This window comes from Notolepis coatsorum (genome assembly GCF_963971535.1).
Source record: "Notolepis coatsorum genome assembly, chromosome: 9".
NCBI lineage: Eukaryota > Metazoa > Chordata > Actinopteri > Aulopiformes > Paralepididae > Notolepis > Notolepis coatsorum.
The window spans coordinates 35,408,124-35,480,212 of record NC_140173.1 but is presented as its reverse complement, the minus strand read 5'-3'; the positions used below and the strand labels follow the sequence as shown (position 1 = coordinate 35,480,212).

The following is a 72,089-nucleotide window of genomic DNA, read 5'->3' as shown; positions in this document are numbered from 1 at the left end:
AGTCGGCATCATGACATCATCATGACATCATCATGACATCATCACGGTTAGTCGGCACCATGACAGCACCGTACTAGCAGACATCATTCATTAATAAAGGCTGGTTAGAATGCATGGTACTAGCAGACATCATTCATTAATAAAGACTGGTTAGAATGCATGGTATTAGCAGACATCATTCATTAATAAAGACTGGTTAGAATGCATGGTATTAGCAGACATCATTCATTAATAAAGACTGGTTAGAAATGCATGGTATTAGCAGACATCATTTATTAATAAAGACTGGTTAGAAGAATTGCATGGTATTAGCAGACAATGACATCATTCATTAATAAAGACTGGTTAGAATGCATGGTATTAGCAGACATCATTTATTAATAAAGGCTGGTAGGATCTATTGTCTTCAAAGCTACACCCACACACACAACAGTTTAATAATGAATGAGTCCTTTCACAGAATAATGTTGTTGACAGCTTCTATAGCATTTTATCCACAGCAAAACACAATATCAGACACTGACACTGTTTATAAATGGTGAGTCAATGTATTTGACCAATTATGATTATTGTATGAATCTCCATTCCTGACATCAAACACTGAAAGAGGACTCAACAGTTTTAGAGTGTCTGACATAGTCAGGATAAATCAGTTTAACACATTTAAACACATGTATATTACCATTCAGGGATGTTGTGGAGGATAAACCCACATAAACTCAGTTTAACACATTCAAATTTGCAAACTTGTTTATCTACCTTCATAAGCGGATATACATATTATATATATAGATTCATATGATAAATTATAGTATGTACTGTACCAAGCTGATCCACTTTTAATATCATAGTTTTGGTGTTTGTTGTCAGAACTCTGATCAGCTGATGGTTTCATAGTTTTTATCGATTTTTCTACCCATCTTGAGGTACTTTTCTACCAATGTAACTGTGTTCATACACTGTTTGTTTTAGTTTATTTATTCTAAATGTATTCACAACTAAACTTGTGTCAAAGCTGAAGCTTAAACTCTGCTTCTTTTTCAGAAAGAGGTCCTGTTTTTCACTTAAAGTGAGAAGTCACCTGATCTCGACCACCTTCTTACCACTATTTGATTATGGTGACTTGCTCTACATGTATGCACTTGATCAGAACCTTAGAAAGCTGGATACTGTGTACCATTCTGCCTTACGCTTTGTCACGGGATGTGGAAATCGAGTGCACCATTGCACCCTATATGCCATTGCAAGTTACCCATCTCTACAAATACAGCTATTTTCTCGATAGCTCTCTCTTGTGCACAAAGCTCTGCTTAAACTGGTTCCCTCGTACATAAGTGTGCTTCTGTGCACAAAGCAATACAAATATGCCCTTCGTTCTCAAGCTGCTCTAACACTGAGTTCCCCATATGAGAACTGAATTGGGAAAAAGGGCTTTTAAATATGCTGCTCCTTCATCCTGGAACAAGATACAGGAGGACCTAAAATTACCAGGACTGGTCACCCTCGGAGAATTCAAAGCCATTTTAAAATCCTACGAACTCAGTTCCCTCGGACAGTGCAACTGTGTATGGTCATTTGCCTGTTTGATAACTTGAAAATTGGAGCTTGCTGTGAATGTTTTATCTGTATTTTATTGTGATGTTCTTTTATATGTTGAAACTTTCTGCTGCCTTGCTTGGCCAGATCGCTCTTGAAAAAGAGATTTTAATCTCTGGTTAAATAAAGGATTTGATTGATTGATTGATTCATTTATTGGGCGACTGGTTTGCCTCCACTGGTATGTATTTTATTTAAGTTAAAGGAACATGCCAACATGTTGGTAAATTAGCTTACTGTCTTCTCCAGAGAGAGACAAGAAGATAGATACCAGTTTCCTCTCTGTGCGTTCAGTAGAAAGCTATCTGGCTGCACGTTAGCCTAGCTTAGCACAATGAATGGAAGTGGACAGTGCCGGTTAGCCTAGGCATTGTCCAACTAACACCTCTCCCGAAGGCTACCCGGCACATGGCCTGTTGGATATACAGTATGTGCATATATCCCCGTTCACATACCTGTATATTATTATAATCTCATACCTACAGTACTCTTAATAGTTATACCACTTTCCAATATGTCTTACTACCATAGTACCTGTTCCACCTGTTATACCTTTTATACCTGTATTATAGCACAATTATATAGTATGCATACATCAGTTTAGCATATATTACCAGTAGCTTGTTATCTATATCACATTTAATCACTTGTACGTTGTATGTTACTATTGCACTTTACTGTTACATTTGCACTCTGGTTAGATGGTTAGACAACTTTTTTGTTGTTGTACTGTACTTGTGCTGTATGATGATGACAATACATTTGAATCTGAAAATCTAAACATTACACAACTAATTAAGGAACCCACTGGAATCACCCCAACATGTCAAACTTTACTTCACTCACCCTGACAGATAAATTAAATGTCTTGTTTGGTCATCACTTTTCTTCTATCTGCTCTGACTTTATACGTGATAGTTTCGATAATATTTCATCCTGATGATGTTCACGAGGTACAGGGATGAGGAAGGGATTTGACATTCACGGGTGTTTAAATTCTTTTTTTTATTTCTTTCATGTTTTACATATACAGTTTTTGTTTTGCATATATATATATTTGTTTTGTAAGGTTTTAAATTAGTACACTCATTTGAGTAGTGGAAAAGGGGTAGGATTAAATAAGTGTATACTTCTTCCTACTTCGGACATGTAAATTAAGTTATGTTTAGCTTTTGTTTATTATTTTTTTATTATAATTTTTTATTTCATAAAATTTTTGAGATCAATGATTTGTTTTGATTTTATATTGTTTGTATTTATTTACATGTTCGAAATAAAGATTTCAAATCAAATCCTGTACCCAATACTGACTTGCTTAACCCTTTCACTGCCACACTACCAAACGGTTAACCCTTTCACTGCGACAATACATAGAAGGTTAACCCTTTCACTGCCACACGACAGAAGGTTAACCCTTTACTATCACACAACCGACGGTTTAACTCTTATGTACTGTACATAATAGAAAAGTAATTCTGGTTTAGCAGAGGTGTACCCCAGGGTTTGACGCTGGATCCACTTCTTTTCTCTATTCTTATTAATGATCTTCCTTTAATTTGTTCTAATTCTTCTGTTCAACTGTATGCAGATGATACTGTTGTTTATACTTCTAAACCTCATTTACTGCTAATCCAAACTGCCCTTCAATCAGATTTCAATACCTTACAAAACTGGCTCTTAGCTAATAAACAACTGCTCAATCAAACTAAATCTTGCATTATGGTCTTTTGACCACCACATGTAGGACAAACCTGATCTGTGGCAATTTTGTATTACAATAGTACATATACGATTACAATCTGTGTAAACAACTTTTTACCAAATGCGTACATAAATACATCTATGTATGCTTATTCAGTGCAATAGCTTGTGCAATACAGACATTTTGTGCAAAGGAGCAACGTGCAATCTACAATTAATGTGCAATATATTCCAGCACTTTACAATTCAAGTGCAATACAATTAGCACATTAGCACATGGCACAAGCACTCTGTGCACTCACTTAGAGCACTTTAAATTTATATTCTTCCTATTTTCTGGTTTGTCTCGCCACGTCGTTGTGTTGTCATTGTCTGTTTCATCTATTGTCTATTTTTCATGGTTGTGAAGTTTATGTAATTTAGTAACTTGTACAATATATTTACTATTGTCTGTAACTTGTACAGTATATCTACTGTTGTCTGTTCTTGTGGTTATGAAGTGTATGTACATTTGTAATGGTCTGCTCTGTTAACATCAACCTGCAAAGGGACTACATATGGAAATGACTCTGGCTATAATCTGGTATATTTACATGAAAATGTTCATCAATATGTATTGTCCCTATTTTAAATAAATAAAATAGAATAATCACAACATGTAATGATGGTACTTATAGAGTTGATACAATGAAATACTTAGGTTTATGGCTTGATTCTGAACTTACATTCAAACCTCACATTGATCATGTTCTCTGCTAAATACATTTTGGAACCTGTGTTTTATTTCAAACTAGAAACTCTTTTACACTTAGTGTCCGAAAACGAACCTTCTACCCCTCAATACAGCAGACAATAATCTCTGGAGATTTGCTCTTAGTACTTTTATCCAAATAGCTTTACAATGTATGCCGCACATTCACACACCGACCGTGGAGGCAACCATGCAAGGTGCCAACCTGCTCATTGGAATCAGTTAGGGGTTGAGGGTCTTGCTCAAGGACACTTTGACACACTGCCAGGAGGAGCCAGAATCAAACCCCTCTATAATGTATAACTCAATTACAGTAATGGCCTCCATTCAATATCAGAAGACACATTCATTGGCTGCAGTTCATCTTTAAATGTGTACATATCAACTATCATCATGACCTACAACAGTTCTTGGTTCCATGTTCCTTAATATATCAAATAATTTCCACACAATACTTCTTCTCCACACAGCCAGAAAAACATTTATGTTGAAGGGTGAGACACATGTTACATGTTTCAGGTGGTGCTATAATGTTATACTTATATACAAAGATACAACTGTACATTCTATATTCTTTATTCTCTATTTATATTTTAGCTGGGTAAGCATCTGTTCATTGAGTGGTTGTATTTATCAATGTACATATATTTGATATTTGTATGTTAATTGTTCTAGTTTTAGGGTCTGTTGAATTGTTGATTGTTCTATAGTGTCTGTTGAATTGTTGATTGTTATAGTTATAGTGTTGAATTGTTCGTTGTGATTTTGCTTTTGTTCTTCCTATCACTCTAACGTTTTTGTTCCATTTTTTGTTTTTCATTTTGATAAAAAAAAGTTAATAACTTCATCACAATCATATATATTTTCTTTTTCTTTAAGAATTGCATTCTTTTTGTTTTATTTCCTCAGACATACTCTATTCCCATATAAAGTGCCTACTATTACATAACCTATTATATGCCCAATCTATACTACGAATTTCACAACAAATATACAACTTTTTAAGTTAGAAAGTTGTATATTATTAACAAATACAATGGTGGGGAAAAGTGAATCTTGGCAGGTTTAGCCTCCACTGCGACCCCGACTGACCCTAATATAGCCACACAGTTGTGTATGTTATATTATGCTGAATCCTTTTTAGAAATATGAAAAAGACAGAATACATACTTCAACAGGTAACAGCAGCGCCACTAAGCACAGGCAGGTGAAGAGAAGCTTGAGGTTCATGGTGGCAGTGGGTCGGTGGACCTCAGAGGGTAGAGAGAGAGAGAGATGTTCCCCGTCACCCGTCACCCACACACACAGTTCTCTAAACATCTAACCTTTGTATTGCCCAGGGCTTCCTCCACCATGCAGGCCTCTGTCAGGGTCACATTTATTGATTTGGACTCAGTGTTCCTCTAAACTTTCTAAAGCATCACCAAAGCATTATGCACCCATTACTACATGTAAGATCTCAAAGTATGGTCTCAGTTTGTCTCCTTCAAGGACCTCTTGAGTTTAAACTAGTAGAAATAGTATATTTCTCTAGCAGATAACCAGTAGTTTAAACACTAGAAACTAGTGTATTACTCTAGAGATGACCAGCTCAGTTTAAACACTAGAAACTAGTGTATTACTCTAGATAACGTAAGGTTATCCTATAACCCTAGTTATATGAATACTGGCTGAGCGTCTCGCTCTGCCTACTGAGATATATCATTATCTCCAGCACCTAGTGTGCTCTGGGAAACAAAACAAATGCACCCACTTGTACGTGACCACGCCACTCCCATGCGTGCCTCTATTTTACGCCGGAAGGGGTCACGCCTCACCCTTCCAAGTTCGAATTCCATACGCGGAAAACATCCAAGGGACCTCAGGGCGCTGAAGAGCGAGACGCTCAGCCAGTATTCATATAACTAGGGTTATAGGATAACCTTACGTTATATATCATCTGGCTTCGCGTCTCGCTCTGCCTACTGAGATAAAGGGCAGAGCGGACGCGTGGCCACATCAAATGCACCCCCTGAGGGCCCGTAAGCCCCTGCCAGGGAGGAGGGGAGTCCCGTCCACCCGCCCGTCCTAACAAAGGGGGGGGAGGCAGTCAACTTCAACCAAAGTGCGAAAAAAGGGGAACCAGGCACCCCCGAACGCACAGAGCAAGCGGGACCACGTGTGACACAGCACCCTGTGGTCCACACCCACACACTCCTGGTAGCCCACCTGATGGCGGGATGCAGGAGAGGTCCCGGACCTCAGGACCGCCTGGGAGACAGAACCCCCAGTCATGTCCATGAGGTAAAAACCTAACGAAAGGACTCAGGGAGGACCAGGAGGCCGCAGCACAGATATCCTCCACCGAGGCCCCACGCAACAGGGCAGCAGAGGCCGCCACACCACGAATGGAGTGCGCCCTGACGCCTCCGGGGGGAACCTGTCCAGCCAACGTGTAGCAAAGGGCAATGTCCTCGCACAACTGTAACGTCCCCAGGGCCGGCCCATGTGAATGACAGTGAACATTTCCTCCCCCCTGACAATGGTCCCCTACCTCCTGACATTGGTCCCCTACCTCCCTCTAGTGGCCAGACTAGCCTGATGGTGCAGGCGGCCATCTTGTGTTGGTTCAAAATAATAGACTTAGTTTCTAATTATTTGTTATCTTGGGCCATCCCTGTCTTTGTGTGATGTCGTCTCCCTGTCTGGTTGTTGTGTGTGTCATTGCTTTTTGTGTCTAGTTGTGTTTATGGATTCTTTGCTTTTTGTGTCTAGGTTGTGTTATTGATTCTGTGTTTTGGTCTGGCCCTGCCAGGTGTTGATCGTTGTTAATTAGTGTTGGTATTTAGGTGTGGGTTTGTCATCACTTCCTCGTGGCGTCATTGTCTCATGTACCCTCTTTGTTACCCTCACTCCTCCATGTTCCCTTGCCCGTCGTGCCTCTCCGTGCCTTGTTTCATGTTCTTAAGTGTTGTAAGTAGTTTATGTATTTCGTTTTCGTTCATCTTTGTTTTCCCGTGTCCTTCAGTGTTGTTTTGTATTTGAGCCAGCTCGGCTGAGCCTTTGTATGTTCCGTTTTGTATCTTTTCGTCGTCCCTGTCTCTGTCTCCTCTCTTCCCGGTCTGCAATTGCGTTCTCACCCTCACAGCACCCCCAATCGTAACACACAACCAATGTGACAGGCGCTGCTTGGACAGCGCCTTACCCGCGCAAGGGCCACCGTAACAAACAAACAGTTGATCGGAAGCCCTGAGATCCTGCGAGCGACTAAGGTAAACCCTCAGTGCACGGACAGGACACGACAGGTGAAGGCTCGACTCCAACCCACTAGCGTGAGGAGGAGGATGAAACGCCTGAATCACAATATCCCTGGAGCGAAAAGAGCTCCGGATATTCTTTGGCACGAAGGCCGGATCACGCCACAGTCGCCTGCTATCGGACCGCACCGAGAGAGCACACTGCTCACCCACGCATTTAGCGGAGGTGACGGCCCAAAAAAGGAACGCGATCGTAAGACAGACGATCCAATGGCGCCTGCTCAAGAGGCTCAAACGGGGCCCCCAACAGCCTTTCCAGAACAGTTGGAGGTCCCGACAGAGAACGTTCCACAGGCTTGAGACGCCATGCGCCAAGCAAGAAACGTCCCATGAGAGGGTGGCTGAACAGTGTTCTGCCCTCAAAGCCCACATGACAAGAAGATAGAGCTGCGGCATATACCTTCACTGTCGAGGCTGACCGCCCATCCAGTATAGACTGGAGAAGGACAGAACCAAGTCCAGGGGGCATGACACCGGGTCCAAGCCCCCAACCTCACACCACTCTCGGACCATACGCTACTTCCCTGCGTAAGCCGCGGTAGTGGACGGAGCGCGCGCGTTCCAGATGGCGTTAACCACAGAAGAGTTAAGACGCATCCCCACCAAATTCACCCTTTCAGCAGCCAAGCCATCAGGGGCTGCCCCAGAACAGGAGGCAGAACAGAGTTCTGCGTGCCTGAGAGAGGGCCCGCGGTGACCACGGAACAGGCCACGGCGGGGCCACCAAGAGCTGAATCAGGGCCGGGAACCACACAGCCGAGCCCCGGCCCGGCGCGACCAGGATCAAAGTCCTGTGCTCCTGACGTACCCACCCAACAGCTGAGCTATCAGGTGTATGGGGGGGAACGCGTACATAATCCCAGGTGGCCAGAGACACATCGAGAAGGAATCACCCCCAGAGAGGGGTTGTCCTTCCGACTGACCGAGAACCACAAGGGGCACTGGTGGGACTGTCTGCTCGCAAACAGGTCCACGTGGCCTCCCCGAATCGGTCCCAGACCTGTCTGACTATGTCTGGACGTAGTCCCCACTCGTCGGGGTGAGGACAGCCCCGCGACATCACATCTGCACCCACATTCTCCCTGCCGGGGATGTGGAGAGCCCTCAGGCTGCGCAGATTGAGATGCCCATAGCCAGAGCTCGACCGTCGCCCGGTGCAGACGGGGGGAGCGTACTCCTCCCTGTCTGTTGATATACGACGCTGACATCGTGTTGTCCGTCCTGATCAAAACATGCTCGCCCACCACAAGGTGGCCGAGCCGCTTGAGGACCAGAAGGACTGCCTTCAATTCCAACACATTGATATGTAGTGCAGACCGGGCAGCATGGTCCTGCCAGCTGCCCCCTACTGCGTCGGCCCGACACGTCCCCCCCATCCCGTGAGGGAGGCGTCGGTGAAGACCATGACATGTGATAGCCTGCTGCCCATGGAGACCCCGCTGGAGAGGGCCCGAGGCCCCCAGTACAGACACGGGAACCTTCAGCCGCTTGCACTTGTCTCTCACGGGTCTATTTTCATACTGGAAAAAACCACCTCTGTATCCTCCTCATGAAGAGGAGGCCAAGAGGGACCACAGAGTGAGCAGATGCCATCATACCGAGCAGGCGCATCATGGACAGCGCCGTAACCGTCCTAGGACGGAACCTCCCGAGCGCGCCGAGAACATCCACTCGCCGCCGCTCTGAGAGGGATGCCCATATAGACCTTGAGTTTAGAAATAAGCCCAAGTACTCCACCCGTTGACTGGGAAGAGGAGTACTCTTCTACCAATCTACAGCAAAACCCAGGCTGGTGAGGAATTCCACCACCTGCCTGGTATGAGACCTGGCGATCTCCTCTGACCGGCCGAGGACCAGAACGTCGTCCATGGTAGAATAAAATTCTTATCCCCTGACGACGCAGAGGCCCCAGCGCGGTCTCCATGCACTTGGTGAAGATGCGAGGAACCAGAGAGCCGAACGGCAGCCTCTGGTACACGTACGCTAAGTCCTGAAAAAGGAAGCGCAGGTACGTCCTAGGAGGGAAGATCAGGATGTGAATACGCATCCTTCAGGTCTATGGAGGCGAACCAGTCTCCCACCTGACAGTGCTTAACAGGTGGGTGACTGTTAACATTCTGAACCTTCCATGGGACAGGTCCAGTATGGGTCTGACACCCCCCCCCCCCCCCGATTTCTCGGGCACCAGAGAATATCGGGAGTAAACGCCGCTCATCGCCTCCTCCCATGGGACCGCGACGATGGCCTGCTTCGCCGCCAGAGAACGAATCTCCTCGGCCAGGGCTGTCACTGCCCGGACAGCTGATAATAGAGTCTGTACCAAACCCAAAAAACGGAGGGCGGGGGCGTGTAAACTATAACACAAGCGCCACCCTCAGCGTTCTCTCCATCCACACCGACATATGGCTACTACTGCAGCCATACGTGGTAAAAAATTCCAAAGCGCCCCCGCCGTTAACTGCAGCTGGTCCGCTAGGAATTGTAGATAGGTGGCCCGGTCCCTCCCGCTGTGCGTTGTCAACCCTGGTCTCGCCAACCGCGCGAGCAGGGTGTCTCGTGGAGCCGCGATATCGCACCCTGACTACCAACGAGGCAATCGCACCCAAGGGAGGGGACCCCGACAGAAGGGGCGGTCTGATACGGGGGGAGAGGCCATCACCCCTGGTGACATAGGCTCCCCCGCTGAGCATCTTCCCAGCTTAGCTTGCTGAGGACAGCCTGCTTTGCAGCTGGACATGCATGGTGTGTGGTCCTCACACTGCCCGATAGGGTGGGTCTCTACACACCGTAGCCCTGTAGTGATATTACTACCACCCAAATTACGCGTGCCTGCTGATCACCGCAGGATCGGAAGTCCAGACGGGGGAGGCACTAACGTAATACCCGGCCTGGCGAGGTATTACGTTAGAGTATTACGCTAGAGTTCCCCCTCTGACAAAAGTTTTTAGATACAGGGAACCCTGCTCCGTCGACAGATACAACACCAGGCTCACCAAACACAGACGCAGGACGTGTGGTGTGGGAGCCGCTTGACAGCACAGCATTCTCATAGACAGACCGGCACGGTGGTGTAGTGGTTAACACTGTCGCCTCACAGCAAGAAGGTCCAGGGTTCGATTCCCGCTTGGGGACCAGGTTTCCATGATCCCAGGTACCCAGGTGGGGTATCTCCCAGGCCTTTCTGTGTGGAGTTTGCATGTTCTCCCCGTGCTCGCAAGAGTTTCCCCCCCGATAAAATAAACCCAATGGAAAAACATGCACAACAACAGATCGCTAACGCTGTGGCGTCCTTGACGAAGATGGGCAGGAGCACTTGGATTGGTCCCCTGGCGCGGCCCTCGCCGACGCCTGTCTGCTCCCAGCTGCCCTTGGGGGGAAGGACGACGGGATGGGTTAATCGCAGAGATGAATCGCATCTGCAATCCTACAAAGAACAATGCATGCGTGTGTGTTCCGGTGTGTGTGTGTGTAACCGTGTGTGCTAACCGCTAAACATTGAGGATAGTTGCATGCCAATTAAAGACCTCTGAACAGGTCCTGCATTATTATTATTTATTATTATTAGGTCTAGCTAGCAACTGGGTGTCAGCCCAGAGAAGCGAAATGTGGGGCCGCTTGCGCTTCACTGGAAGAACTCGGCCCGCAGCCAAAGGGGACAAATCAGAGCCCTGAGTCCCGTAGCGTAGCGGGGGGGAGTAACCAGAGAGCGTGCTAGACACAGCTAGATGGCAACGATTTTTTAGGGCGTGCCCATCTAATATAGCCAATCCATCGGGCCGCCGAGGCTGTCGGCCTTGTGATCACCTGTTTTCTTTGTGTCCAGGGTATCTCAGGCGGCCTCGCCGCAGCCGCTGGCGAGGCCGTGCTCTCACCTCTGGCTGCGCAGTGTGGGGCGGCATGGAGCCCAGGTAAAATACCGCCCGCGCCTCCGTGGACAGACCAAGGTCCACCCGCGGAGAGGGGGGCCCTGAGGAGGAGACCCCTCCCCTCCTCAAGGGGAGATTTCTCCAACCAAAGATGCCTGTGAACAACCGTTGACAGCATCCTAGCCCTCCCTGCGGTTATAGCTTGCGGCTCGGTCAAAAGCTGAATAACCTCAAAACCTTGCGCAATACGGCGGTCAGGTGGCTTGGCGGAGATTGCGTTCGTCACCAACACCGGAGACGCTGGATTCGCCTGTTCAAATCCAGCTCACAGCTCCGGCGTTGTCACCAGCTTGGCTGGCCGTTCACACTAATACAATTGGCTGTATTAGAGGGTGGGAAAGCTGGTGGGGTGGGTCCGGGTCGTTGTAAACAGCGACTCCTACAGTTCAGTCGGGGCGCCTGCTCAGCGAGGATAGGATCTAAGGGGGGTAGTGTGATCCTTCCACACGTTACACCCTCTCAGTGAGAGTCCGCGCTGCCAGGTGAAAAGAAGCGGTTGATTGGCTAGACGTGTGTCGGAGGAAGCATGTGATAGCCTCCACTCTCCCAGACCGACTGTGGGGGGTAAGTGCGCAGCGACCAGGAAGGGGATTGGGAATTGGCATAACGACTAACATTGGGATGGGAGAAAATCGGAGGAAAAAGGAGGGGGAAAAAGATAAAAGAAAATGAAAAAATAAAACTTGCGCAATGGTTTTGACGTCGGCTGGCCCTAAGGCCCCACCACCCGACACCATTTTTGACAGAAAAGCAGCCAATTGAGCAATGTTGTTAGTTGTTGCTAAATTCTGTACCGCGGCGGTATAAGCTTTATCAGCCCACCAGCCACCTGCCGGGCCGACTCGCCTCTTGGCGTCGGCCGGGCGGGATACCGTTTCACCATGTCAGAGCAAAGGACTGATGCCACCTGCTTCACTAAGCACGGAATACCAGTGGCGGCTGCTGACCAAAGTCTATTACTAGTGAAGCACTGCTCCACTAGTAGTCATGCAACAACCTTCACTGCGGTGTGCACCCGTGAAGGGATAAATGAATGAATGAACGAAAACTCTATTAACATATTGCAGAATGGGCTAGCCTAATACACACAATTGTTAAGGGGATGCAGACCAGAGAAAACGTTAGTCCTGTCTACATCAGGGTCCACCATTTTCAATTAATAGAACACCTGCCCTGAGCCCTGTCGTCAGCCCATCCACCCATGTAAAGGGTAAATAAGCCTCCGCTAAACCCCCAACATTAGACACTGATTGACCATCAGCATGAATGGTTAAGAGGAGGGAAGAGTAAAGACAGCCCCGGCGGGGTACATGGGAACGGCGCCCCAACATTGTAGCATTAGCATCAGCTGCGCGTGCTAGGATACTTGGAAAAACATTCCAACAGTGAGTCATGATGACCACGTTTATCCAAATATCCCGCCCCCCGCGCCAATACATCTCGGTCGTCTCACGAGACAACGAGCAGTATTACACATGCCAGTACCAATGCCTGCAAGCGCAGGCCCTACCTGAGCGCGACGTAGCTCGACTGCTAAGCGTTGCGCGTAGTCCATCAGTCCGCTGTCAAGCGACGAGGAAAAAACACAGGATAGGACCGCCGTGCTGTGGACGTGCCGAGAAGGATCCGGGGGCTGGCGTACTTCTGGCGAAGCCCAACATTGCATAATTTTTCTCTACATAACAAATTTCCAGTTCAAAAGTGCATCTGAGCTGCTTCCACGTTTGGAAACGAATGAGGAAGGGTGAGGTGTGACCACTTCCGGCGTAATATAGAGGCACGCATGGGAGTGGCGTGGTCACGTGCAAGTGGGTGCATTTGTTTTGTTTCCCAGAGCACACTAGGTGCTGGAGATAATGATATATCTCAGTAGGCAGAGCGAGACGCGAAGCCAGATGATATATAACCAGCTCAGTTTAAACACTAGAAACTAGTTTATTTCTCTAGATAACCAGTCCAGGGAGGGTTCATCACTAGTGTTCCCAGCCATTAGTTTTGAGATAAATTAATGTAGGAAACACTGATGATGAACACATAAAGACTAATACAACTGTTTAATTAATATACTTTTTTTTTGTTTTTTTACACCTGTGCACTAATCTTTTAATTGTCTGCTTTGCATTGTTCCTGGAAAACAGGTCAAGCAATAGGATGTAACAATTGCGACAGACTAGACCAGAGAGCATATTTGCAAAGAGCTAAATATTTGCTTGAATAGACTTTGGATTCACATACAAGAGCATTTCAGGCCACTTCCTGTCTGTTAGGAACACTTTACTTAAAGAGATAGTTCTGATTGTTGGACCTCTAGTCCTATTTCTTCCCTGCCAACAGTGATTTTGATCGGTAGAGTATTTTTTCAGCACAATCCATGCTGTTCCTCACACTAGCTCTGGATAGTTTGCCACACAAGGTCAATGGGGTCGAGCTCCTGTCTGTATAAGCGGACTGACTTTAAATAGCTTATTGAAATCTGTTGTGTGTGCATGGTGGAGTACATTTCATATATATTTCATATATATATATACTACTGCAACGCCCTGCTCGCTGGCCTCCCGGCCACTGCCACCAAGCCTCTTCAACTCATTCAGAACGCAGCGGCCCGCCTGATCTCAAACCTACCGAAGTCGGCCCATGTCACCCCACTTCTTAGGGACCTGCACTGGCTCTCCATTGCTGCACGAATCCGCTTCAAGGCCCTCGACCTAGCATACCGTGCGGCAAAGGGAACCGTTCCCGCCTACCTCCGGTCAATGGTCTCTAACTACACACCCTCAAGACCCCTACGCTCTGCGTCTTCTGGCCGCCTCAGACCTACTCCTATCCGAGCTCCGGGAGGGTCATCAGAGAGAAGCCGCCTATTCTCAGTCCTTGCCCCACAATGGTGGAATGAACTACCCACCCCAGTTAGAACAGCCGTCCAATCTTTCGCCGTCGACTAAAGACCCACTTCTTCAACCATTATCTGAAATTTAAAAAAATAAAGATATCTAACCCTAACTAACCTTACTGTCATGCACTTGTCCTAATAAACTAACCTACACTGTAGCACTCAACACTTTGATGAACATTGTTACTCAGCTGATAGAGTTGTGCCCTTCCTGATGACTTGTCGTACAGAACTTGTAAGTCGCTTTGGATAAAAGCGTCAGCTAAATGACTAAATGTAAATGTAAATATGATCAGGTGACATATTTTATCTATCATATATGATCATATATATATTATGATTTATGATATATAGGTGGCAAATTAAAGAAAGAACCTGAATGGATGAGTGGAGAAACATAATGAATGCAGATGCCTCCATACAGGTGTTACTGCATATGATACAATTAAGCAATTCACATTATATCATGTTGTTCATGTATAAAAAGCTGAGCAGCCCCAGATCTCAACCCAGTTGAACTGTGACACCTGTACTCAATGTATACCTGCCTACTGCCTTCACTGTCTATATATGCCTGCATATATTCCTGTTCATATACTTTAATCTATATATGTATATATAATAATAATAATAATAATAATAATAATAATAATAATAATAATAATAATAATAATAATAATAATAATAATAATAATAATAATAATAATAATAATAATAATAATAAATAATAATAATAATAATAATAATAATAATAATAATAATAATAATAATAATAATAATAATAATAATAATAATAATATTTTATTTGTATAGCACTTTTCATACAGAGGTTGCAGTCCAAAGTGCTTCACAACAGTAAAATATAGGCATAAGCGAGCATGAGCAAGGTAAGGTATCCCTTACCTTCTCTTACTAATTATACCACTGGCCAGTATGACTTACTACCATAGTGTATTTATTTACGGAAAAATGTACGGAAAAAATATTACGCATTTTATCACACGTCGTGGCACTTTGCTCTCGTCTGTCTTTCGCCGATCAACCAATACATTGTTGGAAAGTTGAATTTGCCGCCTTTCAATCGTCACCCCACTCAACCTATTGCGTGCTTCGGGTCTCGAGTTAGAAGACAAAACATCCGGCGAGCGTCATTTGACAAGCCATTCGGACGAGTGACGTCTGGTTGTGAACGGTCCTGAACTGACCAGTGACCAGTCACCGCTGATGGCGAAAATAATTGACCACCGTTGTAGCCAACAAGCATCTGCTCCGAAAGCGATCCCAGACGAGCGCTGACAGTGGGGGAAGGTGACACAAGAAGATGAAGAAGTCCTTTATTTTGACTCGAGAGGCGAAATAAAGGCAGTGGACAGCCATCTTGGATAATCACGCTGAAATATTGCGGTACACACATTACAAAAACCTTTCGTGAAATACAAACTTTATGTGGGATTTTTTATTAACTTTGGACCTGTATGACTATAAAGCCCAACGCACACGGCGGGCGATTTTTGCCAGGCGACCGATTTTTTTAAACAAGGCAACCAACAGAATTGTATTGCTTATGTTATGAATGAGACAACCCACACGGCAGGAGATTTTCGAGCGACGATTGCGGAGCAACTTCTGTCGCCTGGCAAAATATTGCCTCAATCCTATTTTTTTAGGCGACAGCAGGCGACACGTTGGTTGGAGAAGCTATAGTGGCCGCTTGTCATCACTAATGAATTGACAATGCGCCACGATGCACCTACTAGATGTTTTTATACTCGGGTAACAAAAGAAGTTGTGGATGTTGACAGATTTTAATGTCCAGGCTGCAGCTGATGTAGTTTGTAAGGTTTATTGTCCAAAGAAAATTATGGTTGAGAACAGAACAGTTTGCGTCTTCCGTGAAAAAACATTCTCTCTCAGCGGGTGCATAACAATACTTGTCCAATCGGTGGTAGTGAACCTATTGTAGCGATCAGTCGTGCAGTAATGTCAGGAAGAATGAGGAGAGGTTGTATTCGTATATGGTGGTTTAATTCCAGCTCAATATGGGTTTTACAGGTTAATACTTCCCTCGTAATGCACAACACAGCTACCTGCTAATACGCTCGCTTCACGACAACCTAACGTCCGGTCCGTCCTCCCATATCTCCCGGGGGGAAACAACACCCCCAGCTAGACAGAGCGACACATATAGCTTATAACGGTCGGATCTGGTGTGGGGTGCTAAGCGATTGTCGTTGAGCGACAGCCGATCGCATCGCCAGGCGACGTCGGTCGCCTGCCGTGTGCATTGGACTTGAGACTTCAGGCTATGGAACCTTTATGTTTTCCAGCTCCTACCTCTCAGCTGGAACTTAAAAACAGGCATCTGGCAACCACTAAACAGAAATGTGAGTACACACAATTTTTACTTCCGTGTGTTCAAACCTCTGTTACTCTATTTCATTAGCACTCAGAGTGATTTTTCTTTATCGTGTAAGAAACTTCGGAATGTTACTCTTCAAAAGAGAAAAGGTCCTTTGCGCTATATTATTCCAAAAATTTCATTGATCTGACTGTTGGTCTGTGTTGTAGCTAATAAACAAGAGTTTGCTGCTTAAACGTATGTATAATGTATATTCATTGATTCACTCGTATATCCATTTGAATTGAAAATGTTTGCTTTTCGCATCAAATATTGATATGCGTTTAAAATGTGATACATTTCTATGAATTAACTATAAAGTCTCGAATTAATTCGATACAATTCTTTAATTGAGTCCCACCACTAGTATTTATACCTGTATCACTGTACATAATAATACTGTAACACTGTACATACATCAGATTAGCATTATTATTACTCATTACTTACACGTGTACTTACATATATATATACTCCAGTTTAATCACTTGTACATTGTATATTGTTATTGCCCTTTACTGTTACCTTTGCACTCTGGTTAGATGCCTAAACTTCTTTTTGTTGTACTGTACTTGTGCTGTATGACGACAATACATTTGAATCTAATCTAATCTATTTTCATACTCATCAAACCATTCAGTGACCTCTTGTCATCCTGGAAGAGGCCACTCGCATCAGGATAGAGATGTTTCATCACAGGATGAAGGGATCACTCAGAATAACTTTGTATGGATTTGCAGTGACCTTTCCCTCTAAGGAGACAAGTGGACCCAAACCATGCCAGGAAAATAATGTTTATTGTATCCTGCACAGTGGTGCGTTGGTGATTTCATACCTGGTTGCACTGTGTTTTAATGACGCCACGTGCACGTGCGCTCCCGCGTATGCGCATAAATGTTCCCTCGCGTGCGCACAGACTAAAGACAATGCCTAATTCCCTCTAGGAATGGAATGTAACACATTTCATTCACAAGTTTTGTGTGAATGTATCTGAGAATGTATATTTGAACACACCTGACGACCTGAGCTATTGTTATGCAAAGTAGCCAGGTGGGTACTTGGCGAGTTGGCGCATCAGTCGAGTGCAGCGCATTCCTGTGTGCGTGCGCGTGCATCTGCTGACAGAGCTGGTTGCTCGGCGTGCAACACCGTCCCATGACCAACGCACCCCCTGATCCTGCAGTCCATCTGCATTCCTAATGTTCCTCCACTTATCTATTCACATTGTTCCTTTCATTTGTCCTGGTCTGAATATTCTGGGTGGTCTTATAACTACCATCTTCTCCAGTTCAGTCACTTCAGAGTTTACACCTGATGACATCACAGGTTTAAGTTTTAGCACACGTTTTGGACCTGGGAGAGTTCTTGTGCCAACATTAAGTAACTAACAAAATGTACTTAAAAGTGACTAAACTAAAAAAGGTTTCCGCCGAAGCTGATGGTCCGGGAACCACTGTTTGGTGCCGCATAGCACCTCGTTGTGTTCCTCAGAGTGTCGGCGGGGGAGGGTTACAGATGACCAGCGGTCCGGCGTTGTTGCCGTTGTGGTCGTGTCCGGGACACAGAGCCAGGTGGAGGCTGTCCGTGAAGGTGCCCGAGCAGAAAGAGAACAGAGGCGTCATGGTGTCCGCCCCCAGGAACGTCACCAGCCCCGCCGGGAAGCTACACAGGACCCCGATGCGGCTGAAAGGTTTGCTGACGGGCAGCTGATGGGGCACCCCTCCGTGCCAGGCCGTGTACTCCCCGTCGAAGAACTCCACGCACCAGGACTCCGCCCCGCGCCCCAGCCAGCAGTCCTCCGCCCGGCCCTTGCGGGGGATGGAGGGGTAGGTGAGACCCAGCTCCCAGTAGGTCTTGCCCGTCACGTCCACCTCGCAGTAGTGGCGGCCGCAGCTGAAGCCGCGCAGGCTGATGACGTTGAGGGTGGTGTCGAAGCGGCAGGGCAGGTCCGGCAGCTCCTGCCAGGTGTCGGTGAAGGTGGCGCTGTGGCCCAGCGGCGAGACCAGGAGCTTGGGGTGGGCCGTGTCCGGGTCCAGGGACACCTCGCTGGAATCTGAGGACACAGAAGCATTGTGTGGTTCGTTCAAAGAGCTGTAATATTAGCTCCAAATAGTCAAGAGGTTACATCGTGATTAACAGAGCAGTGGTTTGTTGATGGCAAACCGGAAAGGTTAAACAATTTCGGAGAGAGAGCACATACTATTTGGACAACTGGATCAAAGATCCGTTCATTACGCATGACGCAGCAGGCCACTGTCTGAGCAGGAAGCGCTCAATGATCTTCCGTGTGACGAGCTACTGAAAGTCAAGTTCACTGGCCAGGCCCTCGTTCTGCATATGAGTCCGGAACGAGTACCCAGTGTTGTGTAATGCTGCGCTGACAAAGCTTGACCCCTTCGCATCAACATACCTCCGTGAGGCTGGCTTTTCAGAGTAGAAGCGGATCTCCGCCAAAGCGCAAAATATGCCTTGTTTTATACATGTGTATACAGAAACAATTCCGTTGCTTTTGTTGATAATATTCATTAATTTCGTTGATAACATAGTGCTGTAATTAAATTTTCTAATAAATATGCATGATCAAGTTCAACAACGTGTCCATATTTAAATTACGCAAGACATTAAGTGTGGGGTCGCCAAAAAAAATCCTAAATAAAATGGGGTCGTGGTATAAAAAAGTTTGAGAACCCCTGGATTAAAGTAATGTTGGTATATACAGTTCCTTTAGTTTAGATTAAAGTAATGTTGGTATATACAGTTCTTTTAGATTAAAGTAATGTTGGTATATACAGTTCCTTTAGATTAAAGTAATGTTGGTATACACCGTTCCTTTAGATTAAAGTAATGTTGGTATATACAGTTCCTTTAGATTAAAGTAATGTTGGTATTAGGGATGGGTACCTTTCACATTTGAACCGATACCGGTACCTGTGAATCGATACCGGTACCCAACGGTACCTTTTTTCGGTACTTAAAAAAAATAAAAATAAAAAAAAATATTTTTTATAAAAAAAAAAATTACTTTTTTTTTTTTTTTTTTTTTTACTTTTTTCTTTTCATGTCAACGTTCACACGCACAATATATGCTTACCTAGGATTTGACTTGATTCAACAACAAAGCAGTCGGAGCAATGACAAGCCGAAAACTGTCGAAATGTAATTTACCTACCTCAGTCGTAAAAAAAAATCCAAACTTCAAATAACTACAATTTCGACAGTTTTCGGCTTGTCATTGCTCAGACTGCTTTGTTGTTGAATCAAGTCAAATCCTAGGTAAGCATATATTGTGCGTGTGAACGTTGACATGAAAAGAGAAAAGTAAAAAAAAAAAAAAAAAAAGTAAAAAAAAAATGAATAATTTTTTTATTTTTTATTTTTTATTTTAATTTTTTTCGGTTTCTCACTTGATTCGATACTCGGTAGTACCGACGTGTTTCGGTTCGGTACCTCAAAAGTACCGAATTCGGTACCCATCCCTAGTTGGTATACACCGTTCCTTTAGATTAAAGTAATGTTGGTATATACAGTTCCTTTAGATTAAAGTAATGTTGGTATATACAGTTCCTTTAGATTAAAGTAATGTTGGTATATACAGTTCCTTTAGATTAAAGTAATGTTGGTATACACCGTTCCTTTAGATTAAAGTAATGTTGGTATATACAGTTCCTTTAGATTAAAGTAATGTTGGTATATAACGTTCCTTTAGATTAAAGTAATGTTGGTATATACAGTTCCTTTAGATTAAAGTAATGTTGGTATATACAGTTCCTTTAGATTAAAGTAATGTTGGTATATAACGTTCCTTTAGATTAGATTAAAGTAATGTTGGTATACACAGTTCCTTTAGATTAAAGTAATGTTAGTATACACAGTTCCTTTAGATTAAAGTAATGTTGGTATACACAGTTCCTTTAGATTAAAGTAATGTTGGTATACACAGTTCCTTTAGATTAAAGTAATGTTGGTATATAACGTTCCTTTAGATTAGATTAAAGTAATGTTGGTATACACAGTTCCTTTAGATTAAAGTAATGTTGGTATACACAGTTCCTTTAGATTAAAGTAATGTTGGTATATACAGTTCCTGTAGATTAAAGTAATGTTGGTATATACAGTTCCTTTAGATTAAAGTAATGTTGGTATATACCGTTCCTTTAGATTAAAGTAATGTTGGTATATAACGTTCCTTTAGATTAAAGTAATGTTGGTATACACAGTTCCTTTAGATTGCGTACGAGTACCAGAGGCTGCCGTTCGGCTACTCTCTGGCTCCTCGCATCTTCACCAAGTGCATGGAGACCGCGCTGGGGTCTCTGCGTCGTCAGGGGATACGAATTTTATTCTACCCTGGACGATGTTCTGGTCCTCGGCCGGTCAGAGAAGATCGCCAGGTCTCATACCAGGCAGGTGGTGGAATTCCTCACCAGCCTGGGTTTTGCTGTAGACTGGAAGTAGAGTACTCCTCTTCCCAGTCAACGGGTGGAGTACTTGGGCTTATTTCTAAGCTCAAGGTCTATATGGGCATCCCTCTCAGAGCGGCGGCGAGTGGATGTTCTCGGCGCGCTCGGGAGGTTCCGTCCTAGGACGGTTACGGCGCTGTCTGTGATGCGAGGCCTAATCCAATCTTCGTGCCAAAGAATATCCGGAGCTCTTTTCGCTTGTGGTTCAGGCGTTTCATCCGCCTCCTCATGCTAGTGGGTTGGAGGGGAGCCTTCACCTGTCGTGTCCTGTCCGTGCACTGAGGGTTTACCTTAGTCGGACGCAGGATCTCAGGGCTTCCGATCAACTGTTGTTACGGTGGCCCTTGCATGGGTAAGGCGCTATCCAAGCAGCGCCTGTCACATTGGTTGTGCGAGGGCATTGCCCTTTGCTACACGTTGACTGGACAGGTTCCCCCCGGGGGTGTCAGGGCGCACTCCATTCGTGGTGTGGCGGCCTCTGCTGCTCCTGGTCCTCCCCGAGTCCTTTTGTTAGGTTTTACCTCATGGACGTGACAGGGGGTTCTGTGAAACTCCCAGGCAGTCCTGAGGTCCGGGACCTCTCCTGCGTCCCGCCATCAGGTGGGCTAGCGGGAGTGTGTGGGTGTGGACCGCGGGGTGCTGTGTCACACGTGGTCCCGCTTGCTCTGTGTTCTGGGGTGCCTGGTTCCCCTTTTTGCACATTGGTTGTAGTTGACTGCCTCCCCCCCTTCGTTAGGACGGGCGGGTGGACGGGACTCCCCTCCTCCCTGGCTGGGGCTTACGGGGCCCTCAGGGGGTGCATTTGTCCGGGCCACGCGTCTGCTCTGCCCTTATCTCAGTAGGTTGATATGTAACGTATGGTTATTCTATAACCCTAGTTACATGATACTGGCTGAGCGTCCCGCTCTTAGCGCCCCTTGGATGTTTTTCCGCTTATGGAAATCGAACTGAGGAAGGGTGAGGCGTGACCACTTCCGGTGTAATATAGGGCACATGGGAGTGGCATGGTCACGTGCAAGTGGGTGCATTTGTTTTTGTTTCTCGTGCACGCTAGGTGCGTGGAGATAAGGGGTTATCTCAGTAGGCAGAGCGGGATGCTCAGCCAGTATCATGTAACTAGGGTTATAGAATAACTATACGTTTCACAGTGTTAGATGTGATGGTGTCATGTTTCACAGTGTTAGATGTGTGATGGTGTCATGTTTCACAGTGCAGTGTTAGATGTGTGATGGTGTCATGTTTCACAGTGCAGTGTTAGATGTGTGATGGTGTCATGTTTCACAGTGCAGTGTTAGATGTGATGGTGTCATGTTTCACAGTGCAGTGTTAGATGTGATGGTGTCATGTTTCACAGTGCAGTGTTAGATGTGTGATGGTGTCATGTTTCACAGTGTTAGATGTGATGGTGTCATGTTTCACAGTGCAGTGTTAGATGTGATGGTGTCATGTTTCACAGTGTTAGATGTGATGGTGTCATGTTTCACAGTGCAGTGTTAGATGTGTGATGGTGTCATGTTTCACAGTGCAGTGTTAGATGTGTGATGGTGTCATGTTTCACAGTGCAGTGTTAGATGTGTGATGGTGTCATGTTTCACAATGCAGGTTTGATGTGTGATGGTGTCATGTTTCACAGTGCAGTGTTAGATGTGTGATGGTGTCATGTTTCACAATGCAGTGTTAGATGTGATGGTGTCATGTTTCACAGTGCAGTGTTAGATGTGATGGTGTCATGTTTCACAGTGCAGTGTTAGATGTGTGATGGTGTCATGTTTCACAGTGCAGTGTTAGATGTGATGGTGTCATGTTTCACATGCAGTGTTATGCTGCGTTCACGTTACGTGGGAAGAAGCGGAAGAACCAGAGGACAACCAGAGGACATCTCGTTGCTACAACTAGGAAGCCTTCACACGTTGACTCGATGAAACGCCCACATCCATACTTCCGCAATTCGTGACGTGAAGTGGGAGATATCGGGGTCTATAAAAAAATCCCATATGTCCTAGTAGGAATTACCACTAGGAGGCTGACGTGAATGGTTTTTCCCAGTCGGAAGCTGGTTCTTCCGCTTCTTCCCACATAACGTGAACGCGGCATTAGATGTGATGGTGTCATGTTTCAAAGTGCAGTGTTAGATGTGATGGTGTCATGTTTCACAGTGCAGTGTTAGATGTGATGGTGTCATGTTTCACAGTGCAGTGTTAGATGTGATGGTGTCATGTTTCACAGTGCAGTGTTAGATGTGATGGTGTCATGTTTCACAGTGCAGTGTTAGATGTGATGGTGTCATGTTTCACAGTGCAGTGTTAGATGTGATGGTGTCATGTTTCACAGTGTTAGATGTGATGGTGTCATGTTTCACAGTGCAGTGTTAGATGTGATGGTGTCATGTTTCACAGTGCAGTGTTAGATGTGATGGTGTCATGTTTCACAGTGCAGTGTTAGATGTGATGGTGTCATGTTTCACAGTGCAGTGTTAGATGTGATGGTGTCATGTTTCACAGTGCAGTGTTAGATGTGATGGTGTGCACTGACAGCTCTTATTGAGGCTCTTGGTGATGGGCGTCTGTGAGCAGATGAGTTGCAGCAGGTTGCTGGTGAGGCTGAGTAGTTGGTCAACTTTGGCCTCGTCCAGGTTCACAGTGCTGGGGTCCGTCCTGTTCAGAACCTCCACCACCCTGGAGGTCACAGACAGACAGACAGACAGACAGACAGACAGACAGACAGACAGACAGACAGACAGACAGACAGACAGACAGACAGACAGACAGACAGACAGACAGACAGACAGACAGACAGACAGACAGACAGACAGACAGACAGACAGACAGACAGACAGACAGACAGACAGACCAGTTCAGAACCTCCATCCACTTGGAAATATAAAACTTCTATAAAAAGTAATTCTGTCTATGATTGACCAAGAGCTCCAGGAACAAGATACAAGAGTTTTAGTTGTCACGGCATACAGGTATACAGTGAAATGCGGGGGGTCTCGCCCGCAACGATGTGCATAATACAAGTAATAATATAATATAAGAGTCCAACCAATAGAGTTGTTGTGTGTGTGCTCATGTGTGCTTGTGCGTGGAGAGTTCAGTGTTTAAGGCTCTGATGGCCTGTGGGATGAAGCTGAGCCTAAGTCTCTCTGTCCTCGTTACTGGTGCTCGCAGGCGTTTGCCTGACCGCAGCAGCATGAACAGGCTGTTGTTGGGGTGGTGAGGGTCTTTCATTATCCTGCAGCCTCTTGTTGTATAGGACCTGCAGGGTTGGTAGTGCAATACCTGTGGTACGCTCGGCTGAGCGCACCACTCTCTGTAGGGCCTTCTTGTCCTGTGCCGTGCTGTTGCCATACCAGGCAGTGATGTTTCCAGTCAAGATGCTCTCTACAGCTCAGCTAAATTGTACCTCATCCCATTTCTGCTTGCACTATATAGTATTGTACATTAGTACACTGCATAGTATTGTATATTATATGGTAACTCAGTTACGTCTATTCTGCATCGAACATTGTACATATGTCTATACTGAACACTGTGACCTCATTTTCTACTTCTAAATTACATGCTATACTATGTTATTTGATACTATCTTGTCTAGCACAGTCTCTGGAGCGTAACAGTAAGAAGCATTTTGTATGAAAGTATTCTGTACTTCTGTATGACAACTATTAAAGAAACTTGAAACTTGAAAACTATGGCTATAACATAACGTACATGATGTACTTCTTTATCTTGTGATAGTACTTTATTTACATATTCTACGTGAGGCTGAATATTTATTTGTGTGATTGACATATAGGGGCTGTTCCATCTCCAGTCACATACCTGTCTGCTATATTTGGGTCCTGCTGGAGATGAAAAGCAGAGAAAACATAATCACTGATACATCACTGCTGACAGTATAATAGGATCATAATCAAATTATACATCACTGCTGACTAGGGGTGTAAAGGTACACGTATCCGTACCGAACCGAACCGTTTCAGTGTGTACCGTACCGTACCGAACGGCTGTGTAGTGTACCGAACGAATACAACGGTATGTTAACCCCTAACGACCGCCCACCGGGGGCTGTTTTTTTCACAATCTAATATAATTATTATTATTTTTGAATTTCTTTACAAGTCGATTATTAATTTCAATATAGAATATTCATTGACAGCCCTACAAGTACAATTAGTTACTGCACACTACATCACCCCTGAGTGGAACATGGAAAGCCAAACTTTCCCCCACTGTACCGAAAACCCGTACTGAACCTTGACTTCAAAACCGAGGTACATATCGTACCGTGGTTTTTGTGTACCGTTACACCCCTACTGCTGACAGTATAATATTGTAGCGACCCTGGGATTTGGGTCGGTTGGTCAGCCGAGCTGTCACTCTGCACTCTGCCAACCTGGGGCTGGCGGCGATGCTATTGGTCGCGTGAGCCGGGGGTTGGCAGAGGGGAGGGGGCAGGGGCTGACCTGGAAAAGGTATAAGAGGGTGTGGCACCTAGGGTGCGCTCTCTTGGGGCATGGGAAGTTGTAGCAATGAGTCACTTATACTGCAACCTGTAACTGATGATTGAATAAAGAAGCAAAGTGAGAACTATAACACCTGCCTCGAGAGTCGTCAATAACGTTGAAACCTTGAAACGTTAGACTATGATCATAATCACTGATACATCACTGTTGTCAGATGTGGAAAAACACAATATTTATCTAATTATCTATCTTATTTATTATTTATCTAAAATTCTAAATTGAACGTTTGCATGATTTTCCTTTATGTGGCAAGACATTTCCATGATATTAAAGTCAATAAAAGCCATTCAAAGCCTATTGTATATCTTCAATAATGCATGTCTGTTGCTCTGAAAACTATTTAATCTACATTTCAGAAGAGGAGAGGTTTTCACTCAATAGTGATATGAACTCTGATGGGTAGTGTCTATATCCCATCACCTGAAAGGACAGTGTCTACATCCCATCACATGAAAGGGTAGTGGACCTCATTCAACAACATTGTCGTTCCTCTTAAATGACCTCATTGGAAGTTCGTAAGAGAAAACCTACGACAGTTACCCCCGGATTCATCAACGCGTGTCTCCTAGCTGGCCAGAGGAGAGCACTCCTCTTCTTCAGTGTCTCCTAGCTGGCCAGAGGAGAGCACTGCTCTTCTTCAGTGTCTCCTAGCTGGCAAGAGGAGAGCACTCCTCTCAGCCAAAGCTAATTTAACCCACATGTCATTTGTATGAATTGTTTTTACTATTAAACCTATTTTGATCAGAAGATCTGTCTACGATATAATCGATGAGTCCGGTTCCACAACAGTTAGATCCTCCTCATGGTGAATCTAGACACTTACATTCTGAAACCACAACATGTGTTTTTTTTTTTTTTTAAACTTTAACCAGTCAGCTGGTTCTTTTAGCGTTTATCGCTTTTTTCTGGTCAAGCATGACCGACAGAAACAGGTTGAATGGGGTATAGATCGGGGGAAAGACACTCTGAGAAAATACGGCGAGTCCGGGAGTCGAACTCGTGTACCCCAGATCCGTGACGCGCACGGTTGTCCCCGACGCCGAAATAGCGTCCGAGGTACGGGGTGAGCTACTGGAGCTCCCCACCACAACATGTGTTTATGCAGAATACTTTCATATATAATGTAAATTTAGTTTGACAGTAAAACACCTCAGTCACCATTGGGTCAGTATGGATGTCCATCTGGTCTAGTTGGACAGTGAGTATGTCCAAGTCCTGTTCTATCTCCTGGATTAAAGAACAGTTCCTCTCCATGAGCCCCTCCAGGAAGGAGAAACCCGCCCTCTCCTCCATCTCCAGCTGGGCCAGGGTCAGTTTCAAGTCCTCCTCAAGGACCTTCTGGATCTCAGCATACTTCCCTTGAATGCTCTCTCTCATGGCAGCGGACGTCTTCTACATGGGGCCAGACACAAGCATTGATCACTGTAAGGTGGAGCAGGCCCCGGGCTAAAGAAATGAGTCAGCTAATGAACTAAGTGAAAAATCTATTTGATCAGCTTTCTAGCTGTTCCAGCCTGTTCTGTTCCAAACTCTGAGCAAACGATGACCGGGCATAATGCCATCAAGGTCCCTACAATATGAAATGGTTGATTTTGTTCAACAACCACAGTATAGTTTGAAATTCACCAGCGGGCGGCTAGACTTTAATTTTCTTGACACATTTTGAGACAACTTACAGTGAGCTGTATCTGCCACATGGCCACCAGCGTCTTCATTCTGGACTTACAGTGAGTTGTGCTTGCCGCATGGCCAGATTCTTCTTGAACTTCACAGCTTCTTTCTGTCTCTGCAGACATTCCTGGTGCTTTTTTAACATCTCCTGTGAGAAGGGTTGCAGAAATAAACAGTAAATTAAATCAAATTCAACAGAACGGAAATGGGTCCAGACAAAAAGTCAACCAACAAACTCGATTCTTGTACCGGATCTCCTTTCTGGTAAACAAGAATACCCTGAAGACTCTGGCAGGAGCACTCATTCAAGGGTACTATGACTATACTTGCACCTCATGGTACCAAAGCACCTCAAAGGCGCTAAAAACAAGGTTACAAACATCACAAAACAAACTGGTTAGACTACTCCTTACTCCTAGAACCCACCTCACCCCTGCCCACTTTGACTACCTAGGATGGCTTAGAGTAGACGACAGAGTACAGCAACTTGCAATGGGCCTGGTCTACAAGATACACTACACCACTCAGGTACCCATGTACATGTCGAAATAATTCCCAAAGGTCAGTGAATACCACACCCACAACACCAGAGGGAGATCCACAAATCATGTGCAACCCAGATTCGGCACAAACAAGGGACTAAACACATTTCGCAATTATGCCACATCAGCATACTGCTGCTGTTACTACTAGGGTGGAACACGGAAAAACGGCAATGATGTAGTGGTTACATCATTGCCGTTTTTTGTGTTCCACCCTCCTTCCAACGCAATGTATTTCCCCATTGCCCATTTCTAAATCGCCTCGTTTAAGCATTAACATTGGCATGGTGTACCTTTCTGTGCTTATACATCCACAATCTATAGCTCAACATGAAAATATTCGCAATTAATCATAAAAGAAATTGCGTAATTTTATTTCAACCAGAAATGTTTAAACAATAATGTTAGTGATAGAAGGGAACTCATTTTGTGCAAAAATTTAAAGCTTTTCAATTTCCATGCGGCAGAATTGTTACAATAGCCGATCATCCATTTTCCCAATGATAAATCCCTATACGGGTGGAACAACCAGTGACATCAGACTACACCTCCCTATTGGCAGCAGAGGGTGTGGCTAAGAGAGAGGTCTCATCACTACCTGAAAAGCAGAGAGACGCAGAGCTCAAAGGTCCAGTCAGAACAGCAAAGGCAGTATTGGACTGAGAAGCCTGAGGGAATTCAGACTGAGAGAGACCACCCCCTGCTGGAGAGGAGGGCTAGTGCAGAGGAGAGAGAGAGACCGAGCTGGAAGGTCTGGCTGCGTGTAGCTTAATGCCAGCGGAAGAGTGCAAGAGTGCTTCCGCATTCTTCGCCGCGCATGCGCATGAGGTCCTCGCTTAGTTCAGACGCCCCATTCAACACGGTGAATCCCAAACTCGAAACTCTGTTAAGCTCCAGAGAGAGAGGCTGAAAACCGCCAGTTCTTGCCCGACGGATGGGAGCCGAATCGCGGATCCGAGTTTTCTGATGAATAGCCCCAAAACATGGAGGTCGCGAACGGCGCCGGCTTCGCTGACCAGAGCTCTCTCAGATTCAAAGTTTTAATCGCAGCCTGGAACATACATGTTTCGGAACCAATGTGTAACTAGACAGTTACAATATAACATTTATATTAATTAACCCAGTTAATGCCTTAAGAGAAAGAGTCTGGTGGTCAATTACTACGGAAATGTTGTGTCTTACTAATAATAATAACTAATTCTGCGGTCAATAGAAGACTTATATTGACCGCGGAATTAGTTATTATTAGTAAGACACAACATTTCCGTAGTAATTGACCACCAGACTCTTTCTCTTAAGGCATTAACTGGGTTAATTAATATAAATGTTATGGTTTGTAACCGACCCCAATCGCACAACACAAGACAGGTATGAGAGTAAGCCAAAACAGGGCAAATCTTTATTATAGAACAAAAGGTGGAACAGTCCCTTTATGGGAGAACACAAAAACACTAGAGTCAAGGAAAACTGGAAAATGCGGCACTGTGCCTTTAAGAGGCGAACAGGCTAAGGGACTAGGGCTAAGGGACAGGGCCAGGGCTAAATGTCAAGGACCAGGACCAGGGGCACTGGAGAGGGGAACAGGGGAGAACACAAAAACACTAGAGTCAAGGAAATAAGGAAAATGCGGCACTGTGCCTTTAAGAGGCGAACAGGCTAATGGACTAGGGCTAAGGGACAGGGCCAGGGCTAAATGTCAAGGACCAGGACCAGGGGCACTGGAGAGGGGAACAGGGGAGAACACAAAAACACTAGAGTCAAGGAAATATGGAAAAAGCGGCACTGTGCCTTTAAGAGGCGAACAGGCTAAGGGACTAGGGCTAAGGGACAGGGCCAGGGCTAAATGTCAAGGACCAGGACCAGGGGCACTGGAGAGGGGAACAGGGGAGAACACAAAAACACTAGAGTCAAGGAAATATGGAAAAAGCGGCACTGTGCCTTTAAGAGGCGAACAGGCTAAGGGACTAGGGCTAAGGGACAGGGCCAGGGCTAAATGTCAAGGACCAGGACCAGGGGCACTGGAGAGGGGAACAGGGGAGAACACAAAAACACTAGAGTCAAGGAAAAATGGAAAAAGCGGCACTGTGCCTTTAAGAAGCGAACAGGCTAAGGGACAGGGCTAAGAAAGGCTAAGGGCCAGGGCTACGGGCCAGGGCTAAATGTCAGGACCAGGACCAGGGGCACTGGAGATGGGGACAGGGACAGAGGCCCGGAGAGGCGGGCTGAGACAGGTACAGAGAACAGGGTTAAGGCCTTGGACAGGGCGAGGGCCAGAGCTGCTTACAGGGAATGAGGACAGGGTTCCGACGGCGGAGGCCTGGCAAGGGGACAGGGGCCCGACGGCGGAGGCCTGGCACGGGGACAGGGGCCCGACGGCGGAGGCCTGGTACGGGGACAGGGGCCCGATGACGGAGGCCGGGCACGGAGACAGGGGCCCGACGGCGGAGGCCGGGCACGGAGACAGGGGCCCGACAGCGGAGGCCGGGGGGAAGAGACGCCATCCTCCCGTGGAAATAGGGAGCGATGGCGCGCCGGCTTGACGTCTGGAGTGGGAACACTGGCAACCTCCCGTAGAGAATTAGAGAGCGAAGGCGGTGTCCCACTCCAGGCACGGAGATCCTCTTCCTCCTCCTCGGGGGGGCCGGGCACGGAGACAGGGGCCCGACGGCGGAGGCCGGGCACGGAGACAGGGGCCCGACGGCGGAGGCCGGGGGGAAGAGACGCCATCCTCCCGTGGAAATAGGGAGCGATGGCGCGCCGGCTTGACGTCTGGAGTGGGAACACTGGCAACCTCCCGTAGAGAATTAGAGAGCGAAGGCGGTGTCCCACTCCAGGCACGGAGATCCTCTTCCTCCTCCTCGGGGGGGCCGGGCACGGAGACAGGGGCCCGACGGCGGAGGCCGGGCACGGAGACAGGGGCCCGACGGCGGAGGCCGGGCACGGAGACAGGGACCCGACAGCGGAGGCCGGGGGGAAGAGACGCCATCCTCCCGTGGAAATAGGGAGCGATGGCGCGCCGGCTTGACGTCTGGAGTGGGAACACTGGCAACCTCCCGTAGAGAATTAGAGAGCGAAGGCGGTGTCCCACTCCAGGCACGGAGATCCTCTTCCTCCTCCTCGGGGGGGCCGGGCACGGAGACAGGGGCCCGACGGCGGAGGCCGGGCACGGAGACAGGGGCCCGACGGCGGAGGCCGGGGGGAAGAGACGCCATCCTCCCGTGGAAATAGGGAGCGATGGCGCGCCGGCTTGACGTCTGGAGTGGGAACACTGGCAACCTCCCGTAGAGAATTAGAGAGCGAAGGCGGTGTCCCACTCCAGGCACGGAGATCCTCTTCCTCCTCCTCGGGGGGGCCGGGCACGGAGACAGGGGCCCGACGGCGGAGGCCGGGCACGGAGACAGGGACCCGACAGCGGAAGCCGGGGGGAAGAGACGCCATCCTCCCGTGGAAATAGGGAGCGCTGGCGCGCCGGCTTGACGTCTGGAGTGGGAACACTGGCAACCTCTCGTAGAGAATTAGAGAGCGAAGGCGGTGTCCCACTCCAGGCACGGAGATCCTCTTCCTCCTCCTCGGGGGGGCCGGGCACGGAGACAGGGGCCCGACGGCGGAGGCCGGGCACGGAGACAGGGGCCAGACGGCGGAGGCCGGGCACGGAGACAGGGGCCCGACGGTAGAGGCCGGGCACGGAGACAGGGACCCGACAGCGGAGGCCGGGGGGAAGAGACGCCATCCTCCCGTGGAAATAGGGAGCGATGGCGCGCCGGCTTGACGTCTGGAGTGGGAACACTGGAAAACCTCCCGTAGAGAATTAGAGAGCGAAGACGGTGTCCCACTCCAGGCAAACGGCGACAGGTGGTGATGGCTGGCACGTCGTCTCACGCCGGAGACGCGGCAGGTGATGGTAACGTACAGGATGGTAACGTACAGAACTCCATGAACACAGAGTGAACACAGATACAGAACGACCCGACAAGGACTGGAAGGGAGGTCCAGGTATATAAAGCCCTCAGGGGCGCTAATCACAAACTATGACAGCTGCGTGATGGTAATTGAACAAGAAAGTCCAAGGGTGGGGGCTGGTGAAGAGTAGAGGAGAGTAAATCATCGCAAGGGTGGGGGCTGGTGAAGGAGAGTAGACAGGGAAAAGTTCAGGGAACAGGCGAATCCTCACAATAAATGTTATATTGTAACTGTCTAGTTACACATTGGTTCCGAAACATGTATGTTCCAGGCTGCAATTTTGAATCTGAGAGAGCTCTGGTCAGCGAAGCCGGCACCGTTCGCGACCTCCATGTTTTGGGGCTATTCATCAGAAAACTCGGATCCGCGATTCGGCTCCCATCCGTCGGGCAAGAACCGGCGGTTTTCAGCCTCTCTCTCTGGAGCTTAACGGAGTTTCGAGTTTGGGATTCACCGTGTTGAATGGGGCGTCTGAACTAAGCGAGGACCTCATGCGCATGCGCGGCGAAGAATGCGGAAGCGCTCTTGCACTCTTCCGCTGGCATTAAGCTACACGCGGTCTGGCTACGGAGGGAGGACGTCTATTCAGAGCAGGGGATACACCTGCCTCCTAGTGGAGAGGAGTGTAGGTGCAGAGGAAAAGGACCAGCTTGAGGATATAAGAGAAGAGCCAGCTTCAGGCAGGAATGCATCACACATGGAGATTCATCACCAATGGAGGGAGTGGCAAGGTAATGACCCAGAGGTCATGTACAGTATGCCAAGTGGCTGAACAACCAGTGACATCAGACTACACCTCCCTATTGGCAGCAGAGGGTGTGGCTAAGAGAGAGGTCTCATCACTACCTGAAAAGCAGAGAGACGCAGAGCTCAAAGGTCCAGTCAGAACAGCAAAGGCAGTATTGGACTGAGAAGCCTGAGGGAATTCAGACTGAGAGAGACCACCCCCTGCTGGAGAGGAGGGCTAGTGCAGAGGAGAGAGAGAGACCGAGCTGGAAGGTCTGGCTGCGTGTAGCTTAATGCCAGCGGAAGAGTGCAAGAGTGCTTCCGCATTCTTCGCCGCGCATGCGCATGAGGTCCTCGCTTAGTTCAGACGCCCCATTCAACACGGTGAATCCCAAACTCGAAACTCTGTTAAGCTCCAGAGAGAGAGGCTGAAAACCGCCAGTTCTTGCCCGACGGATGGGAGCCGAATCGCGGATCCGAGTTTTCTGATGAATAGCCCCAAAACATGGAGGTCGCGAACGGCGCCGGCTTCGCTGACCAGAGCTCTCTCAGATTCAAAGTTTTAATCGCAGCCTGGAACATACATGTTTCGGAACCAATGTGTAACTAGACAGTTACAATATAACATTTATATTAATTAACCCAGTTAATGCCTTAAGAGAAAGAGTCTGGTGGTCAATTACTACGGAAATGTTGTGTCTTACTAATAATAATAACTAATTCCGCGGTCAATAGAAGACTTATATTGACCGCGGAATTAGTTATTATTAGTAAGACACAACATTTCCGTAGTAATTGACCACCAGACTCTTTCTCTTAAGGCATTAACTGGGTTAATTAATATAAATGTTATGGTTTGTAACCGACCCCAATCGCACAACACAAGACAGGTATGAGAGTAAGCCAAAACAGGGCAAATCTTTATTATAGAACAAAAGGTGGAACAGTCCCTTTATGGGAGAACACAAAAACACTAGAGTCAAGGAAAACTGGAAAATGCGGCACTGTGCCTTTAAGAGGCGAACAGGCTAAGGGACTAGGGCTAAGGGACAGGGCCAGGGCTAAATGTCAAGGACCAGGACCAGGGGCACTGGAGAGGGGAACAGGGGAGAACACAAAAACACTAGAGTCAAGGAAATAAGGAAAATGCGGCACTGTGCCTTTAAGAGGCGAACAGGCTAATGGACTAGGGCTAAGGGACAGGGCCAGGGCTAAATGTCAAGGACCAGGACCAGGGGCACTGGAGAGGGGAACAGGGGAGAACACAAAAACACTAGAGTCAAGGAAATATGGAAAAAGCGGCACTGTGCCTTTAAGAGGCGAACAGGCTAAGGGACTAGGGCTAAGGGACAGGGCCAGGGCTAAATGTCAAGGACCAGGACCAGGGGCACTGGAGAGGGGAACAGGGGAGAACACAAAAACACTAGAGTCAAGGAAATATGGAAAAAGCGGCACTGTGCCTTTAAGAGGCGAACAGGCTAAGGGACTAGGGCTAAGGGACAGGGCCAGGGCTAAATGTCAAGGACCAGGACCAGGGGCACTGGAGAGGGGAACAGGGGAGAACACAAAAACACTAGAGTCAAGGAAAAATGGAAAAAGCGGCACTGTGCCTTTAAGAAGCGAACAGGCTAAGGGACAGGGCTAAGAAAGGCTAAGGGCCAGGGCTACGGGCCAGGGCTAAATGTCAGGACCAGGACCAGGGGCACTGGAGATGGGGACAGGGACAGAGGCCCGGAGAGGCGGGCTGAGACAGGTACAGAGAACAGGGTTAAGGCCTTGGACAGGGCGAGGGCCAGAGCTGCTTACAGGGAATGAGGACAGGGTTCCGACGGCGGAGGCCTGGCAAGGGGACAGGGGCCCGACGGCGGAGGCCTGGTACGGGGACAGGGGCCCGATGACGGAGGCCGGGCACGGAGACAGGGGCCCGACGGCGGAGGCCGGGCACGGAGACAGGGGCCCGACAGCGGAGGCCGGGGGGAAGAGACGCCATCCTCCCGTGGAAATAGGGAGCGATGGCGCGCCGGCTTGACGTCTGGAGTGGGAACACTGGCAACCTCCCGTAGAGAATTAGAGAGCGAAGGCGGTGTCCCACTCCAGGCACGGAGATCCTCTTCCTCCTCCTCGGGGGGGCCGGGCACGGAGACAGGGGCCCGACGGCGGAGGCCGGGCACGGAGACAGGGGCCCGACGGCGGAGGCCGGGGGGAAGAGACGCCATCCTCCCGTGGAAATAGGGAGCGATGGCGCGCCGGCTTGACGTCTGGAGTGGGAACACTGGCAACCTCCCGTAGAGAATTAGAGAGCGAAGGCGGTGTCCCACTCCAGGCACGGAGATCCTCTTCCTCCTCCTCGGGGGGGCCGGGCACGGAGACAGGGGCCCGACGGCGGAGGCCGGGCACGGAGACAGGGGCCCGACGGCGGAGGCCGGGCACGGAGACAGGGACCCGACAGCGGAGGCCGGGGGGAAGAGACGCCATCCTCCCGTGGAAATAGGGAGCGATGGCGCGCCGGCTTGACGTCTGGAGTGGGAACACTGGCAACCTCCCGTAGAGAATTAGAGAGCGAAGGCGGTGTCCCACTCCAGGCACGGAGATCCTCTTCCTCCTCCTCGGGGGGGCCGGGCACGGAGACAGGGGCCCGACGGCGGAGGCCGGGCACGGAGACAGGGGCCCGACGGCGGAGGCCGGGGGGAAGAGACGCCATCCTCCCGTGGAAATAGGGAGCGATGGCGCGCCGGCTTGACGTCTGGAGTGGGAACACTGGCAACCTCCCGTAGAGAATTAGAGAGCGAAGGCGGTGTCCCACTCCAGGCACGGAGATCCTCTTCCTCCTCCTCGGGGGGGCCGGGCACGGAGACAGGGGCCCGACGGCGGAGGCCGGGCACGGAGACAGGGACCCGACAGCGGAAGCCGGGGGGAAGAGACGCCATCCTCCCGTGGAAATAGGGAGCGCTGGCGCGCCGGCTTGACGTCTGGAGTGGGAACACTGGCAACCTCTCGTAGAGAATTAGAGAGCGAAGGCGGTGTCCCACTCCAGGCACGGAGATCCTCTTCCTCCTCCTCGGGGGGGCCGGGCACGGAGACAGGGGCCCGACGGCGGAGGCCGGGCACGGAGACAGGGGCCAGACGGCGGAGGCCGGGCACGGAGACAGGGGCCCGACGGTAGAGGCCGGGCACGGAGACAGGGACCCGACAGCGGAGGCCGGGGGGAAGAGACGCCATCCTCCCGTGGAAATAGGGAGCGATGGCGCGCCGGCTTGACGTCTGGAGTGGGAACACTGGAAAACCTCCCGTAGAGAATTAGAGAGCGAAGACGGTGTCCCACTCCAGGCAAACGGCGACAGGTGGTGATGGCTGGCACGTCGTCTCACGCCGGAGACGCGGCAGGTGATGGTAACGTACAGGATGGTAACGTACAGAACTCCATGAACACAGAGTGAACACAGATACAGAACGACCCGACAAGGACTGGAAGGGAGGTCCAGGTATATAAAGCCCTCAGGGGCGCTAATCACAAACTATGACAGCTGCGTGATGGTAATTGAACAAGAAAGTCCAAGGGTGGGGGCTGGTGAAGAGTAGAGGAGAGTAAATCATCGCAAGGGTGGGGGCTGGTGAAGGAGAGTAGACAGGGAAAAGTTCAGGGAACAGGCGAATCCTCACAATAAATGTTATATTGTAACTGTCTAGTTACACATTGGTTCCGAAACATGTATGTTCCAGGCTGCAATTTTGAATCTGAGAGAGCTCTGGTCAGCGAAGCCGGCACCGTTCGCGACCTCCATGTTTTGGGGCTATTCATCAGAAAACTCGGATCCGCGATTCGGCTCCCATCCGTCGGGCAAGAACCGGCGGTTTTCAGCCTCTCTCTCTGGAGCTTAACGGAGTTTCGAGTTTGGGATTCACCGTGTTGAATGGGGCGTCTGAACTAAGCGAGGACCTCATGCGCATGCGCGGCGAAGAATGCGGAAGCGCTCTTGCACTCTTCCGCTGGCATTAAGCTACACGCGGTCTGGCTACGGAGGGAGGACGTCTATTCAGAGCAGGGGATACACCTGCCTCCTAGTGGAGAGGAGTGTAGGTGCAGAGGAAAAGGACCAGCTTGAGGATATAAGAGAAGAGCCAGCTTCAGGCAGGAATGCATCACACATGGAGATTCATCACCAATGGAGGGAGTGGCAAGGTAATGACCCAGAGGTCATGTACAGTATGCCAAGTGGCTGAACAACCAGTGACATCAGACTACACCTCCCTATTGGCAGCAGAGGGTGTGGCTAAGAGAGAGGTCTCATCACTACCTGAAAAGCAGAGAGACGCAGAGCTCAAAGGTCCAGTCAGAACAGCAAAGGCAGTATTGGACTGAGAAGCCTGAGGGAATTCAGACTGAGAGAGACCACCCCCTGCTGGAGAGGAGGGCTAGTGCAGAGGAGAGAGAGAGACCGAGCTGGAAGGTCTGGCTGCGTGTAGCTTAATGCCAGCGGAAGAGTGCAAGAGTGCTTCCGCATTCTTCGCCGCGCATGCGCATGAGGTCCTCGCTTAGTTCAGACGCCCCATTCAACACGGTGAATCCCAAACTCGAAACTCTGTTAAGCTCCAGAGAGAGAGGCTGAAAACCGCCAGTTCTTGCCCGACGGATGGGAGCCGAATCGCGGATCCGAGTTTTCTGATGAATAGCCCCAAAACATGGAGGTCGCGAACGGCGCCGGCTTCGCTGACCAGAGCTCTCTCAGATTCAAAGTTTTAATCGCAGCCTGGAACATACATGTTTCGGAACCAATGTGTAACTAGACAGTTACAATATAACATTTATATTAATTAACCCAGTTAATGCCTTAAGAGAAAGAGTCTGGTGGTCAATTACTACGGAAATGTTGTGTCTTACTAATAATAATAACTAATTCCGCGGTCAATAGAAGACTTATATTGACCGCGGAATTAGTTATTATTAGTAAGACACAACATTTCCGTAGTAATTGACCACCAGACTCTTTCTCTTAAGGCATTAACTGGGTTAATTAATATAAATGTTATGGTTTGTAACCGACCCCAATCGCACAACACAAGACAGGTATGAGAGTAAGCCAAAACAGGGCAAATCTTTATTATAGAACAAAAGGTGGAACAGTCCCTTTATGGGAGAACACAAAAACACTAGAGTCAAGGAAAACTGGAAAATGCGGCACTGTGCCTTTAAGAGGCGAACAGGCTAAGGGACTAGGGCTAAGGGACAGGGCCAGGGCTAAATGTCAAGGACCAGGACCAGGGGCACTGGAGAGGGGAACAGGGGAGAACACAAAAACACTAGAGTCAAGGAAATAAGGAAAATGCGGCACTGTGCCTTTAAGAGGCGAACAGGCTAATGGACTAGGGCTAAGGGACAGGGCCAGGGCTAAATGTCAAGGACCAGGACCAGGGGCACTGGAGAGGGGAACAGGGGAGAACACAAAAACACTAGAGTCAAGGAAATATGGAAAAAGCGGCACTGTGCCTTTAAGAGGCGAACAGGCTAAGGGACTAGGGCTAAGGGACAGGGCCAGGGCTAAATGTCAAGGACCAGGACCAGGGGCACTGGAGAGGGGAACAGGGGAGAACACAAAAACACTAGAGTCAAGGAAATATGGAAAAAGCGGCACTGTGCCTTTAAGAGGCGAACAGGCTAAGGGACTAGGGCTAAGGGACAGGGCCAGGGCTAAATGTCAAGGACCAGGACCAGGGGCACTGGAGAGGGGAACAGGGGAGAACACAAAAACACTAGAGTCAAGGAAAAATGGAAAAAGCGGCACTGTGCCTTTAAGAAGCGAACAGGCTAAGGGACAGGGCTAAGAAAGGCTAAGGGCCAGGGCTACGGGCCAGGGCTAAATGTCAGGACCAGGACCAGGGGCACTGGAGATGGGGACAGGGACAGAGGCCCGGAGAGGCGGGCTGAGACAGGTACAGAGAACAGGGTTAAGGCCTTGGACAGGGCGAGGGCCAGAGCTGCTTACAGGGAATGAGGACAGGGTTCCGACGGCGGAGGCCTGGCAAGGGGACAGGGGCCCGACGGCGGAGGCCTGGTACGGGGACAGGGGCCCGATGACGGAGGCCGGGCACGGAGACAGGGGCCCGACGGCGGAGGCCGGGCACGGAGACAGGGGCCCGACAGCGGAGGCCGGGGGGAAGAGACGCCATCCTCCCGTGGAAATAGGGAGCGATGGCGCGCCGGCTTGACGTCTGGAGTGGGAACACTGGCAACCTCCCGTAGAGAATTAGAGAGCGAAGGCGGTGTCCCACTCCAGGCACGGAGATCCTCTTCCTCCTCCTCGGGGGGGCCGGGCACGGAGACAGGGGCCCGACGGCGGAGGCCGGGCACGGAGACAGGGGCCCGACGGCGGAGGCCGGGGGGAAGAGACGCCATCCTCCCGTGGAAATAGGGAGCGATGGCGCGCCGGCTTGACGTCTGGAGTGGGAACACTGGCAACCTCCCGTAGAGAATTAGAGAGCGAAGGCGGTGTCCCACTCCAGGCACGGAGATCCTCTTCCTCCTCCTCGGGGGGGCCGGGCACGGAGACAGGGGCCCGACGGCGGAGGCCGGGCACGGAGACAGGGGCCCGACGGCGGAGGCCGGGCACGGAGACAGGGACCCGACAGCGGAGGCCGGGGGGAAGAGACGCCATCCTCCCGTGGAAATAGGGAGCGATGGCGCGCCGGCTTGACGTCTGGAGTGGGAACACTGGCAACCTCCCGTAGAGAATTAGAGAGCGAAGGCGGTGTCCCACTCCAGGCACGGAGATCCTCTTCCTCCTCCTCGGGGGGGCCGGGCACGGAGACAGGGGCCCGACGGCGGAGGCCGGGCACGGAGACAGGGGCCCGACGGCGGAGGCCGGGGGGAAGAGACGCCATCCTCCCGTGGAAATAGGGAGCGATGGCGCGCCGGCTTGACGTCTGGAGTGGGAACACTGGCAACCTCCCGTAGAGAATTAGAGAGCGAAGGCGGTGTCCCACTCCAGGCACGGAGATCCTCTTCCTCCTCCTCGGGGGGGCCGGGCACGGAGACAGGGGCCCGACGGCGGAGGCCGGGCACGGAGACAGGGACCCGACAGCGGAAGCCGGGGGGAAGAGACGCCATCCTCCCGTGGAAATAGGGAGCGCTGGCGCGCCGGCTTGACGTCTGGAGTGGGAACACTGGCAACCTCTCGTAGAGAATTAGAGAGCGAAGGCGGTGTCCCACTCCAGGCACGGAGATCCTCTTCCTCCTCCTCGGGGGGGCCGGGCACGGAGACAGGGGCCCGACGGCGGAGGCCGGGCACGGAGACAGGGGCCAGACGGCGGAGGCCGGGCACGGAGACAGGGGCCCGACGGTAGAGGCCGGGCACGGAGACAGGGACCCGACAGCGGAGGCCGGGGGGAAGAGACGCCATCCTCCCGTGGAAATAGGGAGCGATGGCGCGCCGGCTTGACGTCTGGAGTGGGAACACTGGAAAACCTCCCGTAGAGAATTAGAGAGCGAAGACGGTGTCCCACTCCAGGCAAACGGCGACAGGTGGTGATGGCTGGCACGTCGTCTCACGCCGGAGACGCGGCAGGTGATGGTAACGTACAGGATGGTAACGTACAGAACTCCATGAACACAGAGTGAACACAGATACAGAACGACCCGACAAGGACTGGAAGGGAGGTCCAGGTATATAAAGCCCTCAGGGGCGCTAATCACAAACTATGACAGCTGCGTGATGGTAATTGAACAAGAAAGTCCAAGGGTGGGGGCTGGTGAAGAGTAGAGGAGAGTAAATCATCGCAAGGGTGGGGGCTGGTGAAGGAGAGTAGACAGGGAAAAGTTCAGGGAACAGGCGAATCCTCACAATAAATGTTATATTGTAACTGTCTAGTTACACATTGGTTCCGAAACATGTATGTTCCAGGCTGCAATTTTGAATCTGAGAGAGCTCTGGTCAGCGAAGCCGGCACCGTTCGCGACCTCCATGTTTTGGGGCTATTCATCAGAAAACTCGGATCCGCGATTCGGCTCCCATCCGTCGGGCAAGAACCGGCGGTTTTCAGCCTCTCTCTCTGGAGCTTAACGGAGTTTCGAGTTTGGGATTCACCGTGTTGAATGGGGCGTCTGAACTAAGCGAGGACCTCATGCGCATGCGCGGCGAAGAATGCGGAAGCGCTCTTGCACTCTTCCGCTGGCATTAAGCTACACGCGGTCTGGCTACGGAGGGAGGACGTCTATTCAGAGCAGGGGATACACCTGCCTCCTAGTGGAGAGGAGTGTAGGTGCAGAGGAAAAGGACCAGCTTGAGGATATAAGAGAAGAGCCAGCTTCAGGCAGGAATGCATCACACATGGAGATTCATCACCAATGGAGGGAGTGGCAAGGTAATGACCCAGAGGTCATGTACAGTATGCCAAGTGGCTGAGTGGAAGGAGGGGGGAGAGTGCCCCAGTGTTGTGACCTGTCACCTCTCTTCCCCACAGTGTGCGCTGGTTGTTGACTGAGTGGAATCATCTACAGCTGGTCGACGGAGTGGTCCAGGAACCTGATACCAGAACTCTCATCTACCGGGTGGTTGTCCCAGTATGGAAGGCATATAGCCTGTGGGAGGAGTATCATTAAGCCGCCGGCCATGACCGCAGAGACCAGTTGCTGCCATTTCTATGATGCTGGTTCTTTTGGGCCAGGATGAGGAGTGGGTCTGGGCCACAGAGCCTGGATGAGAGGTGAAGGACCTCCCGCACGCGACTAGGGGTAATCACGATCAACGATGAACCACGGCAGAGAAGAAGCAGGAGCAGCATCAGTAGCAGTAGCAGTAGCAGTAGCTTTGGGTAGGGCGTTGCACATTGATGTGGCATAATAATAACGTATTTAGTCCCTTGTTTGAGCCGAATCTGGGTTTAACATGATTTGTGGAGCTCCCTCTGGTGTTGTGGTCATGGTATTCACTGACCTTTGGGAAGTATTTTGACATGTAAATGGGTACCTTAGTGGTGTAGTGTATCTTGAAGACCAGGCCCATTGCAAGTTGCTGTACTCTGTCTTCTACTCTAAGCCATCCTAGGTTGTCAAAGTGGGCAGGGGTGAGGTGGGTTCTAGGAGTAAGGTAAAGCAGTAGTCTGACCAGTTAGTTTTGAGATGTTTGTAATTTTGTTTTTAGCGCCTTTGAGGTGCTTTGGTACCATGAGGTGCAAGCATAGTCGTAGTACCCTTGAATGAGTGCTCCTGCCAGAGTCTTCAGGGTATTCTTGTTTACCAGTGAGGAGATCCGGTACAAGAATCAAGTTCGTTGGTTGACTTTTTTTATTACATTGGATGCCATTTTGTCACAGGAAAGATTTGCCTCTAGGATGGAACCCAGGTAGGTAATTTCATCTTTCCTTGTGACAATATTGTCACCCACTGTAACTGAGAAGCCGTCGGTCTTGCTGAGTTTGTTATTTGCAGTAGTAGCAGCAGCAGCAGTATCAGCAGCAGTAGCAGCAGCAGTAGTAGTAGTAGCAGCAGTAGTAGTAGTAGTAGTAGTAGTAGCAGTATCAGTAGCAGCATCAGTAGCAGTAGCATCAGTAGTAGTATCAGTAGCAGCATCAGTCGCAGTAGCATCAGTAGTAGTAGTAGTAGTAGTAGTTGTAGTAGTAGCAGTAGTAGCAGCAGCAGTAGCAGCAGCAGCAGCAGTAGTAGTAGTAGTAGTAGTAGTAGTAGTAGTAGTAGTAGTAGTAGTAGCAGCAGTAGTAGCAGCAGCAGTAGCATCAGTAGCAGTAGCATCAGTAGTAGTAGCAGTAGCAGCAGTAGTAGTAGCAGCAGCAGTATCAGTAGTAGCAGCAGCAGTATCAGTAGTATTCTCCCACACCCTAACTCACACACTCCCATGTAATTTTATCCTGCCCCCTCCCTCTTGTATCTCTTATTATGCTCCTCTGTCCCCTGTGTGCTACTGTACTTTGTGTTCCCCTATTCGTGTGTTGTCCTACTGTCCTACTCTCTGAATGTACTGTCTTGTCCTGCTGTGCCTTTTTGTATTTTTGTATTTGTGTATTTTATATTAGGACATTGATTTTAAGATTTGATTGTACAGCACTTTGGTTGGCTCTTGGGCTTTTAAACGTGCTTTATAAATAAATTACTTGACTTGACTTGACTTGAGTAGTAGCAGCAGCAGTATCAGTAGCAGCAGTAGTATCAGTAGCAGCAGCAGCAGTAGCAGCAGTAGCAGTATCAGTAGCAGCAGTAGTATCAGTAGCAGCAGCAGCAGTAGCAGCAGCAGCAGTATCAGTAGCAGCAGCAGTATCAGTAGCAGCAGCAGCAGTATCAGTAGCAGCAGCAGTATCAGTAGCAGCAGCAGTATCAGTAGCAGCAGCAGCAGTATCAGTAGCAGCAGCAGTATCAGTAGCAGCAGCAGCAGCAGCAGTATCAGTAGCAGCAGCAGCAGCAGTATCAGTAGCAGCAGCAGCAGCAGTATCAGTAGCAGCAGCAGTATCAGTAGCAGCAGCAGCCAGCATGGCGGTTGCCTTGTTGAACTGTAGTGGCTCTCACACATGGTGGTGTCACACTGACAGCATGATGGTGTCACACTGACTGTGTAGCTGCTCTAACCTGTTAACATGGTCACTGTGTAGCTGCTCTAACCTGTTAACATGGTCACTGTGTAGCTGCTCTAACCTGTGACACTGTGTAGCTGCTCTAACCTGTTAACATGGTCACTGTGTAGCTGCTCTAACATGTTAACATGGTCACTGTGTAGCTGCTCTAACCTGTGACACTGTGTAGCTGCTCTAACCTGTTAACATGGTCACTGTGTAGCTGCTCTAACCTGTTAACATGGTCACTGTGTAGCTGCTCTAACCTGTTAACATGGTCACTGTGTAGCTGCTCTAACATGTTAACATGGTCACTGTGTAGCTGCTCTAACATGTTAACATGGTCACTGTGTAGCTGCTCTAACCTGTGACACTGTGTAGCTGCTCTAACCTGTTAACATGGTCACTGTGTAGCTGCTCTAACCTGTTAACATGGTCACTGTGTAGCTGCTCTAACCTGTTAACATGGTCACTGTGTAGCTGCTCTAACCTGTTAACATGGTCACTGTGTAGCTGCTCTAACCTGTTAACATGGTCACTGTGTAGCTGCTCTAACATGTTAACATGGTCACTGTGTAGCTGCTCTAACCTGTTAACATGGTCACTGTGTAGCTGCTCTAACCTGTTAACATGGTCACTGTGTAGCTGCTCTAACCTGTTAACATAGTCACTGTGTAGCTGCTCTAACCTGTTAACATGGTCACTGTGTAGCTGCTCTAACATGTTAACATGGTCACTGTGTAGCTGTTCTAACCTGTTAACATGGTCACTGTGTAGCTGCTCTAACCTGTTAACATGGTCACTGTGTAGCTGCTCTAACCTGTTAACATAGTCACTGTGTAGCTGCTCTAACCTGTTAACATGGTCACTGTGTGGCGGCTCTAACCGGTTAACATGGAAAACAGGAAGAGAAAAAAACGCGGAATGCATTGGAGTTTTTGTTTTCTCCCAGCTTACCAAAATTGCTCCTAATCACTCATTTCTGAATGGATTTTTATGAAATTTGGACATGTACTACATAAGACCCATGGTGTTTTCCCAGCCATACCAATTTATTTGGAAATATAATTTTGGGATATTGCAACTACTACAGAAAAACGTGAGTAATAAGTGTGGTATCATTGACTTGGAAACTGTGCATTTCATAACCAATGTGTCTGTGTAAAGGAACCATATGCGAAAACCTTGTGTACCTTTTAGAGCAAGAGTGGTTTCAACTGCTGACTAAGGAGAGTCTTGGAGACAGTGGGTGATCATAAAAAAAACCTCTATGCTAAACTGTATCTGTTGGGTAAACACAGGAAACCAACCCCCCACGAGCCAACTGTTAATCTATAATACTACACCACATTCAAGGGATGTGAGCGTTGAACCAAGGAGCAAGAGGCTAAATGGTACTAATATGCCTCTGTGGAACAGGACCAATGTGTAGAACTGTTTAAGTCCATACAATTACAGACTAGAGACAAGCAGACTGTTGGGTGATCACTGAAACTGCAAATACCTGTTATGATAGTTTTTTTTTTTTTTTTTTTTTTTATCCACTTTTTCTCCCATTTTTCTATATTTTCTCCCATCCCAATTTCGTATCATCCAATTCAACCCTCCCCTGTCACGAACGCTGTTTCTTGCCTCCCACAAGCCGGCTGCAATGTGGACTAAGTCATACATAGCACAAGTCCCCTCCGGTACTTGAGGTAACAGCAGTCGCATCTTTTCACCTGCGCAGCTCGATCTCTCAGTGTCGAGGAGTAACGCGTGGGAGGCTCACGCTGCCCCCGACACTTCCTGATTCTACTGCGCAGGCGCACCAACCGACTTGTAGGAGTCGCTTGTTCACAACGTTCGATCCCCACCCTTCAGTTTTCCCTCCCCGTAATACGGCCAATGTGTATTACTGCGGACGACCAGCTAAACTGAAAACAATGTGGAGAGCTGGATTCGAACACGCGAATCCTAGCGTCTCCACACTGGTGGCGAGTGCCTTGCCCACTACACCACCTAGCCGCCCGTTATTTTTATTTTTTTAAACTTTGACCAGAGAGCTGGTTCTTTTAGCGTTTATCGCTTTTTCTGGTCAAGCATGACCGACAGAAACAGGTTGAATGGGGTATAGATCGGGGGAAGACACTCTGAGAAAATACGGCGAGTCCGGGAGTCGAACTCGTGTACCCCAGATCCGTGACGCGCACGGTTGTCCCTGACGCCGAAATAGCGCAGAGATACGCGGTGAGCTACTGGAGCTCGCCTCTGTTATGATAGTTTAATTCAAATAATGCCTTAGTATTGAACTGTAGCATTACATATAGGATACTTGAATGATTAGATCTTTCCATGCTCAGTGTGGGAACCTCTGTTGACTGTAAATTCTCAGGATAACAAGACAATGAAGATGTTAATGTGGTCAGCGCTGGTCACACCTCACTGTGAGCAGATAGTAGCAGAGACAGCTGGTCTAACAGAGACCAGAGGTCACAGACTTGCTAAGGAAGAATGTAATTACATTGTGTTAGACTAGAACTAAAAACAACTATATCACATGAATCTAACTGGTTAGATAAGAAAAGGATATTTGAATGTTATTGGAGTATCAACTGTCTGTGAATATAATAGAAAATGTTCTGCTACTTCTCTGTTAAAACTGTGTTTATATAGATAGTCTGGTAAATACAGGTTTGTGTTGTTTTCTATGGAAGATTTGGTATCAAACTAGAGGCAATGACTACACTGGGTTGATGCTAGATACCTATAGTTCATTACACAAACCATGTACATTGGAAAATCAAATAATACACAAGAAAGGTCAAAATGTCTGATTCATCTACATGGGAGCCTCTCTGCCACAAACAGCAGGACGCCGGATGTGAAAACAACATGACCCTATTTGGAAAGACGAACAGATGGAAGACACTGTTTTGAATATAACTGTTGATTGGGCAGACAGACCCAAGAACAGAGACCCTCCTGTTTTGGTATCAAGACACCTGATTGGAACAACTCCATTTTTGGATATAACTCTGATTGGCTAAAAGATAGTCAAACCCGTGATGTCATATGGACTATAAAGATCTGATCTGTAAGGTTAAATGGGTAGGCCAGACACCCAGGTCTGGTCTCCAACCCAACTGCTGCCACCAGAGAATGTGCTTTGCAAATACACGTGAGTGAACCATGGAACCACTGTTTGGTGTTGTGTAGTGTAAATGTAAAGGTAGTTAATCTTAGACCAGATTCACTCTGTGTGTTACGAAGGATCAGATTAAACCGAATATATATATTTATTTATTGATATATATTGCATAGTATTTGTATATCGTTGATATCCCCTGTATATTCCTTGTACATATACACGGAATATCCCTTTAGCCCAGACCATAATAGTTCATTCTCCTATTGGACAGCGGCCCACCGGCGCCAGAGACCGGCCTCCGGAGCCAGGTTCAAAGTCACCGTCAAGATGTGTCTGGACATGCCCGGCCTTGCCCAGGGATACGCGACAGAAATGAGAGTGGAACTAGTTTTGTTCACCGTGCGTATAAATACGGCGCAGGTGAATGTAGAAGCCCCTTACCCCCTTACTCCTTACCCTTCGTCCTTAGTATGTTACCGATAAGTTGAAGCCTCACCCACGATACAACGTGCGGTGAAGTATGGCCTGTTTGGCCCCAGAATAGAGCATCGAGACCGCGTGCGAATTAGTAACTGAATTGTCAGAGTTTGGCGCTATACCGTCGAGTGCGACATATTTCTATTAAGTCTTTAATAGTCTATTTGTGTATAGTGTATCGTGCGGTTAGAATTCTACAGTGACCAGCATCTCCAACGCTTTCTCGTATTAGCTAGAGTTCTTATCCAGGCTGGGCCGACCGCATGGCGCTTTCACCCGAGGAGACCTAGACGAGAGCCGTATGGACATGTACCACTGGATTAATCTACCCGACGACTACATAGCCCTTTGCGGCTGGAATATATTTGCTTTGGTCCTGTGATTTATGGAGCGGATAATCGCCGACGCCTGCACGTGTTGGATTTACCCCGAGAGGAGTCAAGTCGAGTCGGCGCCCAGAGAGCCTGAGGCCGACTAGCTTTCTTCCCTGTGGAGCTACAGTCTACAAGAGAACCAAGCTGTATTCGTCTGTGGATCAAGAGGCTACTGCACCGGCTTCTGTACCTGAAGTCTCCCTAGTCATCGTTGACCAGACGTCCTACTACCGACAGATCTTCTACCCCCCCTGCTGGCTTACAACCAGTGGGAACCCCTTCCAGTATCTCCGCTATATTACTAGTGTACCATAGATATAATTCCCTAAGATTCAGGTTGTATAATTACCTCCTGCGTAACCAGAGAATGGACATTCGTTATTGATTTGCCTACGCATACTCCTTTGCCTTACAAGTGCATTCAAAGAATAATGTAAAGTATCCTATGTACCTTTTGCTCCATTAAATACTTGATTAATACCTTTGACTGGAACCGATTTCATTGTGGGAAGTGTTCATCATATTCATATATCGTGTACTGTATGGCCAGTAATTAAAGTACATAAAGCGGTAGTGGTTTAATGATACCATACTTATCAATACAGTCAGGGAATTGTACCCCTCAGTTACACTGTGATTGCACAGTATATTCTCTTTCATTCACAAACATGCCTAAAATGTGTACAGACTTGTTTGATATGTAAGAATCAATGACCAATTGTGCATCATGTTTGATGTAAGATGAAATGATCCCTGTATGTAATAACCTGCTTCTACACCCTTTGGGCCCCTCGGCAATAAATAATATGAGTTTGTATTCGAGCTTGGTTGTCTGACTGCACAGTTATTTCCCTGCTGGCTATTGGAGTCAAAGGGGAACCATTCTATCATTCTATCCTTTTTCTATCCAATTAGCAACCTGTGTGCACTGTAGATTAACCTAGAAATGTACATAGAATATACGACATAAGTTTTTCTACAACTCAAGTTCATACCTATGTTACTCAATTTCATTAGCACTAAAAGTGAATTATCTTTACTGTATCAGACACTTCAGAATGTTATCTTTCAAAAGAGACCAGGCTCATGCATGTGCTATAAGTATAAAGTATAGTATTTTGGTGTGAGGTTTTGCCCGCTGCTCACTACCTTTTCTCTGTCTTCTTTAAGCCTACTGTTAGGAATTCCCTATTCTCTGTCTTCTTTAAGCCTACTGTTAGGAATTCCCTACTCACTCTCTCTAGCCCCCACCCTCTCGTTCCTTACCCTTAGTGGCCACACCTGTTTGATATTCTATTATCTCTCGCACCTGTGGTGGCAGGCTAATTAGTCCCCCTGTGGGCTTTAAATACCAGGGCGCTTCCCCTCGTTTTGGCGTGGGGTCGTGTTGTATACTTGCCGAGTCATATTCTCTAAACATCTAGACTCTTTCGGGAGATCCTCTGTCTGCCTATGCTGTTCCATTCTCCGGCGTCGAGATGTTTGCTCCAGCCTTCGCCTGCTGTCGCCGTTGCCTGAGAGTGGGACTGGTCTGCGCTCCCTAGACTTCCACGGGAGGCATCCCAGTCATCCACTTCAGACCCCCCGCGCAGCTGTCGTCCTGACGCACATCCAGACCAGCGCAGACGCTCTCCAGTCCACAGCGCGCAACGCGCATCTTCCAAGGATCCTCGTGTTTGGCCACCTGTCGCCGTTTGCCTGGAGGGAGACATTGTACTGCGCTCTCTAATTCTCTACGGGAGGTATTCCAGTGTTCCACTCCAGACCAGCGCGCCAGATGCGCTCAAGCCTTCGCCACCTGCCGCCGTTTGCCTGGAGGGAGACACTGTACTGCGCTCTCTAATCCTCTACGGGAGGTATTCCAGTGTTCCACTTCAGACCTTCGAGCTTGGCACGCTCCTCCGTACCAGCGCACTGACGCGCATCTTCCAGACCTTCGAGCTTGGCACGCTCCTCCGTACCAGCGCACTGACGCGCATCTTCCAGACCTTCGAGCTTGGCACGCTCCTCCGTACCAGCGCACAGACGCGCATCTTCCAGACCTTCGAGCTTGGCACGCTCCTCCGTACCAGCGCACTGACGCGCATCTTCCAGACCTTCGAGCTTGGCACGCTCCTCCGTACCAGCGCACAGATGCGCATCTTCCAGACCTTCGTGCTTGGCACACTCCTCCTGGCAGACGCACCCCGATGCGTCTCTCTGTTCCGACGCGCACACCAAGGTGTGGCGCGCCACTCTGTTCCTCGGCTCCGACAGTGGCTACCCGGTGGACGACATCCTCGCCACCGCCACTGTTCCAGCTCCCTGTTCCGACGCGCACACCAAGGTGTGGCGCGCACTCTGTTCCTCGGCCCGACAGTGGCTACCCGGTGGACGACATCCTCGCCACCGCCACTGTTCCAGCTCCCTGTTCCGACGCGCACACCAAGGTGTGGCGCGCACTCTGTTCCTCGGCTCCGACAGCGGCTACCCGGTGGACGATGCCCTCGTCACCGCCACTGTTCCAGCACTCTGTTCCTCGGCTCCGACAGCGGCTACCCGGTGGACGATGCCCTCGTCACCGCCACTGTTCCAGCACTCTCTCCCTCGGCTCGGACAGCCAGCCGCCCCGGTGGCGATGCCTTCGTTCCCGTTGCTGTCCCTGTACCATTACGCATGCGCCTGGGTGAGTTTTGATTGTGATGTCACTCACCCAGCGTAGTGCCCTTGCCCCCGTTCCCGCTGCTGTCCCCGTACCTTTACGCATACGCCTGGGTGAGTTTTGATTGTGATGTCACTCACTCAGCGTAGTGCCCTTGCCCCCGTTCCCGCTGCTGCCCCTTTACCTTTACGCATACGCCTGGGTGAGTTTTGATTGTGATGTCACTCACTCAGCGTAATGCCTCTTGCCCCCGTTCCCGCTGCTGTTCCTGTACCTTTACGCATACGCCTGGGTGAGTTTTGATTGTGATGTCACTCTCCCAGCGTATTGCCTCTGTTAGTTAGTTTGGACATTTCATCTCCCAGCGTATTGCCTCTGTTAGTTAGCTTGGACATTTCATCTCCCAGCGTAATGCCTCTGTTTTTGGTTCTCACTTAGAATAGTATTTTTGGACTTTACATCTCCCCCTGTGTGTTTGTCACACGAAGATATTATTACTTTGTTCACTTTGTTATTTGGACTGTTCTGCACCTGCTCTGTTTTTTCCCTTTGTGCATTAACTATCTCCTCTGTCCTGCAGAGCGGCCCAGATGATTTCCACCAGTCCTCCCAGTTCCTCCCTGTACCCCAGCCCGCCTCCGCGGGCCTCAGTCCCCTCTGTTCCTAGTTCCTGTTCCCTAGTTCTCCCCTTTCTAGTTCCACCTAGTTCCTGTTCCCTAGTTCTCCCCTTTCTAGTTCCACCTAGTTCCTGGTCCCAAGTTCTCCCCTTCTAGTTCCACCTAGTTCCTGTTCCCTAGTTCTCCCCTTTCTAGTTCCACCTAGTTCCTTGTCCCTAGTTCCCCTAGTCCCCGTTTCTCCTGTTCCCTAGCTCTCCTAGTCCCTAGTCCTCTCTCCCTAGTTCTCCTTGTCCCTGGTTTACCTAGTCTCTAGTTCCTTTGTCCCAAGGCGTTCCCTTAACCTTCCCTTAGGCGTTCCCTTACCTTCCCATAGTGTTCCCTTTTCCTGCCCGCCTCTTAAAGGCACCTTTCCTTCCCCTCATATTATATTCCTGTATTTGTGATTCTCCCTTAAAGGGACAGTGCCCTTTTCCCTGTTTTTCCCTGTTGTTCAATAAATATCTGTTTCTTGGCAAACCATCATACCTGTCTTGTGTTGTGCGATTGGGGTCGGTTACAAACCATAACAGTACGACCCCACCTAATCGACGACCCCAGCCAGCACAGACGGTGTATGTTGAGTTTGCCTTTTTTTTTCTTGTTCCCTCTAGCTCCCTTGTTAGCCTGTTACTCCCCTGTTTAGCTTGTTAGTCTCCCCGGTTAGCTCCCCTGTTTGCTTCCCGTTTTGCCCTGTTTGACCCCCCTGTGGCTAGCCATGCCCTGGCAGCTAACCCAGTCCCTCAGCAGAGCCCCTGTCTGCTAGCTTAGCCCCGGCTGCTAGCACAGCCTCTATGTTTATGCGGCCCTTGCTGCTGGCATAGGCTCTGTAGCTAGCCATGCCCTGGCGGCTAACCCAGTTTCCCTCTGCATGGCCCCGGTCTGCTAGCTTGGCCCCGGCTGTTAGCACAGCCTCTATGTTTATGCAGCCTTGCAGCTGGCATAGGCCCTGTAGCTAGCCAGGCCCAAGCAGCTAACCCGGTCCCTCTGCTTGGCCTCCACTTTTTTGTGTAGTTTATCCCACTGCTAGGACTGCCCTTTCAGCTAGCAAGGTCAGTTTTTCTCACACAGCTAGGACTGTCCTTCCAGCTAGCTTGTGCTCTCATGCTGGTCCAGCCCTGTCTGCCAGCCTAGCTCCGGCAGCTAGCGCAGCCTCTATGTTGATGTAGCAGTACAGCTAGCGTAGGCCCTGTAGCTATCAGTGCCCTGGCAGCTACCCCTTCCCTCTGCTAGCCTGGCTCCGGCAGCTTGCGCAGCCTCTATGTTGATGTAGCAGTACAGCTAGCATAGGCCCTGTAGCTATCAGTGCCCTGGCAGCTAACCTTCCCTCTGCTAGCCCTTTCCCGGTGCTACCAGGGTTACCCCTTAGCTACCCTGCTTGCCCCTCAGTTCCTCTAGACCCAGTTCCTCTAGACCAGTTCTCTAGCCCAGTTCCTCTAGACTAGTTCTCTAGACCCAGTTCCTCTAGACCAGTTCCCCCAGTTGCCCCTCTGCTACCCTAGTTACCCCTCGGCGACCCTTTTTCTTTTGCTAGCCCCACTCTTGTGGTGGCTTCCCCTGCTGGCTTGGCCAGTACCTCTTGTTTTGCCCCCTGCCACTCTGTCTGTATTTGTTTTGGGTCGCCGGGTGGCTCCCGTTGGAGGGGGGGATACTGTGAGGTTTTGCCCGCTGCTCACTACCTTTTCTCTGTCTTCTTTAAGCCTACTGTTAGGAATTCCCTATTCTCTGTCTTCTTTAAGCCTACTGTTAGGAATTCCCTACTCACTCTCTCTAGCCCCCACCCTCTCGTTCCTTACCCTTAGTGGCCACACCTGTTTGATATTCTATTATCTCTCGCACCTGTGGTGGCAGGCTAATTAGTCCCCCTGTGGGCTTTAAATACCAGGGCGCTTCCCCTCGTTTTGGCGTGGGGTCGTGTTGTATACTTGCCGAGTCATATTCTCTAAACATCTAGACTCTTTCGGGAGATCCTCTGTCTGCCTATGCTGTTCCATTCTCCGGCGTCGAGATGTTTGCTCCAGCCTTCGCCTGCTGTCGCCGTTGCCTGAGAGTGGGACTGGTCTGCGCTCCCTAGACTTCCACGGGAGGCATCCCAGTCATCCACTTCAGACCCCCCACGCAGCTGTCGTCCTGACGCACATCCAGACCAGCGCAGACGCTCTCCAGTCCACAGCGCGCAACGCGCATCTTCCAAGGATCCTCGTGTTTGGCCACCTGTCGCCGTTTGCCTGGAGGGAGACATTGTACTGCGCTCTCTAATTCTCTACGGGAGGTATTCCAGTGTTCCACTCCAGACCAGCGCGCCAGATGCGCTCAAGCCTTCGCCACCTGCCGCCGTTTGCCTGGAGGGAGACACTGTACTGCGCTCTCTAATCCTCTACGGGAGGTATTCCAGTGTTCCACTTCAGACCTTCGAGCTTGGCACGCTCCTCCGTACCAGCGCACTGACGCGCATCTTCCAGACCTTCGAGCTTGGCACGCTCCTCCGTACCAGCGCACTGACGCGCATCTTCCAGACCTTCGAGCTTGGCACGCTCCTCCGTACCAGCGCACAGACGCGCATCTTCCAGACCTTCGAGCTTGGCACGCTCCTCCGTACCAGCGCACTGACGCGCATCTTCCAGACCTTCGAGCTTGGCACGCTCCTCCGTACCAGCGCACAGATGCGCATCTTCCAGACCTTCGTGCTTGGCACACTCCTCCTGGCAGACGCACCCCGATGCGTCTCTCTGTTCCGACGCGCACACCAAGGTGTGGCGCGCCACTCTGTTCCTCGGCTCCGACAGTGGCTACCCGGTGGACGACATCCTCGCCACCGCCACTGTTCCAGCTCCCTGTTCCGACGCGCACACCAAGGTGTGGCGCGCACTCTGTTCCTCGGCCCGACAGTGGCTACCCGGTGGACGACATCCTCGCCACCGCCACTGTTCCAGCTCCCTGTTCCGACGCGCACACCAAGGTGTGGCGCGCACTCTGTTCCTCGGCTCCGACAGCGGCTACCCGGTGGACGATGCCCTCGTCACCGCCACTGTTCCAGCACTCTGTTCCTCGGCTCCGACAGCGGCTACCCGGTGGACGATGCCCTCGTCACCGCCACTGTTCCAGCACTCTCTCCCTCGGCTCGGACAGCCAGCCGCCCCGGTGGCGATGCCTTCGTTCCCGTTGCTGTCCCTGTACCATTACGCATGCGCCTGGGTGAGTTTTGATTGTGATGTCACTCACCCAGCGTAGTGCCCTTGCCCCCGTTCCCGCTGCTGTCCCCGTACCTTTACGCATACGCCTGGGTGAGTTTTGATTGTGATGTCACTCACTCAGCGTAGTGCCCTTGCCCCCGTTCCCGCTGCTGCCCCTTTACCTTTACGCATACGCCTGGGTGAGTTTTGATTGTGATGTCACTCACTCAGCGTAATGCCTCTTGCCCCCGTTCCCGCTGCTGTTCCTGTACCTTTACGCATACGCCTGGGTGAGTTTTGATTGTGATGTCACTCTCCCAGCGTATTGCCTCTGTTAGTTAGTTTGGACATTTCATCTCCCAGCGTATTGCCTCTGTTAGTTAGCTTGGACATTTCATCTCCCAGCGTAATGCCTCTGTTTTTGGTTCTCACTTAGAATAGTATTTTTGGACTTTACATCTCCCCCTGTGTGTTTGTCACACGAAGATATTATTACTTTGTTCACTTTGTTATTTGGACTGTTCTGCACCTGCTCTGTTTTTTCCCTTTGTGCATTAACTATCTCCTCTGTCCTGCAGAGCGGCCCAGATGATTTCCACCAGTCCTCCCAGTTCCTCCCTGTACCCCAGCCCGCCTCCGCGGGCCTCAGTCCCCTCTGTTCCTAGTTCCTGTTCCCTAGTTCTCCCCTTTCTAGTTCCACCTAGTTCCTGTTCCCTAGTTCTCCCCTTTCTAGTTCCACCTAGTTCCTGGTCCCAAGTTCTCCCCTTCTAGTTCCACCTAGTTCCTGTTCCCTAGTTCTCCCCTTTCTAGTTCCACCTAGTTCCTTGTCCCTAGTTCCCCTAGTCCCCGTTTCTCCTGTTCCCTAGCTCTCCTAGTCCCTAGTCCTCTCTCCCTAGTTCTCCTTGTCCCTGGTTTACCTAGTCTCTAGTTCCTTTGTCCCAAGGCGTTCCCTTAACCTTCCCTTAGGCGTTCCCTTACCTTCCCATAGTGTTCCCTTTTCCTGCCCGCCTCTTAAAGGCACCTTTCCTTCCCCTCATATTATATTCCTGTATTTGTGATTCTCCCTTAAAGGGACAGTGCCCTTTTCCCTGTTTTTCCCTGTTGTTCAATAAATATCTGTTTCTTGGCAAACCATCATACCTGTCTTGTGTTGTGCGATTGGGGTCGGTTACAAACCATAACATTTGGTTTGCAAAAAAGTATGCAGTCATCAAGTTAAGTCAAGAGGTTAAGTAATATTTCTTTTAAATCACTCTGTACTAAGCCCACACCAATCTGGGTTCAGATCCAACCATATCACATTACCAGCCATCTCTTTAGTTACTAATGACATAATATCCCCAGCTAGTATTGGTTTGGATAGAAATGCATTTGATTGGTTCCAAAATGATATCAGTGTGTAGAGTCGGGTTATGCCCAATCTGAATTTATTTCAATAACTAAAGGTGTGCCAAAGGGTTCAATTCTACGTCCTGTCCTCTTCACTATTTATATGAATGGTATTGTGCCTTTACTGAATGGTTGTCAAGCCTATCAGTATGCAGACGATACTGTCGTGTATTGTATTGCTGACTCTGTACAATTGGCCATTGAGAACTTACAACCTTCCTTTATTATCCTACAGGAAGCTCTTATTAAACTTCAATTGGTCCTTAATTCTAGTCAAACAAAATGTATGCTGTTTTCTAGAGCCAGAAATGTTGAACATGATGGTGCACACATATCTACTGTAAGTGGTTCCAGCATTGAGAGAGTCACAGAAATTACATTTAAATTCCATGTGGAAAACCTTGCCTCCAAGTTGCGACTGAAAATTGGCTTCCTATAAAACAGAACCAACTTTCCTTTCATTAGTAGGAAAAGAGTTGTTGAAGCAGTTTTCATATCAATCTTGGACTATGCGGCCTCAACCCTTAAATCCCTGGACTCTGTCTATCACTCTGCCCTCAGATTCATCACTAATGATTAGGGATGTCCGATATTATCGGCCTACCGATATTATCGGCCGATATCGGCATTAAAATGTGATATCGGAAAATATCGGTATCGGTTTAAAAAAATTAAAAAAAATTAAAATTTCTATAGAAATGATGTCCGATATTATCGGCCTACCGATATTATCGGCCGATATCGGCATTAAAATGTGATATCGGTTGATATCGGTATCGGAAATTAAGAGTTGGACAATATCGGTATATCGGTATCGGTAAAAAAGCCAATATCGAGCATCCCTACTAATGATAGATATGACACTCATCACTGTGTCAATGAGAAGGTTGGTTGGCCCTCTCTGACGGAGAGGCAAAACAAACACTGGTATTTGTTTATTTTTAAGGCCCTTAATGGTAAGCTACCTCCTTATACTACAATTTTTGAAGCTATGGAACCCGTTCTAGTGAAACATTACAAGAATAGGATAATGGTGTACTTAGCACTATGGTCGGTTTCTTCCTTGGAGAACTCCTGCAGGAAAACTCCTCTGTGTCCCTCTTTGTCCATGACGCTTCACTACTGCTTATTCAGCATGCATTTAAATATCTATCACTAATAATTACTGATGTCATACACCTGTGGGTTACGTTACACCTGGCTCCCACTCTAGCAGAACAAAAGGGCAGTTTTAAACACATCCACTTAATGTAAATAACAGAGTTAAACAGGCTTACACTTTGATTCAGTTCAAGAGCAAAGTATTCAGTAGGCTGGTCCTATCCTTCTAGCTGTTTGTCAATACAGAATATATTACGTTCAACACTTACAGTAAAGGTGCATTTCACAGATTTGTATTGTATTATTCTATTGTGAGGAGGACATGTGATAATGAGACATAACACAATGAGCTCTGCCGCATCGTCAAGAAACAATTTCCTCAACTACTTCTTCAAACTTCTTGAAGTTGAACTGACTACTACAGTTGAAAATAGTTAAGGAAATAGTGTGCAGTTTACTAGAGGTCTGCAGCCTGTTGCATCAGCTGTGTGTCAGTTCAAACTTAGCCTAGTTATAACCTAAATTCTTACAAAATTGTGACTTACAATAACAATTTAAATAAAATAAAAATAAAAGCGGTTGCACCACGGAGATAAGTTACAGGCTGGGACTTTATCGCATTCATTTCAATTAATTAACTACAGAAAGAATTAAAAGTAGTGCTGTCAGGCGATTAAAAAAATGTATCTAATTAATTACAGGATTTATAATAAATTAATCTCATTAATCACATTTTAATTGCAAAACCATTTTAGGCCTGATATTCTATATTCTATAATCATATTTCAAATGGCATGTGTCCAGATGGCAGAATTCAGTACTGTATATCTACAAAACCTTCTGTTTAATCATCTTCCATTTATTCATTTGCTTAGATTTTTCAGGTCTGGTAAATTTTAGCATGGTGTTATTCACAGTCAAAGATAAAAAGAAATGTCATTGATATTCTCATTTGGTTCATTACAATTTACTCAAGCCTAGTAACAGACACAGTATTTCTGACACTGGGAATACATTCCCTGAGATCCATAGATGTCCCTAGAATCAAATACCAAGAACATGCAAATGGACCATATTAAAAAAAGTCTGTAAATGTGTATTCTACGTTCTTATGGAATGAATGAGATAAAAAAATTATTAAATTCAAAAATTCAAAAAATTCAAATAATTTTTTTTAATACATTTTGAGTAAATTTTCATACTGCGATAATTAGCTGTGTAATTAATTAATCGAATTAACGCGATAAACTGACAGCCCTAATTAAAAGAAAAAAAATTGATGCATTTAATCGCATGATGATTTTTCTTTATTGTGTAAGAATGTTACCTTTCAAAGGAGACCAGACTCATGCATGTGCTATAAGTATAAATAATAATAAAGCGCAAATTACTTTTTTTCTTAGTCTGGTTTGTTCATAAAAAGAAATAAAATAAGAGAAATTTAGATCAATCACGAGTATTTTTTTTCAATTGTCAACTGTTCTGGAATGTACTTGAAAGTACTGCGTTTTACGTTTACCTCGAAAGAGCTTGAGTTTACAAAATGTCCTTTGCGCTATATATATATTATTCCTAAAATAGCTTTGTTAAAAATTGCTTTGATCTGTTGGTCTGTGTAGTAGCTAATACAGGATTTTGCTGCTTAAACGTATGTATAATGTATATTCATTGATTCACTCGTATACAAAAATGAATTTGAATAGAAACATTTGGCCTATTCGTATCAAATATTGAAATGCGATTAAAATGTGATTAATTTCTATTCATTAACTACAAAGTCTCGAATTAATTCGATAAAAAATTTGTATCGAGTCCCACCCGTAACTCTAAATAACAACTAAATAGTCTAAATGTCCTAGGGTAGGTGAAAATCACAAGACATCCCATAATTATACTCACTAATAGCAGAATACCCTTTTAATTAATTGCATACCATTTTGCAACACAGTAATCCAGTAGAGACCTAATTTATTGATATATTTAGCTGATTAGTATGACTTACTACCATAGTGTCTTTCTACTAGTATCACTGTACATAATAATACTACAACTCTGTACTTACATCTAATCAGCACTATTACTCAGTAAGTAATTTGTACAAATGTATATATGTTATATCCAGTTGAATCACCTGTATATTGTATTACTACTGCACTTTACTGTTACATTTGCACTCTAGTTGGATGCCAAACTTATTTTTGTTGTACTGTAGGCTACTTGTGCTGTATGATGATAATACATTTTAATCTAAGCTAATGCGTACATTAACCATGGAACTCATTGATTGGTCACTTGCTTATGACTTTACGTACAAACTAGTTTGGTTATGCCCCAAGTAATCGTGGTGCAACCAATTTTAGCAGCTGATTTGGTTGCAAACTAACTAGTAGTTACTAAGCCTCTAGTGTGGACTTCATCGCCTCTGGGTGACATCATTCGGAGGAGTTACCCGGGGGGCCATGAGACACAGAACACGTTGGTAGGATTTGTGTCTGATTATCACATGTCACATGCAGAGTCAGTAACATATAAAAAAAAAAAAAATTATAATAATTATAACTCAAAACTCATCTGTTCACTCTTACACCCCTGACTGTTTCCTCATTTTAATATCTTGTCTGTTACTCTGTTAATCTATGTAAATGATTTAACTTTGCATATTTTGTATCACGTTTTTGAGCATCCAGGAAGCCGCCATTTCAAATAAAATGCATCTTTTTTATTATCAGAACTCGTTGGTAGGTTTTATGACATCACATCCTCCTATTCAATTGTGTTAAAATGGATGATCATCAAATTCCTACTCAATTTCAGTTTAATAACCAATTAATGTTTGATGTATTGCCGCCATGAAACTGTACAACAGTATCTTTTGTCATGTAGGTTTGTGACCAGAACATCATGTTTTGGTCACAAACCTACATGACAAAAGATACTGTTTGCCACTCGCTTGGCTCAACCGTGACCTTGGCTCAACATTGACCTTGGCTTGACCTTGGCTCAACATTGACCTTGGCTTGACTTGACCTTGGCTTGACTTGACCTTGTCAATAGATAAAGAAGGATTAGTGTAAACCCTGTCAGGCTGCAACATGGTCTCATCAGGAAACTAGGGCTGTCAGTTTATCGCGTTAATTAGATTAATTAATTACACAGCAAATTATCACGTTATGAAAATGTACTCAAAATGAAGTAAAACAAAAAGAATTTATTTAAAAATATATATATATAATTTAAATCTCATTCCATAAGAACGTAGAATAAACATTTAGACTTTTTTTTTAAATGGTCCATTTGCATGTTCTTGGTATCTGATTATAGGGACAACTATGGATATCAGGGAATGTATTCCCAGTGTCAGAAATACTGTGTCTGTTTGTTACTAGGCTTGAGTAAATTGTAATGAACCAAATGAGAATATCAAATTTATTTATTTATTATTATTATTATTATTATTATTATTATTATTATTATTATTATTATTATTATTATTATTATTATTATTATTATTATTATTATTATTATTATTATTATTATTATTATTATCATTATTATCATTATTATTTTTGTATCTTCGACTGTCAATAACACCATGCAAAAATTTACCAGACCTGAAAAATCTAAGCAAATGAATAAATGGAAGATGATTAAACAGAAGGTTTTGTAGAAACAGTACTGAATTCTGCCATCCGGACACATGCAATTTGAAATATGATTATAGAATATCAGGCCTAACATATGGGAAAAGAAAGGCATACACACATTGGGGGATATCTTCGATGACCATGGTTTCTGCAAGATATATTTAACAAATTTAACCTCACCAGTTCCACAAATTTTTTCTATCTACAATTAAGAGCAGCTTTGAAGGCTCACAAATTCTTTTATGAAAAGGAGACATCGAGAGGCTTCGTCTCTGACTTTTATCGTCACTTACTTACGTCCTCATATGAGGTCCTTCCCCTAGACTCGGTTTGGAGGAAGGATATCCCAAACTTGGAAGTAGATTTTGATTGGGATGCAGTCTGGGCAAACGTTCGGCTATCATCACGCAACCCGGATCACCAACAGATTCATCTTAATTTTGTTCATAGGACTTACCTGACTCCTAGACGTTTGCACCTAATGGGTCTCAGACAAGACCCTCGATGCTCCTTGTGTTTAAACGGTGCTCTTGGTACATTTATGCATATGTATTGGGAATGCCCTCCTGTTAAGATTTTCTGGGAAAAAGTAACCACTCAAGTATCAGAATTTGTATCTCTGACCATACCTACACTGCCTTCTGTATTGTTGTTGAATGATGTTTCTCAGTTATCAACCTCTGTACATGTAAAGAGACTAATATTGTCCGGTCTTACGGCTGCCAAAAAGTTGATAGCGTCATGCTGGATTCAACCGGATAAAATGTGCTGGAAGGTATGGGTTCTTACCTATCTCGATGTGATTTATCTAGAGATATCTACTGCACGAATTTTAGGTGTTAATGATGCCAGCATAGCAGTCTGGGTAGCTGTGGTGGAGAAGATAAATGGTAGCATGTAAACTTGTAATTTTCTGATGTTAAATGAAATAGTGGATGTATAGTCCAAGTGGGGGTCCTGAGGGGGGGGGGGGGGGGGGGGGGCGGTGGAGGGGGAGGGAAGGGGAAGGAAAGAGCGAGGAAGAGCGAGCAAGAGCACATGTATTGTATTTATTATTTTTATGTCTTTTAATCTACATTTATTTTGATTTAATTACTGGACTGTCATTATTGTTATTATTATTTCTGTCATTGTCCTGTGATTCATCATTGATTATTACTGTTACTGTATTGTTTGTCTAGTTTCATGTTAAAAAAGGGAAAATAAAAAACATTTGTTAAAAAAAAAAAGAATATCAGGCCTAACATGGTTATGCGATTAAAATGCGATTAATTAGATTAATTTATTACAAATCCTGTTAATAATTAGATAAAAAAAGAAATTATCACCTGACAGCACTACAGAAAATGTAAATAAAGTACTAATTGACCACAGGAAGAAAGGTACATAATGTACATTATGTTATAGCCATAAGTAATATATTTACATATTGTATCAGCAAAAGTCCAAAACAAACACCGCAACCAGGAGTTGAACCAACAATCAGTGCTCTCACCACTATCTAACTATGAGTATAGTTAGAGGTAAGGTTAGTTTTAACATTATCCTAATAGTTATGTATAGTTAATCCCCACCAAGGGAACTTAGAAGAAACATAAATGATGTCACAGATTGAACCACAGGGTTTTATTATGATGGTTGAACTGCTAAAAGAACACAGAGAGAACAGAAAGCAGGCGGTGACTGTGGTTTTATCCAGGGTTATACTGTTCATGGTGACTTACAGCTTTATTGGCTTAAGATTTCAAATACAACAAATGGCAGTGAGGACTTCATTTATAAAACAGTCATTTCAAATACAGTAACTTCTTACATCAGATGTTCTATTGTCCTTTACTGTTGGATACGGCTTTTGAGATAGGTTTATAGGAATGGTTTATTAGTGCAACTAAAGGGAAAGTTATCTGGTGGTGTTTATATGGGAGCCTGAGACGAGAGAGAGAGAGAGAGAGAGAGAGAGAGAGAGAGAGAGAGAGATACAGAGAGAGAGAGAGATTCTTTTTGTAGTCAGGGTCAGAAATCAATGGCTGACGGGTACAGTGTGAAGAGAACTGTTCTTCCTAAAATCTCCATTTTATTCAGACATTTGATCTCTTAAAATGTTCTTTTAAACAAGTGGAAAAAAACACTACAAATTTAATGAATTTTCTTGGTAAAACAAGCGACAAGCGCTCTTGAAGCAGGCGGTCTGCCTCGCGTTGAGACTTTGCTACCGGTTTCAAGTGAACCACATGGAAACTAGTGATTATCCAGCCTCTGCCTCAGACTGGCATCTTTGTTTTCACTTGTTTCAAGAAAAAATACGATTTTAAATACTAATGAAATTGCTGATGGACATTTCTTGTAATAATGAGTGTTTTGGACAATACATTTTGGATGCCTGGGAGCAGTAGAATAACATGTAACTGGAGACCCAGTGTTTTATTCACTGTCAACAACAGGCTGAGAAGAAGTGACTCAGCCCCAAAGCGTGCAAAAGCTGGCTTGCATTCCAGCCAAGAGCGTCGGAAATTGTCCATTTGCAAAATCCCTTAGCAAGTCCCTTAGTTACTGTTGCTATGTCCAATCGACGTTCAAGATTAACTCCAATATAGCTAATGCACCTCAGCAAATGACCACAAGAAATTAAAATAACATTGTTATTCAACATGTGTTTGAGATAGCATGTCAGTATTACAGAAACACATCTTACTCCAGGAACTGTAACATGACATGACCGGCTGCTCTCAGGTCTGTTTAGTGTGGTACGAAGCCAGCGGACATAGGGACAGGGGTCAGTTGGATTGGTGGAACCCTGTGTCAAGCATTTTGCAAACGGTCAATTTCCTGGTCAGTGCCATGAGGTTCTACTGCAGTGTTACAAAGTTAGACAGAAAATCAACAGCAACAAAGAAAGAAGCAAGAACGGAGGAAGGAGAGCAGATCCATTCCAAGCGAAGCAGGACGTTTAAACAAGCGGGTCAAAAATCATAACATGACCTTATTCATCATCCTTGTAATCCAAATAATCAATATTCACTCTGTTTACACGGCATGGGGAAGCTTCAGGAAAAACACAGAAAAAAAATAGTCCATTTGATTGCTTCCTCGATTAAGTCCCGAAAAAGAGAAGAAAAATGAAAAAAAAAACCTACATCTAGACTCCAGTTGTTCAACGTGTGCTAATCTGGATGAATGTACAGTATTTATTTCTGTCTGCATGCTCAGAAGCTCTGGCTCAGAAGCTCTAGAAAAACTAGGCTCAGAAGCTAGAAGAACTAGGCTCAGAAGCTCTAGAACAACTAGGCTCAGAAGCTCTAGAACAACTTGGTTCAGGTGATCTAGAAGAACTAGGCTCAGAAGCTCTAGAACAACTAGGCTCAGAAGCTCTAGAACAGCGTGGCTCAGAAGCTCTAGAACAACTTGGCTCCCTTTTTCATGTCGTTGCGTTTCCACAGTGGAAGCCTGTCAAACTCCTGGATCTCCATCCCAAAGATGTCAAAGAACGTTTCTGGAGCTAAATGCCGCTGGAGAGGAGAGAGGAGGTGGCAGGAGAAAACAAAAGGAGGGGGGGGGGGGTGGAGGGAGCGGGGAGGGAGAGAGGGAGAGAGGGATGAAGGGAGGGAGGGAGGGGTGGGTGTGATTAGCTTTTAAGCCCACAAAATTAGGTTCACCACAAGCAAAAATGACAAGAAGAAGCAATGGATACTGCGACATTCCTCCTGATATTTTGTGTAACCTTTTCATTTACACAAAGCAGACATGGCCAGCAGGGTTGGGACTGATTCACTTTCGATTAATTTGTCCCATTTCACAGCAAAGTTACTATGTAAACAGGAAAGCTTAGTGCTTCGTGAGGATAGTGAAGCCTAAAAACCACCAGAGCTGAATTATATTAGATAGTAAATCACTAAATTATTAATAGAAATGTCATTGTGAAAATCAAATGATAGATGTTATATCTAAGCCTGATCTTTTAAAGCTGCAATTACTATTTTCTGACCACTAGAGGGCAAGTTTTTATGTGGTGGAATTCTACATGTTTTACAGCCACCAGCTCCATCCAGTCAAAGGGGGATTGACCAAATCCTGGAGGTTATTTACTAAGAATATCCTTTGAAATTCAATGTTGTTATATTAAATGTGTGCCTCCCAGTGTTTTAGTCTGTATGAAAGGATTATTTATTGGACATAATTTGTTAATCTTGCTCAATAATGCTGCATGTGAGGATGATTATGCTAGCCAGTTTACCCATGCTGTCTGATTGAGAATCAGACATGTGAAACGCCGCATAAATAACAGTAATACAAATGTTTTGGATTGATTGAAAAACAATCAATAATGATTATTTCACTCTGTACAAAATACCGTTGACCCTTTCATTTCAAACCTTTATTTTAACTCAAAGAAAGTTGAGGTTGCCCTCATTTGCAAGATGTCAAGTTGACATGCCAGTTAAATAAATATTTACAATTATGATCTTCCGTACACAAACACACTTTTTTCTGACTGTCTATTCTTCTGATAGCAGGTGTTTAATCAAAGATCCCCGCTTTCTAGTCTTGCACAAGGACCAATCAGCATGGGTATGGGCGGGTTAATTTTCTATTGATGGGGATTTGATTGCCTGTTTTTAAATAAAGTGCGGCCGCAGGATTAATACGTTAGTTCGGCCAGAGAAACACTAATTAAAATAGTTGGACCTGCGAAATTTGTACTTTGTACTTTGTAGGTCTGCATTTTAAATGTAAGGAGTAAAAAGTATGTTTTCTCTGAAATGTAATTGAGTAAAAGTACAAGTATACAAACCTAATAATACTTGAGTAAAGTACAAATCCCCCAAAACAGTACGTTTTTGAGCGCCAACCGCTCAGTGCCAAAAATGAGATAATACGTTTTTGGATCGTTTTATCTTTTTACTTTGATCCCTGCTCTACAGACCTGCCGGGAGCGATCTGCATCATTTAGGCACGTCCCCACACATTAGAACTGCATTCTGATCGACTATCACCAGGTGGCAGTATCATCCGTGTCTGAACAGAAATGGCTTGGGGGTTGAAAGTCAGCTTCACTTTCATTTTCTCCTATGTTAGTGGCCCCTCCTTCTGCTGGGACAGAAATGCACAGTGCTCGCCTCAGAATTCCGTTGCATAAGCGTATTTGACCATCGAAACGTGTATAGACATATACACTGGTAATCACGATGGCGATGCGATGGCGATCACTTGGAATTATTCTTATTGGAATACCTTCCGGGTAAGGTACATTCTATGTCTATTTAACGATCACAGTCCTGTGTTTTACCGGACGAAAAACATGGTCGGCAAACATGAGTTAAAAACGATTCAGGATTTCAGGGGATCAGCCAGAACGGTTTGGGCTTATTGCACATAACACATTTTATCTCGCAATCTATGAAAAAATACTATTATCTTGGAAATGCGTGATGTTTAGTGTGTAATAAACTACAAAAACAAACTACAGCATGTGGAAACAAACTATTATTCCCATGCTGCACTACAAGTAATGTTTGTCAAAATGAGCCACACCGTGTCTCTACAGCTATAATACAGAACACACACACAGCTTCGCAAACATAGTGCAATGACCACGGAAACTACTAGAAGGCTGGCATTCTAGGGATAATGATAACCGAATTGCGTGGCACTCAAAATGTTAAGTATCGTTCAGAGTTCTGTAACGTTTGGGGTTTCTATCCTCTCTCAGGAGTGGAAACCCTACTGCCATTCTGGAGTACTTCACCCTGTTAGCTCTGATTGATTGTCACCTGTGATTTGTTGTCACTAATTACTGCATGTGGTTTGCTGGGTATTTTGCCTTTATAGTAATCCTTTGTTCTCCTGTCTGTTGTCGGATCTTCAACAGAAGTACTGCGAGCAGTCGGCCTCGGACAGAAATGGGACTTCTGGTCCGGTTTTGTTATTATGTTGTGTTAATCTATTTTCTCCGTCTTGTGTACGGTTTTCGCTATGATAATTATCTCTCAGTTGAAGCCTGGCTACATTATGCTTTCTCCATTATCCCCTTCCATTATCTTGCTCTAGTGTTTCTGATAATAAAGGAATACTTATTTTGAGAAGAGCAACTCCATCTCCGCCTCCTTCTTCCTTTCTACTATTGGACTCAACATTCCTACCTTGAATCATAACAGAAGATCCGACCATCATGTGCTCCACAGAAGGATTCGGGGAGGAGCTGGAGGCCCAAAGAAGACAGCTGGACGTCGTCACCAATCGCCAGCGGGAAGTAGGCACCGAACTGGGTAATCTGGGAGACCTATCCATCGAGTCCCAAGCAGCAGTAGCCAAGGCTATCTCCACAGCCAACTCAGTGTTAGCTATGGCTAACAACGCTAGCACAGTGGCCGCTGTTGCAGTAACAGCGGTGGGAGCTGTGTCTGGAGCCCCGTCTGCCGGCGGGGAGGAGAGGCAGGTACATCCATCTGTCCGTGAGGAGACCGCCAGATCGTTACGGAGGAGCTCCGGAAGGTTGTCGGGAGTTTGTCACCCAATGCTCTCTTGTTTTTCAGTTACAGCCACGTACTTTCACTACTGAAATGTCCAAAGTTGCATATATAATAACTCTACTTACAGGTTGTGCTCTTTCTTGGGCTACCGCGAAATGGAAGAGTCGTTCGGGACTGCCTTCACCCGAGAGTTGCGATGTGTGTTCGATACCTCTCGGGTGGTATCCATCTATGAAGCCGGTGGGCGGCTCATCTCCTGCCGGCAAGGTAGTCGCTCTGTGGCGGACTACGCAATCGACTTCCGCATTGTAGCTCGAGAGGCGGCTTAGCAGGAAGTGCCCTGTTGTGTGTTGTTTGTACAGGGGCTCTCTGGGCGGATGCAGGATGAGCTGGCTTCACGGGAGCTGCCTGAACAACTGGATAACGTCATCAACTTGGCAATATGGATGGACAACCGACATCGGGAGAGGGAACGCGAGAGGGAGGCTTTGTCACAGGTACCCTTCCGCCTTTCTCTTGGTGTCAAGACAGATGTGCAATATACAAGAGAGAGCTTGGGTGACGAACCAATGCAACTGGGGGCCTTGCAACTTTCGGACGCAGAGAGGCAGAGACAGATTGAACAGAAGCGTTGTTTTCATTGTGGTCGCACTGGACATCGCTTCAGTAATTGTTCTGGCTTGTCGGGAAACGGGGGGGCTCGCTAAACTTGGGGGGAGTTATAGCGGGTGGGCATTCTACCTCTGTCACTAATGAGTCACGCACCTTTTTTAATGTCACTGTTGGGTGGGGGGATTCTCTCAAACAGACCAGGGCATTAATTGATTCGGTGGCGGCGGGTAATTTAATTCATGTAAGGTTAACACACGAGTGGGGGGTTCCTCTAGAGACGCTGGAGGTGCCTATCCCGGTGCAGTCATTTGACGGTCGACCACTGGGTAGTGGGCTCATTACACAGCGCACGGCGCAGCTGCGTCTCCAGGTGGCCGGGGGTGAGTGGGAATGGTTAAAATTTTATGTTGTCATGTCTCCTCATTCATCCATTGTGTTAGGCCATCCGTGGCTAGCAGAGCATAATCCTTGTATTAATTGAGCTATGGGTGAACTTTCAATGGAGAGGGGCGTTAAGTCGGTTTCCGGCGAGGGTTCACCCACCCCTTTTTCTTCTTCTCTTTTGTCTCCCTACAGGATGGTGGTAAGCGTTGCAGACTGTATTACATCTCCTAATCCCGATTTAGCAGGTGTACCTGAGATGTATTGGGACCTGGCGGAGGTCTTTAGTAAGACTCGTGCTAAAGCACCACCGCCTCATAGATCTTCCGACTGCCCCATTAATCTTCTACCTGGTACCTCTCCACCCTGTGGTCGAATGTTTTCTCTCTCTCGCCCTGAGACAGTGTCCATGAATACCTATATTCAGGAGGCACTGGCCGCGGGGCACATACATCCGTCCACATCCCCTGCAGGCGCTGGATTCTTTTTTGTAGCAAAAAAGGATGGTAGCCAGTGGCCGTGCATTGATTATAGGGGGTTGAACGACGTTTCCATCAAAAACCGTTACCCCCTGCCTCTCATGGACACTGCCTTTGAGTGTCTACAGGGGGTGCAGGTCTTCTCTAAGCTTGATTTACGTAATGCCTACAACTTAATCAAGATTAGAGAGGGAGATGAGTGGAAAACTGCATTTAATACACCTAACGGGCATTATGAATATTTGGTTATGCCTTTTGGCTTAGCTAATGCGCCTGCAGTCTTTAAAGCCCTAGTCAACGACGTGCTGCAGGATTTAATCAGGGTGTCTGTCTTTAGATGACATTCAAATTTTTTCTCACGATATGGAGCAACACCAACAGCACGTTCGTCAGGTTCTCCAGCGTCTCCTTCACCATCAGCTGTTTGGTAAAGCAGAGAAGTGTGTGTTTCACACCGACACAGTTTCTTTCCTGGGGTTTGTATTGACTAAGGGCGATCTACGTATGGATCCGGCCAAGGTGAGTGCTGTACTGGACTGGCCATGGCCTTCATCGCTCAAGGAATTGCAACGTTTTTTGGGCTTTGCACATTTTTATAGGCGTTTTATTCGCAACTTTAGCGCCTTAGCCACTCCTCTGACAGCTCTCACTAAGGCCTCTCTCCCTGGCTTTGAATGGTCGCCTCGGGCAGAGTCAGCCTTTCGCGACCTCAAACATCGGTTTACCTCCGCCCCTGTACTGATCCGCCACGATTCGGAGGCTCCGTTTATTGTGGAAGTGGATGCTTCCGATATCGCGGTGGGGGGGTGATCTCTCAGAGATGTTTAAAGGACGGGAAGGTGCATCCCTGCGCCTTTTTTCCCCCGCCGGCTGTCTCCAGCCGAGCGCAACTACGAAGTTGGTAATTGGGAGTTGTTGGCAATCAAATTGGCACTGGAGGAATGGAGACATTGGTTGGAGGGGGTGGCACACCCTTTCATTGTTTGGACCGATCATAAGAACTTGGCTTACATCCAGGGGGCTAAACGCCTTAACGCTCGCCAGGCCGCGTGTATACTTTCGACCAACAAATGTTTGTTTCTGCGTTCGAGTTTTGCGCTCTGATTGGCCAGGTCATGTGACATGTGGGCCAATCGTGGGACGGCAAGTGCAGCGCCTATTTCCGGGTCTAACAGCCTGCAAACTACCTAACGCCTAGTTTATCACTGGTTAAGCTTAGGCGACTCTTTCGCAGTAGGTTAAGGTTAGAGTTTGGAATCAGGGCAGGCGTTCTATCGCCAGGCCAGGTGGGCGTTATTCTTCACTCAATTTCGATTTTCCATCTCCTACCGGCCCGGTTCCAAGAACGTCAAGCCTGACGTCAGTTTGACCCTCCGGACCGGGAGGAGAAGCCCCATCCTATTATTCCACAGGCCCTTATTCTGGCTCCCGTGTCATGGGGCATAGACAGGGTGGTAAGATCGGCTCTGGCACGGGAGCCCGATCCCGGTGGGGGTCCTCCGGGGCGGATGTATGTGCCCAAGGCTGCGCGCTCTTGACTGCTGCAGTGGGCGCATACCGCCTCCCTCACTGGCCACCCTGGGGCTGCTAGAACCCTGGAGTTTATCCGTAGGAGGTTCTGGTGGCCTACAGAGGAGGGGGATACACGTTCCTTTGTGGCGGCCTGTCTGGTGTGCGCGTGTAGTAAGACCTCTCGCTGTGCACCGGCGGGTCTCCTTCGCCCGCTTCCTATTCCCAAACGTCCCTGGTCACACATATCCCTGGATTTTATTTCTGGCCTTCCCCCGTCCGATGGTCTCACTACCATTTTGGTGGTAGTGGACCGCTTTTCCAAGGCGGCCCACTTCATTCCCCTCCCCAAGCTTCCCTCGGCTCGAGAGACGGCTGACCTGGTGGTGCAGCACGTCTTTCGGGGTCCACAGGCTTCCAGTGGATATGGTGTCAGACCGGGGCCCTCAGTTCGCCTCCAGGTTCTGGAAGGCATTTGCTTCCAGCCTCGGCGCCTCCATCAGCCTGTCGTCTGGGTTCCACCCGCAGTCCAACAGGCAGACGGAGCACGTCAAGCAGGATCTGGAGGGTGTTCTGAGGAGCTATGTTGCTGGTAGTCCTGAGGTGCCTACGGTCCAGGCCCACGTGGCTCGCTGTTCGCCGGACGTGGAACCGGGTTCAGACGGCGCTGCAGAAGGCCTCTGTTTGACTTGTTGAAAATGTCTAGAATACAAATGTTGAGATTGTTGGTGAACAAGCGACTAACTGCAGCTATGTTGTATGATGTTTCTTTTTTGTTGGCTGGGTTTGCGCATGTGGGTTAAGGGAGAGGTGGGCTATTGCATCATTGGTTCAGGAAAGATGCATACTGGCTTGTAAAGACGGAAACGCAAGGGTGGTGTCTTCAGATTTGTTCACTCTGGGACCCGTTTTCAGAAAATTGCGTATTCAGGCTCCCAGAACACGGTTCCGTGTGGGCGAAACGTGCATACGAAAACACTTTGGTGGATACACCCAAACTTGTCTCCGTGTGGACATGGCCACAATGAGACCTTCTGATAGCAGGGTTGATTTGCCACATCCATTCCACACGGAGACGGAACCGATCTTTTTTGTTTTCATTTCAAAAAAGTTTTCTCTAAGTCGTCTCAAGAAATACGTGCGTCCAAACGAAACCACTGAAAATGCTGTAACACTGCCACAAATGTACAAAATAAACATCTTGATTGATTGAGGGTTGATTGAGTAGGACACCATGACTCAATGAGACCTTCTGATAGCGGGTGGTCATAAAACCTTTTGAAAATGCAGTCCCAAATAATTATTGCAGCTTTAATTCACCAAACAGTTGTTGTTGTTGTTGTTGTTGTAGCTAAAAATAGATAAAACCTCCACAGGATGCGGTGTTTACATAGTAACTGCATACTGACAAAGGGACAATTCTCTCAGGAAGTGGATTCACTTCAAAATGAAAAAATATCGTCCTATCCAATGTATTGGCAAGTAAATGATAGCCCTCAAAATAATAGCTTGTGATTTGTTTACATTTTCAATTGATTATGTTGAAAGTGAATTGACCATTGCCCTGGTAACCAGTATCAACTGCGGAGATAGAAAAGTGATACCTCGAGTCTGGTTCTGTCCACTTCCCTGGGTAGTTTAGCTCTTCCTCTACTCGTTATCAAGAGCATTTCATAGGGGTAAACCTTAAGAAGAAGACACTCTGTCAGTCAACAGGACAAAGACTAGCGATAGAGTCATAGGGTTAAACCTTAAAGGGAGAGTTTGCATGTTTGGACATTAAGTGATACTTGCTAGTAGTATAGTTGATGCAATACCATTAGCTTACTCAATCTGAGTCCCCCAGAGTCCGGAGCGACCTGGGAAGCTTCAGACAGGCAGCAAATGGCATCACGAGTTAATCCACACCATAACATGCTGGCAAAACGTTCCAACTACCCATAGCAGAAGACAGCGTGCCTCGAGCATTGCCTATGTGTGATTCATGTTAGGCCCAGCATGTGGCTCGGGAGGTAGAGCAGTCGTCTGGTAATCCGGAGGTTCCCGGGTTTGATTCCTGCTCCTCCCGGGCAGCGTGTCGAAGTGTCCTTGAGCAAGACACTTAACCCGTAGTGCTCCCGATGTGCAGGTTGGCACCTTGCATGGTTGCCTCCGCCGTCGGTGTGTGAATGTGTGGTTGTAAAATGTGAGGAACAATTGTAAAGCGCTTTGGATAAAAGCTGTTGCTATGTAGCCATTTATGCCACTTTGGGACTAGTTCGCTAGTTCCAACTCTTCTGAAGCATTTCTTATAGTTACAATGTTTGCCTGCATGATATTGTGTGGATTAACACTTTTTTAACCCTTTTTGCTGACTAGTTCACTCGGAGACGGACCTGAACTTTGACCCCATGGGACTTGGTGAGTAAGTTAATGGCACTGCATCAACTATACTACTAGCAAGTATTTTATACCACTTAAAACGTCCAAAAATCCCCAAACTATCACTTTAAGAGCAGACATAAGGTCGGTAACAGGACAAACCCTAGCACTACAGTCATAGGGGAGAGGACAAATAGGTCAAAGGTTAAACTAAGTAATTTTATATAGGTACAGGTCACAACTAGTACTGAGTCAGTTCGTACACTGCAAAGAAAAGTCATTTTAACAAGTAATTTAATTTTGTATTGAGTGTTAAAATCGTATCCTCCTTTCAAGATTTGTTTTCATAAGAACAATAGGATTTGAGGACTCAATACAAGACTGAGTGTATTGCTAAGAAGGTAACTTTTCTTATTGCTGAGTACAGTTTAGAACGGGCCACTAACTCAGTAACACAGAACAAACCTAGCACTAGATTTCATAATAAGCTTAAACTGAACGTTTATGAGAAAATACATAGGATGGGATATTTCCTTTGGTAATTCTGACTCAAGACGGGAGGGAGTGGGTGTGTGTGTGTGTGGAGGTGAGGACTGTGTATCATGGTGCCGGTTATTAAGCCGTGGAAACGTGCATTAGGTTTATAAGAACAAGGAGAGGGGACAACAATGTGAAACACCACGCTCTACTCTCACACAGTAA

At 47.2% G+C, this 72,089-nt stretch overlaps 3 protein-coding genes across 5 annotated transcripts in view; all 3 read right to left on the bottom strand.

Annotated features, from left to right (window-relative positions):
* LOC311234584 (hyaluronan-binding protein 2-like) overlaps positions 1 to 5,278 on the bottom strand; it is a gene marked incomplete at both ends in the record, with an annotated part of 52,428 nt that extends 47,150 nt beyond the window's left edge. Inside the window, one exon of the mRNA XM_084321831.1 lies at positions 5,219 to 5,278. Coding sequence (XP_084177957.1) covers positions 5,219 to 5,278 — 60 coding nt within the window. The remainder of the gene's footprint in view (positions 1 to 5,218) is intronic.
* A 12,767-nt stretch (positions 5,279 to 18,045) lies between these two features.
* Positions 18,046 to 27,261, bottom strand: LOC311234583 (E3 ubiquitin-protein ligase TRIM21-like; the record flags this gene model as incomplete). Its single annotated transcript, XM_084321830.1, has 5 exons — positions 18,046 to 18,611; positions 23,551 to 23,693; positions 24,843 to 24,865; positions 26,705 to 26,938; positions 27,223 to 27,261. 5 exons carry the CDS (start codon positions 27,259 to 27,261, stop codon positions 18,046 to 18,048), a joined length of 1,005 nt encoding a protein of 334 aa, XP_084177956.1.
* Positions 27,262 to 61,269: 34,008 nt separating this feature from the next.
* Positions 61,270 to 72,089, bottom strand: part of LOC311234212 (actin-binding LIM protein 1-like) — a 283,408-nt gene continuing 272,588 nt past the window's right edge. For 2 of the 3 annotated variants that reach the window (XM_084321334.1, XM_084321335.1), the window contains one exon: positions 61,270 to 63,084. In XM_084321334.1, the coding sequence (XP_084177460.1) occupies positions 63,056 to 63,084 (29 nt within the window). In that variant the 3' untranslated portion in view covers positions 61,270 to 63,055. Of the gene's footprint in view, positions 63,085 to 70,630; positions 70,712 to 72,089 lie in introns of all 3 variants that reach the window. The other variant, XM_084321336.1, reaches the window with a different exon arrangement.